The sequence below is a fragment of the Hibiscus syriacus genome, unplaced genomic scaffold (genome assembly GCF_006381635.1).
Source record: "Hibiscus syriacus cultivar Baekdansim isolate YM2019G1 unplaced genomic scaffold, ASM638163v2 tig00110678_pilon, whole genome shotgun sequence".
Lineage (NCBI taxonomy): Eukaryota > Viridiplantae > Streptophyta > Magnoliopsida > Malvales > Malvaceae > Hibiscus > Hibiscus syriacus.
The window spans coordinates 2,527,473-2,599,561 of NW_024062822.1; the positions used below are offsets into that span (position 1 = coordinate 2,527,473).

The 72,089-nt window shown below is 35.6% G+C and overlaps 3 protein-coding genes, 1 non-coding gene and 3 pseudogenes across 4 annotated transcripts; 3 read left to right on the plus strand and 4 right to left on the minus strand.

Annotated features, from left to right (window-relative positions):
* Positions 1-1,245: 1,245 nt before the first annotated feature.
* Positions 1,246-2,907, plus strand: LOC120138220 (annotated as a pseudogene).
* A 23,085-nt stretch (positions 2,908-25,992) lies between these two features.
* Positions 25,993-26,481, minus strand: LOC120138221 (ethylene-responsive transcription factor RAP2-4-like). Its single transcript, XM_039153769.1, has one exon. The coding sequence runs from the start codon at positions 26,479-26,481 to the stop codon at positions 25,993-25,995; it is 489 nt and encodes a 162-aa protein (XP_039009700.1).
* Positions 26,482-28,370: 1,889 nt separating this feature from the next.
* On the minus strand, positions 28,371-31,802 carry LOC120138100 (protein NETWORKED 2D-like). The gene is made up of 2 exons (XM_039153693.1): positions 31,580-31,802; positions 28,371-31,352 (listed from the first exon to the last, which is right to left on the minus strand). Exons 1-2 carry the CDS (start codon positions 31,671-31,673, stop codon positions 28,402-28,404), a joined length of 3,045 nt encoding a protein of 1,014 aa, XP_039009624.1. The 5' UTR covers positions 31,674-31,802; the 3' UTR covers positions 28,371-28,401.
* Positions 31,803-32,849: 1,047 nt separating this feature from the next.
* Positions 32,850-32,966, plus strand: LOC120138251. Its single transcript, XR_005517505.1, has one exon. It is a non-coding gene; the product is annotated as a U5 spliceosomal RNA (small nuclear RNA).
* Positions 32,967-49,215: 16,249 nt separating this feature from the next.
* On the plus strand, positions 49,216-54,902 carry LOC120138222 (annotated as a pseudogene).
* An 861-nt stretch (positions 54,903-55,763) lies between these two features.
* Positions 55,764-58,469, minus strand: LOC120138223 (annotated as a pseudogene).
* Positions 58,470-68,058: 9,589 nt separating this feature from the next.
* On the minus strand, positions 68,059-70,111 carry LOC120138092 (MADS-box protein SVP-like). Its single transcript, XM_039153687.1, has 9 exons — positions 69,969-70,111; positions 69,467-69,754; positions 69,162-69,240; positions 68,954-69,018; positions 68,767-68,866; positions 68,645-68,686; positions 68,506-68,547; positions 68,265-68,407; positions 68,059-68,176 (listed from the first exon to the last, which is right to left on the minus strand). Exons 2-9 carry the CDS (start codon positions 69,646-69,648, stop codon positions 68,158-68,160), a joined length of 672 nt encoding a protein of 223 aa, XP_039009618.1. The 5' UTR covers positions 69,649-69,754; positions 69,969-70,111; the 3' UTR covers positions 68,059-68,157.
* Positions 70,112-72,089: the final 1,978 nt, after the last annotated feature.

The window sequence follows — 72,089 nt, forward strand, 5'->3', positions numbered from 1 at the left end:
TAAATATTAAAAAATATTAATGTTGATAAAGACACTGCCCATTCAATTAAAGACACCTTCTCTTCCTTTATTTTTTTTTATTTCTTTTCAATAATATATATGTTTATATTTAATTTATTTATATGATAAGATTCATTGCTTTGGCTAGGAGCTTTCAAAGGGCAAAAACATCCTTCCTCAGCTCCGTCCATACCTTTTCTTTTTCGGTGCAGTTCCTCCTTATCTACCATTACGGTGGTTATTTAGTTGTGTTTTTATTGTATCTTTGTATTATGTCTTCACTTAATCTTTGCGCTCAAAATTGTCTAATTGAGTAATACTTAACAGTTGATAACATTTTTGTATATATTTTAGGTAAATTCTAATTTCTACAACTCAACTTTTATTAATTTTGATTTTGATTATTAAAGTTTAAGTTATCAATGGATTTTAAAATTATTTATATTTTAATCATTTTATCTCTAATTATGTGTTGATTTACTTTTTAATCACGTAAGCATCAACTCAATTTCTGATATCATTCATCTTGATATGTCGTCACACCAATTGTTAGACCTAAAATTTTCATATCACGCTATTCTAATCTCTAAGTTAGAATTTAACCTTTATTTTATTTAATATTTTCAAATCACCCACGACACACTCAGTGCCATAATCATGGTGTACTTGGGGCGGGTATACATTCATCCTAAAATTTGAATTTTTTTCGATTAGCTATTGGTTTTACTGATAATGTTTACCTTAAAATTTTATTTGTATTCATCTTATATAATTTTTTTTATTATTAATATATATGTATTCTCTTTAAAAAAATATTTTTGAATTCGAGGTTAAAATCATTTGATCACCATCTTCCTATTTTCATCTGTACCAGTTGAAGGTCGTTGAAAAATATTCCAAAACCCTTAAATCTCAAAATGACGACTATCAACCGTCGAAAGCATTTTGATACCGGAATTATAGACCATTTCAAAACCTCGTATTCAAAAATATTTTTTGAGAAAGCATTGCCAACTTGACCATTTCAAAGCATTTCTGAGAAAGAATAGCTCAAGTTGGCAATGCAAAACTTCCCAAAAGAGAATGTGCAGGAAATGAACACAAAACCCAGAAATTCAGGAGCTCCAATATGTTAACAAATTTCAGAAGTTGTCCCCAGCAAATAGCAATGCGGAAGAAGTAAAAATCCTAGAGAAAGGATATCAATATAATAAGTACAGTAGAATGAAAAATGGATAACAAATTTTAGAATTGCTAATGGACATGAATAAGGATAACGAGCTTAATTCCAGATTTAAGCTTTCAGTTAGATGCTACAATTTTTTTATGATGTTATTATCAAAATTCTTGATGATTGATGAAATGAAATCTGTTTATAGTGAGATGTTGAACGACCAGGTTTGGCCTAATGTTTTTACTTGGAATACTATGGTTAATGGTTATTGTAAGATTGGGAATGCGATTGAGGCTCAATGCTATGTTAGTAAGATTGTGCAGGCTGGATTGAGTCCAGGTACATTTACTTACACTTCTTTGATATTGGGGCATTGTAGGAATAAGGATGTAGATAGCGCATTTAGGATTTTCAGAATGATGCCAACTAAGGGTTGTCAACGAAATGAGGTTTTGTATACAAATTTTATTCATGAACTATGTGAGGCTAGACGGGTTGACGAGGCTATTAAGTTGTTTGAGGCGATGGGGGAGACTTCTGTTATCCAACAGTTCGTACATATACAGTGATTATTTGTGGATTGTGTGAGGCTGGGAGGAAGTTGGAAGGAATCAAATTATTCCAGGAAATGTCTGACAAAGGGTGTGAGCCGAACGTTCATACTTATACGGGAATCATTGATAGCTTATGTAAAGAAAATAAGGTTAATGAGGCAAGGAAAATGTTAGGTAGGATGTTAGAGAAAGGGCTGGTTCCAAGTGTGGTCACCTACGATGCTTTAATTGATGGATATTGCAAAAATGGATTGATGGAAGCTGCATTGGAAGTTTTGGGTATGATGGAATCTAATAATTGTTGTCCGAATGATCGAACATATAATAAATTGATAGCTGGGTTTTGTAAGAAGATTGTTCACGAGGCAATGGTATTTCTTGATTAGATGCTTGAACTTAAGCTAGTACCAAGTGAGGTCACTTATAATTCATTAATTCATGGGCAGTGTAAAATGGGGCAGTTAAGTGATGCCTTTAGGCTGCTTGAGATGATGATGAAGAATGGCTTGATTCCTGACCAATGGACTTACTGTGTTCTTATTGATCCCCTTTGTAAAGTTGATAGGGTAGAAGAAGCATATATTCTTCTCTACTCTCTCAAGGAGAAAAGCTTGAAAGCAAATGTTGTATAGACTAAAAGAAGCAGAGGATATGATAATTAGGATGAACAAAGAAGAGATTCTTTTTTATTCTGTTACATACACGTTACTTTTAGATGGATATGGATGCTTGAGATTAATGCATTCTGCATTTGATGTTCTCAAACGAATGTTTGATGCTGGCTGTGAGCCTTCTCATCACACATACTTTTTCTTAATAAAGTACCTGTTGAAGGAACAAAAGAAAAGTGATGGCAGTCCTGCATTGAATATGCCTCCAAATGTCATGTTGGTTAATCACGCTGATGTCTGGAAGTCAATGGAATTTGACACTGCTCTAGATTCATTTGAGAAAATGCGTCAACATGGTTCTGTACCCAATGCTAACACTTACAACAAGCTTATTATAGGGCATTGTAGAGTTGGCCGATTTGTAGTAGAACAAAAGCCAATTGAACATATGAGAGATCAAGGAATATCTCCTGATGTAGACGCCTACAATTCTGTTCTTAGTTGTTCCTGTGAGTTGGGAATGTATGATGATGCTGTGATGGTTGTGGATCTAATTATCAATAGCTGAAAATCTTGAGGCAAGTACACATTTTCTTTTGTTATATTTGTTCAAATACTAGCGTTTTTTGACCCCCCCCCCATTAATCATGTTCTTTACCTATCCTTATTCGTACAACTTTCACTGTTTTTGACTTTATGCTCACTTTACCTATCTTACAGAACTTGAACGGAATGCGTTTACAGTTTCTTGACTTGATTAACAAAGTTTGGGAAGAAATTACCTATATTTTACAATTCAACTTCTATTTTTTTTTTTTTTGTTTTGGTTCCACAATGCTCAATTGTTTAATTTGTTTGCCCTTTTGTTAGAATAGGATAACATATTTATGTCCTAATTGAGTGGAGAGACATTCGCTTTTTCCTCTTTTTTTTTTAAATGAAGAAAGGAGCTTTGATAACCTTTTTCTTCTTCGTTCACAGAGTAATCCATATATGAAAGAAGCAAGCATTTACTCAGAACAGCAGTAAAGCAATGGTTTTGGTACCATACACGAGAGGGATGACTAAATGGATATTGTGCTCCACAGGTAACTAAATAAATTTTCAACTATGTTTGTTTATATCGATCATGGAAGATAATCGTTTGCTTTAATTTCCTTGCTGCAGAAATCCATGCCTGCCCACAAGAGTCTACCGTAATCAAACCAGTTCGAAAGCACCATATTGAACCTAGCTGGCACCGTTGGTACTCACTGATAAAACCTTGATTTCAATTATCCAAAAACTCCCTTGATTTTGGCATATAGATTAGAGGATTTTAACTGGCTAACCCCATCTCATATGAAAAGAAAAAAAGACTCTACAGTGATAATGTCATTGAGCTTGGCGTACATAATGAAAATATGTGTAAAGTGTTTAAGGTTTTAATCATACCAATTTTGTTATTGAAAGTTTTTTAGAGGTGGCTCTAAGATTCAATCTGAAATATTTCTCAAACACTCCAAGGAAAACTCATCTTTGGTCTAAATTGAAAAGAAGAAGAAGAAGAAGAAATTGATTGCCACCACAGGATTTAATCGGCAATATGATGATGAAGATTATAGAAATTGTAATACAAGAGGATAAAATTATTTATAATTACGAACAAATTGATAGAATAGATAAATATTATAGGTTAAAATAAAAACACGTCAATAATTCCATTAATCATTTAACAATGGATGACAAAATTTATAAGGTTTTATAACATTAGTGACTAAATCAGAAAAAAAATTAGTTTGATGACTAAATTAAAAACATGATAATAATTGGTTGATCGACAGAGTAGTTTACCCATACTTTTATTTTGAAGCGTATATGAATCGTAAAGCAATTAACAAGATTCGAGTTCAAAAATAATAAAAAGAAGCAGATATTCGATCTGTGAACTGCTGCCTTAGTGAAAATTGATTTCAACTGGTTTTAATTTAATAATAGTTTATCATCACAATTCACAGTTAAGAAGAAAAAAATCAAATTGAAATGCATTTTTCATGGCATTAATGAATTCAAACTTTCTAAGATCATCAATGGTTCGAACTGTACACATTGTAGACATAGAAACATAGCATCTTATCTTTCTAACAAAAAAATTATACAAAACGTCGAAGCCAGCTGCTCCGTACTTCGAAAAGTACTTACGTGATGGTGGTCGGCAAGGTCAGCTTATTTACCTCGGATTTGTGCTTCAAGGTGGTATCCCCACCCATCAATTCTGACAAACCTTCGACCTTCACCGGAGGAGCTCTAACAATACTCATGTTCCTGAATGCATAAATGAAAGATGTTAAAATTCAGCATATTATCTAGTTAGAATATTTTTAAATTCTCCAACCAAGCTTTTCTTACAGGGAGTTGCTGCTGACAGAATAGCATTTGCTGATGTCGGGCATTGATAGGATTGAACACATTGTTATCCGTGGGCAGCTCCGACGGGTTTTCAAGCTTGACTTGCATAAAAAGTCTGTCTTTATCTGCCATATCCATACCAGGACGGGCGGTGGATGGGTGGTGCCTGAGGATTCTTTCCAACTGCTGCTGCTGAAATGATTAGTTTTGAGAATGAACCATTTGCTGCAACTGCGGATGCATTTGTCTTGTCATTTGAAGCTACACCATCAAATTAGCGAACAATTGTTGTTAAGTAGAGCATAACATGCAAAAGACTTCTTTAAAAAGGTAAAGAACGCAACACAGGAGATAAGTTAAATCAAGGAGCATCTCTTCTACGTTTTCATCCATAACTCCACAAACCAATTGCTGCACACTCAAAGAATCCAATGTAATCTCCCCAAAGACAATGACAACAGTAAAATCAGAAAAAGTCCATAAAGATCTCAGAGAAACTTGTAACCATAAAAATCCAGCTTGCTAATGATAAATCCAAGTCTAGTGACAGAAACTATACATACATGCTGGGCCATTCGAAGAGCATTTTGGTGCTGTGGCTGCAACTGTTACTGGATTGCACGCATTTTTTGTTGCTATGTTTGCTGCACTAAGTTCCTGGTACTATATTTGACAAGTTCAGCTAGAACCTCAAAGTTACTGCGATTAAAAATCATGTTAGATAATGCATCAAAGAGAGAAACCTTTATATAAAGGGGATAAAATTAAGTGTGCAGAAAGGAGACGGATGTATGAAACATCAAAAAGTTGAGAATATGAAAAGTCATACAAAAAGACATAAATACATACGTACATACATTATATATATAACAACCTAATTCAAAGGGAAAGGCGAGTTTTAGACCAGCGGTTTAGCTCTTATCCAAGATGAACGGGCTTTTTGTCAGAAACTGTCTAAATAAGGCATTAATATAATAGTGTCGTAATACTGAAATTATGATTCTCAGGTCATCATGGAAGATGTAAATGTACTGTATGTACATTCACTTCAAACCATAAATTTATGCATAGGCTATTCTAAAAATTTGTTCGAATTTAAAATTAAAGGGAAATCAAAATCAAAAGTTCTTCCTCCACCCATATGTGCCAGAAAGGTTACATGACAATGACTCCACGCAACATACATTCTCTTCTATAATATTCTAGACCAATTAACTAGAGAACCAAAATGACGGTTTTGGGAAGTTCAAAGCAGTACAGTGAACTAGAACCAATGCCATAAAGTAAAGCGAATTTAATTTCAAATTTACCTATATCCTGATGTTCGAAGGAACATCCTGATTAGTTCAATGGCTGAACATTGTTTTCTGTAATTATCAGTCAGAGCTTTTAGATTACGACCAAGTTTAGAAATATGACAGCTGAAAAAAAGGAGAGAAGACTTCCACTGGAGCTTCTGTGGCACCTTCAAACCCAACACCAGTCAGTAACCATGCTATGACCTTTCGAGAAATCTGTGATGCTTGCTCCTGACTAAGATGCTTCTTGGGAGTCTTCCTGCTATTTATGTTTGCACCCTGTTCCATATTAAGGTACTGAGTCCTTATACCAAGCCTCTCGATTATAACGGGACTTCAGTTTGAAACCTGTGGTAGAGTATCGAGAACTCCGTAGGACTCTATTGCCTTTTTATCCCGCACTCTGCTTGTTGGAGGGAGGGGACTATCAGGCACACAGTTCATTGTAAAAATTGTTTCAAGGAAGAAAGGGGTGTCATCATCGGCTGAGTTATTGCCATCTAGACCAGTATTTCCATATCCCGTATACTGATCATCCTGAAATGCCACTCGTCTTCTCTTTTGCTTCTCGAGCGTTCTAAGATACATAGTCATTTGACATTTTCTCTAGCATACGTTTTTCAGACTCTCGATCCCCAAAAGACATAGAGCCTTGTAAGTTTATAATTCATAATAAATTGATTATACCAAATCTCTGGCAACTCTTCGTTCCTATGTCTCTGGGATAAGCTATCAATTCCGATTCACCATACCTCGATACAGCACTAAAAGACAATTTTGACTGATTTCCAGAAAACAGGAAATAGTTAGAAACTTTCAGTTAGACATGCAGTAGGATTTAAGAAAGGGAAACATCAGTTGGATGTAAGAATCAAATGAAGTTTCTGAAAAACATGGAATAATTAAAAACTTACGATTAAACATAAGGGGAAATACATTTGGTTGTAAAAATCAAATACAACTTCTCAAAAATGAAAAGTAAAAAAAAAATTAACTCTTCTTTAATTTTCTAAAAGCAAGTGCATGATTTTAGTTATACACAAAATTACTATAACCGAAGTGATAATTAGTTTTCACCATTCACTCAGTTGTTTGAAATACAAAATAAGTTTGTTTCCATTAATCACTGATAGAAACACTTGAGCAATAAACTGTAAAGCTGAACATTGAAGTAAAGAGAAAAATCAGATCTTGGAGGGTGCCGTATTAGATGCAGCACCACCATCATGTGACGACCCCTCCAAAGTAAAGTACACGTCATCACCGTGCAATTGTAAATCTAGCCGAAGCAAAAAATAATAATTTCTTTTTCCAAATAACTAAATACTTTCAGTTAGTTCGTTATTGTGAAAAAGCATCTTACAATTTGGATTAAGCATTGAAACAGCAACTGAAGAAGAAGAAGAATTAGCGGCGTTGGCAGGATGAGATCTGAGGAAGAGAGCGATGGTGGCTTTATCAAACAAGAGGGCTCCACCTGAGCTGGAGATGGATTTGAGCCCTAGACACTGAATCGTCAACGCACATGAACGATTCCCACGCCGAAGGGGAGGAGAGAAAACGAACGAAAGAGGCGTACGTTGAGTCTCCCGGCCATTCTCTCCAAATGCCGCACGACTCCAGCAGTCGAACTAGGTCGTAGCCGCGTCCGTCGTTGCCGAGAAGTGCCATTGTTTTGGTTGGCGGGAGGGAAAAAGACTTGGGAGTTTTCAGATTTTGGATACCGTTATGGGTCTAAAAGTCGGGAGACTGGGTTGACAATTTTTTTCTCCCTAGTGTTGGGCCAAATTTATGCTTATTGGTCTGATTCAGAAATTAATTTAGGATAAATTATGCCATTAGTCACATTTCTTTTCGATCTGACCTAATTTTGATCATTAATTTTTTAATTAAGTACGTTCAGTTCCTTATGTTATCAGTCCATCCAATTTAAGTTTCTCAACCATTAATATCCATTCACTCATTAACTAAAGTCTGAGTTGACAATTAAAAATTAAAAAAAATCAAAAATACCCATGTGTTTCTTCTTCTTCTTTGTGAAGATGTCCAAAAACACCCACATGTTTCTTCTTCTTCTTCTTTGTGGAGATGTCCAAAAACACCCACGTGTTTCTTCTTCCTCTTCTTCTTTTTCTTCTTCTTTCTTTGTGGAGGTGCTTAACGGAAGGGCGTCAAATGCATGGTCTTTTGTGTAGGGCCTTTCAACACCGATAGTGCGAAGAAATGTTTCATAGAGACTCATCCAAAACTTCTAGGTCATCCCTATGAGTATAGAAGAGAACGGTAAGTATATATAATATAAGCCAAAGCGAGAGGTAAACTGAGAAATTGTAAAATGAATTTTGGTTTTATCTGCCATTAGTGTTTCATGAACTTTACCCAATTTTGAACTTCAGATTAATATTGGGTAAACTATGCCAATAGTCTCTTTTATTTTTAGTCTGACCAACTTTGGTCACCGATTTTTTAATTAAGTACGCTTAGTCCCTTACGTTATCAATATGTTCGGTTTAAGTCCCTTCTGTTAGTTACTGTTAACCTTTAACGGAATTGTCATGTGTAACCTAATTTTTTTAAAAAAATTGGGCAACTCTTCTTACGTCAACTCTTCTTTTTAAGTCAACTCCTCCTCCTACTCTTCTTCTTCTTCTTCTTCTTCTTCTTCTTCTTCTTCTTCTTCTTCTTCTTCTTCTTCTTCTTCTTCTTCTTCTTCTTCTTCTTCTTCTTGTTGCACATTTAAAACAACTTGATTTGAAACTAACCAGAAGGCTTCATATCAGATGTTTCAGTAACTTCAACCTTAGCATGAGTAATATCTAGGTTGCTTCTCATCAACAACAAACAAGATTTTTAGGTATATATGAACAATAATGTTGAATGGAAAAAAGAGCGATAATAACAATATCAACTTGTTGTCGTAACCGGTTTTCGTCCGGGCACGAATTTTTACTTGGCGGGAAAAATAATGTCGATACAAAATAATTAAAAAAATGGTTTGGGAGTCGCCATCGGCCTTTTGGGTTAGGTATGTCGAATACCTAAAAATTACCTTTTAAAAGAGTTTTTTAAGAAAACATCAGTTAAAAGATAAACTGATATGCGTTTAACCAAAAATTCGTTCTTTTTAGAAATAAAAAGGGATTCGTGGTCGGTTACGTTTAGGGAAGGATTAGCACCCCTACAACGCTCAAAATTTGTACTTTTTAATTATAAATTGTCTCTAATAATAGAATTTTAAAAATTCAAATATATTTAATTTATAATTATGTTATTTCAAATTTCATTACTATAATTTTTAAGAAAATATATTAATTTAAATATATTTATAAAAATATTTATTTATTTAGAAATATCAGAAAAGTACTTCTAGGTGCCTTAAGACAGCTCTTTTCTCTGATAAAAATAAATATTAAAATTTAAATAATTTAAATAAAACTAAATTATAATTTTTATAATGTTTAATTATTTAAAATACCAGAATAGGACATTCAGTTGTTTTAAAACTGCCATTTTCTTTGATATTGAAAATAAATATACATTATTATTTAATATATATATATATATATATATATATATTATTATTATTTATTTATTTATGTGACTAATATGAAAATAATAATAATATAAAAGTAATAACAAATTAATATTATAAATAAATAATATTTAAAATAAATTTAAAAGTAATAATATTAAATTGCAAAATATATAAAAACAATCAGGATCAAAATGAAAAGAAACAAAATCTTGGTGACTAAAAAAGTAAAATATCAAAATTAAAGGGCATAATTCGAATTAACAAAAAACTTAATGCTAATAATGTAATTTAACCCTATTTAATTAATTCGGGTTAAAAAATAAATTAAAAAAATTATGAAGGACTAAATAAGGCATTTAACCTAAATATATGCATAATACAGGTAAGGACTAAATTAAAATAAAATAAAATTATAAGACTAAACTAAAATAATCAAAAATCAATTTCAGTGACTAAATTGTAATGATTACAAACTTGGAGCATTGCGAACAGGGTTTACCCTCTTCTTAAAACGCACCGTTTCATTATAAAACGACGTCGTTTTGTATCGGGTATAAAATATCCCAAACGGCTGGCCCTTCGGGCCAGCTCTCATTTCTTCTCATTTCTCTTCTCTCTCTAGCTGAGAGAGAAGAGAATTCTCTCCATTCTCTCTATTATTTCCCTCACCGGAGAGAACACGGTCTCCGACCGGCAGTCGCACTCCGGCGCCGGCCACCGTCAACGGTGGCTGGAAATTTTTTTAAAATACCCTAGGATATAAATCTCACCGTTCTAAGGCCAAATCCGGCATCTATTTTCCCTAAAAGTCCCTGGAATTTCCTAGATCTAAGAAAATACCTTCGGTATTTTCGGTACTTCGGCGATGTTTGGTGTTCTCCGGTGGTTCTGCTTCCTCCGTAAGGGTTTCTCCTCTCTTTTCTCTCGATTTTTTTCTGGTTGCTTCGTTGTTGTTGATTGGGATGTTTGGTATATTTTTTTGCTCTTGTTTCTGTTTTTCTCCGGTTCTTCCTCCTTTTTCGTTTTGCAGGATCCGGTGGCTTTTATAGCCACCACGGAGCCATGCTCGGATCGGTCCAGAGGGGGAAGTTCGGTGAGTCACCGAGCTATGTGGTGACTCACCCCATTGCCGCGACGTGTGGGGGGGCAGCTGGCTTCTGGAGGCTTCTGGCGAGGCGGCGGCTTCGTGGCTGTAGCGGGTTCGAGCATCTGGCATCTGACCGTCGGTAATGGTCTCTGGCAGCTGGAGAGGCGGCTGTGGCGCTAGGGTTAGAAACCCTAGCTAAAACCCTAAATGTTTAGGGTTTTATTTTGGTCTGGGTCGATTGATTGGGCCTTCAATTTGGTCTTGTAATTAATAATAAATAATAAATAATAATAATAATAATAATAATAATAATAATAATAATAAATAATATTAATAATAATAATAATAATAAATAATAATAATTTTAATTTTAATAATAATTTTGACTTCTTTTGAGTAAAACTGAAATGTTGAAAACATCATTCCAGAGGTCTTAAAAACATCATGCACTGCAGGACTTACAGATGACCCTAAGGCTTTGAAAACATCAAAAAGCTCCCGAAGGCTTTTTGGAAACATCATGCACTGCAGGACTTACAGATGACCCTAAGGCTTTGAAAACATCAAAAAGCTCCCGAAGGCTTTTTGGAAACATTATGCACTGCAGGACTTACAGATGTAGGAAATAGTTTAATAAGTAAAAAAACTAAGGAAATCGTTTTCTTACTTTTCAACAATTTCATTTTTAGAAAAGATAAAATGAGAAACTATGGAAATCGTTTTCTCATTATTTTTTCAAAATAACAATATCAAAAAGCTCCCGAAGGCGTTTTATAAACATCATGCACTGCAGGACTTACAGATGACCCTAAGGTTTTGAAAACATCAAAAAGCTCCCGAAGGCTTTTTGGAAACATCATGCACTGCAGGACTTACAGATGACCCTAAGTCTTTGAAAACATCAAAAAGCTCCCGAAGGCTTTTTAGAAACATTATGCACTGCAGGACTTACAGATGTAGGAAATAGTTTAATAAGTAAAAAAAACTAAGGAAATCGTTTTCTTACTTTTCAACAATTTCATTTTAGAAAAGATAAAAATGAGAAACTATGGAAATCGTTTTCTCATTATTTTTTCAAAATAACAATATCAAAAAGCTCCCGAAGGCTTTTCAGAAACATCATGCACTGCAAGACTTACAAATGACCCTAAGGTTTTGAAAACATCAAAAAGCTCCCGAAGGCTTTTTGGAAACATCATGCACTGCAGGACTTACAGATGACCCTAAGGCTTTGAAAACATCAAAAAGCTCCCGAAGGCTTTTTGGAAACATCATGCACTGCAGGACTTACAGATGACCCTAAGGTTTTGAAAATATCAAAAAGCTCCCGAAGGCTTTTTGGAAACATCATGCACTGCAGGACTTACAGATGACCCTAAGGCTTTGAAAACATCAAAAATCTCCCAAAGGCTTTTTGAAAACATCATGCACTACAGGACTTACAGATGACCCTAAGGCTTTGAAAACATCAAAAAGCTCCCGAAGGCTTTTTGGAAACATCATGCACTGTAGGACTTACAGATGTAGGAAATAGTTTAATAAGTAAAAAAAACTAAGGAAATCGTTTTCTTACTTTTCAACAATTTCATTTTAGAAAAGATAAAATGAGAAACTATGGAAATCATTTTCTCATTATTTTTTCAAAATAACAAGTCAATTAGGTAACATACCCCAATCTCAAGATAATATTCATTTTTGTGGATTGCATCCATCTCTTCTTCAGATGTTTGCATGATTCCTGTATTTATGGTTTTGAATACCTTCTTCGTGTAAGGTATTTTTTCCATGAATCTTCTTGTTCTTCTGAAGATCTGTAAAACTTTATGTTTAAATGCACTCAGATGTATCAATGTAATGCATTGTATATTGTGTAAATGATATTCTTATGAATGCATGAATGTTGATGCAATCTTTATTTGACTTCAAAGTGGTGAACTTGGTCTTCCTTCACTTCATCATTTATTGCCATGGTTACCTCTGGATATCAGTGTAGAAACTTATGCTGTCAAGCTTGCATTTTTACATAATCATCTGATCAACTTGTATCTTTGCATTTTCTTTGCTTCATTTAAGTCTCAGAAGAAATGTTTCACTTGTGGAACTCTTGTCGTAGTCAAAATTATGACCCTGATGCTCCATTTTGTCTTGGATAAAACCAACTTTATTTGCTTGGAGTTTGTGTAGAAATCCCATAAAGCTTTCATTTTTGAAAAGAGAATCTATCATCTTTGAAGAGTGTAGATGTAGATATGTGACTCAGCGGGGATTAATTAGGGGAGTAGAGTCTGTTCTGATTTGACTCTTGAAACACATCATAAGGAGAATTTATCTCAATTCCTTTCATGTCCCCATATTTAAATCAGATCTTGAATAAGGCAACTTGGACCATATCATGTCGAGATGCTTAACAACAACCTGTAGTTCAACCTTAATTGGTACCACTAGTTTCTTGTTGTTAAAATTTCAGCTCTCTTTCTGTGGAAAGAAATTTTCATCATATCTCACTTCTAATCTTGGGGTTGAAGAAGACAAACTTCATCTTGGATCAATAACTAGAAACCATATGATCGCAACATTGGTTCAGTATCAGAATAGCAGGTTCGTAAAACATTTGATAGTGCATTCATCTTTTCCTGTGGTTTCTGTCGAGATGTAAAACACTTGACAACACATTCATCCTTTTCTGTGGGATGTAAAACACTTGACAACACATTTATCCTTTTCTGTGGCTTCTACTCAGATGTTCGTAAAGCATTTGACAAATACATTTATCCTTTTCTGTGGCTTCTGCTCAAATTTCTCAATTATTGAAGCTTTTTACCTATTGTTCAAAGTTTTTGAATGACGTCACAATACCACTTGAGAACAAAACTTAATAGGAATTCAAGTATAATGTTGGTATGACCAAAACGTTGGTCAAATTCACGATATATGCTAGTGTCGAGTTGAATAAAAGATACCAACTGATCTTGATATCATCTCGGGCAAGGGCAAGTGTGATATTGATCATGTTTTCTTCTGTAATGAGCGTTGTAGGAATTAGAAACACATCAGCTATAGGGGCCATGTACAGAAAGAGGTTCATGGAATTCTTGCCGCTGGGGATGAAACACTCATGATAAAACCAAAATAGATGAAAACTCAGTTCACCCTGGCTAGCAATGATGATCCCAATAACAACGGGAATGGGTAATATATGTAAGCTGAGCCTCTTTCTTCAATGTCGTAAAGTAAGCAAAACTGATGTGAAAAACAGATTTATAATCTCAACATTATGGTTGAAACTAACTGCCAGGAATCAAAAAAAATATTTCCAATCATCATCGATACACAGAATGCAAAATTCAAAGCCGAGATTTTGAGGAACTGAACTCTGGATCGAGTAGTCTGTCTGGGGACCATCTTTATCCATGCAATCATGATGTAGCTTAATAAAGAACACACTGTTATGTGACACATGGTTAAAAAGATTAGGTATTTGAAACCATACTTGCTGAGTAGATATTTGTTCAACAACAGGACCCTAATGCAACTGCCTGATGAACGAAGCAATTATGTATGGTTAGCTCGACTGTTACTGTTTCGTCATTTTCATTCTTCATATCTTTATGTCTCATTGGAAATATTTGTTCAAGTCAATGATCTTGACACATGATGATGTGGGCCTTCAGCATGCCCCAACAATTACTGATACGAATGTTCAGAATACATCAACATTCCTCATTCTGATTGAAAAAGGCTTTCAGCATGCCCCAGCATTTTGCTGATATAAACATTCAAGATACATCAACATTCCTGATTCTGATTGAAAAAAAAGGTTTTCAGCATGCCCCAATATTTGCTTCTTGTTAATTTGAGCCTTCAAAATACCCCACATGGATATGTCTGTAGAAACCTTTAAAATGCCCCAATATTTGCTGATGCAGATGCTAAAAGTATGCTCAATATTACTTCTTGTTGAGATGAGCCTTCAAAATGCTCAAATATTCATATTGCTGTGAACCTTCAAAATGCCCCAATATTCTATTTCTGGTTGAAATGGGACCTCAAGATGTCCATATAGATCTGTCTGATTCACTCTCAATGTCTGTTTAACTGAAATGTCATGATCCCCACGAGGTCCAATTTTGACAATGAACTGTTGTAGGTACTTATAGCTTTATTCGTGCCCTAAATCTGTTTATCTTGAATACTCTCATTCTGGTGTTACTAAACAGTAGTATTGTCAAGTAAGTGGAGAAATTCTCTTCATGTTGTCACAAACTTAAGAAGTACTCAATCATTCTGACAAAAACGTCTAAGATTTGTGACTTTTGAATGAGGTGACTATTTTCTGTATCTGGAGGGATTTAGTCAGACAGAGCAGTATAAATAGCTTGGTAATCCATTCCAGGCTGACACAGTGGCTTATCATCTTTCAGTGAAGGCCATCTCTAAAATATACTTTTCTGTGGGAGAGAAACCAATTTATGCGAACAGTAATCTGATGCAATGGCAAGACTACATATACAGTGGTACAGGCTTTTGAAAAATCTGCACCCATGCAATATGTTGATTCTGATAACAACTCATCTGATTATGAAGCGATATTTCAGGATGATTTCACAAATATTGATAGTTCTTCTGATATTGAGGAAATCTTGAATTCTGATTCTAATGAGGAGAGTAAACTGTTATACTTGACAAAAATGGGATTCTCAGAGGCTGAGGCTTCAATAGCCATGGAGAGATGTGGTCCAGATTCATCAATTGCAGAGTTGACAGATTTTATATGTGCTGATCAAATGGCTAAGGCTGCTGACGTACTTCTTCCAGTAGAAGGTAGGAATTCATTATACAATGACCCCAATTACAAGCAAAGGCGAAACTTGGGCTATGATTTTTGAAAAGGAAGAAGCATAGGAAGCTTGAAAAGAAGCTTCTTAATGAAGACGATCATGCAGTTCATCTTTCAATTCTAATGATTGGTTCTGAGGTTCCTACCGAACCAGATCAGATAACTCAAAGAACACTTCCAGAAGATGCTATTGGGTCTTCTTATTTCTACTATGAGAACGTGGCACTTGTTCCAGTTAATGTTTGGACTGAAATGTCAAAGTACTGATGTTGTAAAACCAAAACTTGTAGATTCAAAGTATTTTCATACTGCTACACTGAAAATGGGCTATGTTCATAATCTGCCAATTGAGAACAGATTTCCTCTTATTCTACTTCCTTCATGTGCCATACATGATGCTTTTCCATTGACAAAGAAATGATGGCCTTCCTGGGATCCAAGAACAAAGTTGAACTGTTTATAAACATGTACATGAAGTGCCAAATTGACAGTAAGGATCTGTAAGGCTCTTAAAGCTTATGACAATGAGCCACCTTCAAGTGTCCAAAAGTATGTTCTTGATGAGTGCTGAAAATGGAATCTGGTATGGGTTGGAATGAATAAAGCTACTCCACTTGAACCTGATGAGGTGGAAATACTTCTAGGTTTCCCTAAAAACCATACATGAGGATCTGTATAGAGACATGTTCCATGGTGGTATCAATGTCCTGTCTCTTTTCTGGGATCAGTGATGCAAAGGTCGCCTTCTACTGTCTTAGCATACTTTTAAAAACAGATGTGCAAGAACTAAATGATGATCGGTTGGAGCAATTGATGAGTAGATTTGTCGAATTCGACCTTGCTGTCGGTGGTATCCAGCGTAACAACCTTACTGGAAGAAATAAACATCATCAGGATAAACTAGAATATTTTTGTTGGTGCATTTTCTTGCAATGACTGCTACGACGGCTGTCTCTTCTGTTGCTCCAAAATACACACTGCCATATCCCACTCTTCCCTAACCATGGAAAGGTTTAGTTGATGGTAAAACTTGTTATCTTCAACTTTTGGAATCCGGAGTGCAGGTAGTGACTTATTCATGGTTTTATGATGTAATCTTCTAGAGAACATGAATTGATGGTTGGGGAAAATAATCTGTCTGGTGATGCTTATCGCCCTCAGCATGAGATAAACGATAATCTTTCTTAATGAGCTGCTAATAATGTTATAGGGGAGTGTCACAAGTTCAATTCTCCAGACTTTCTGGCTTCTTGGACCACTTGCCTTCAAAAATGTGAAGTGCTTCATTCTTCTGGCCTCGTTCATTCTTTTTCTACAACAGAGGTAGAATAAGCAACAATTGCTTTAAAGACCTTCCTCATTTGAGACTGTCCTGTTTGAAAATGTTTTTTCTCCTTTCTTTATTGAAGAATGAAAGAATTTTGCAAAGTATTACCCCTTTCAGGTTCATAATATAATCGAATCATAAACAATGAGTTTAATGAATATCAAATAAATCAACTACACTTTCAAAAATCATAGTCCTATGGCAAGTGTCAAAATTATTGACTGATTTGAGGTGTAGGTTGATTTTGGTAAAGTAGGTTCTTTCAAGTTGGTTCAGTATGTCACTTCGGGCTTCCACTAACTTGAAGAAATAGTTGTTATGCTCATCTTGTAGAGATACTTCTCGTTTCTAGAATCTCAGGAATGTTTTTGAGATGTGTGGTGCTTCATTAAGAGCTTAAGATCATCTCTTATGTCGTTGTTGCACCATTCAATATTCAAGCCGCCTTTTCAGGTTTTCAACTCGAATCTTCCTTTGCTTTCAAGATGTTATTTACATCTTGAACCCCCCTTTTATCATTTTTTATATCATGCATTAAAGATTTTAAAAACCAATTTTTGCAAATAAAAATCAATCTTGAGAGGCGGAATGAATTCTAAAGATATTCTCTCTTAATTGGATGCCTTCAATCTTGCTTTGCTTGACTTGGATTTGCCTTGCTGGGGATTTTTCCATCATCCGGATCCCTCTAGACTGCCAAATTTTGGATTCATTTCCATTTTTTTTATATTTTCATCATTTCTTGATCTTCTTGTTGAATATGAATATCTGAATTAATTGTACTTGATCCATCTTGTAACATGAGGCTCTCTGGAGTCACCCATCTTGATTCAATTTCTCCTTTTTTTTCCTTTTTTTTTTCTTTCTTTGCTGGATTTTTCTTTTTTCTTTCTTTGTTGGATGAGTATAAGACTTCAACTGTTTTGAATACCTCTTTTTCCTTTTTGTCCTTTTTCCTTCTTCAAGTATAATATTTCTTGACAGAATCTAAGTTTATTTGGTTTCTCAGAACTTTCCCATCTATTTCTGCCAAGATCAACGCTTCTCCGGAAAAGGTTTTTTTTTACAACGTATGGCCCTTCCCCATTAGGCATCCATTTTCCCCGAAAATCTTTATGTATAGGCAAAATCTTTTTCAGCACTAGATCATCCTCTTGGAATTCTCTTGGATGTATTTCCTTTGTCCGTTTATAATGTATTTGCTCATGGTAAATAGCTTTCAATTGATTCTCATCAATAAGGTTTAATTGATTAAATCGAGCTTAGATACATTCAGTCTTCTCCAATTTGTCCTCCTTTAGGATACAAAATGATGGGATCTTAACTTCAATAATGCTTCCATCCCATGGACTAAACAATAAGGTGTTGCCCCAATAAATGTTCACACAGTAATTCAATATGCATATAAGGCAAAAGGTAGATTCTCGTGCCAATCCTTGTAAGCTTCAGTGGTCTTTGTAATGATCCTCTTAAGGTTCTTATTTGCTCCTGCAAATGCCCCATTCTGCTTTGGGCGATATGACACTGAGTTGGCGTGCTTGATCTGTGCGCGAAGTTTAGTCATCTCATACATAGAAGTCCTTGTAAAAAGATGTATATCCAGGGGGATGAATATTCAAGATTAACTTTACTTACATGAAAAATGTAATCAATGCATGATATATTTATTTCAATCAATCACTTTCCCCTTCTTCTTTGACTATGCCCCAATCACTCGAAATTATGTTCAATGAGTTGGTTCATGATGCCTCATCTCGTCTCTTCTTGTAGTAAGATTCACGGATAATTGATAGTTTGGTTCTTTTGAGGTTATTTGGTTTATGGTGGTTTTGTGTTTGGAAGGACAAATAGGTGACTTTTGAAATCGTATATATGGTGGAAGGTAGTATAATGAATCGATCAACTCTACTCGAAAAAGTAAACATTTAGAGTTTGTGTCTCAAAAACAGGTGGAGACATTACTTCAGAGTCTCAGATAAATGTAGTGTCAGGATTTGGTTTTGGTAAGGGTCGAGTAATTGGCATTGGATATGGAAGATATAATTTTACCACTTGCCAAAGATCTATAACTTTTGAAAAATTAAAAGAATATTTAATCTACTTGATACTCAATAATCTCAAGGTTAAAACCTGATTCCTTGCTCATAACCATAAAAGCAATACACATTTATTTATTGCACAAAAGGTGGGGAAAGGAACAAAAAAAAAGAAGTTCAAACAAAATGCTGAAAATAGAAAGTACTACAGTGGTAGATAACAGTTCCACTTGTTTATGCATCATGCCTCATTACTCCTATAATGTTAGGTATGTAATAGGATCAGGGTTCTTTTCTTCATTTGCCCTCTATTTCTTGATCATTTCTTGTGTCAAAGCCCCTTTGTCAACAAGCATCTCAATTTCTTTTAACAGTGGCCTACAATTGCATGTAGAATGCCCCTTTACCCCCAAGTGGAAATTACAAACATTATGTTGATCATAACTATGAGCAGAAGGGTTTGATGTCACTTTAGTTGGTCTTGGTGTGATGTATTGACCTTTAACCAAATGAGGATACAAGTCTGAAATGGAAGTTTGGAACACTTCTAAAGTTTTTCTTGATCGCATGATTTTCTTTGGTCGATTCGAACAGTTACTTGCTCTTTTTCTTTTGTAATTGCGAGGACTCTGGATGCAACATTCATTCACATGATCAGCTTTTGCTTTTTGATCCATCAGGCTCTTGGATGTGACTTTTGAATTTTCTTCACTGATTACATTCTCAATTAAATCTCCACTTGTCATAAGATTCTTGAATTCCTTCGTCGGATTTGCCTGCATTAACTCGCAGAAAGGAGCGGGAATAGAATCCCGAAACATATGTGATATCTCTTCTTCTAACATGGGAGGTTGAACTTGTGCTGCCACTCCTCTCCATCTTAAGGTATATTCTTGAAATCTTTCATTGGTTTTCTTCTTTATTCTTCGAAGATCCATACGTGTTGGAGCTAAGCCTTTAACATACCGATATTGTCCCAAAAATGCATCAGCTAGATTAACCCATCTCTTGATCTGTTCTTGGGTCAACTGATTATACCAGACTACTGCTGGGCTAATAAGGCTATCATGGAAATAGTGAATTAACAGATCATCAGAACTTAAATATCCTTCCATTTTTCTGTAAAACATTCTTAAATGGATTAAGGGACAACTGGTGCCATCATATTTCTCAAAATCAGGCATTTTGAAATCGTGGGGAATAACCAAGTGTGGCACCAAACTGAGTTCTCTTTCTTCTAGTTCTTTGTGGGAATTATCAACACATTTCATATTTTTGATTGCTTCATCCATCCTCTTAAATCTTTCCTCATATTGTGAATAATGAACAAGGCTATTCTTTAAGTTCAAGTGGGATGCCCCAGAGTATATCCTTCTTGACTCTTCATTCTGATAGCATGGTTGCTCTTTAGCAATTATCTTTTCTTTATCAGATGCCACACACTGAATAATTTGATTTGATCCATCTGGTACTGAATCTGATGTTTCTTTCCTTATATCATGAGGTAACCCTGTCAATTGTTCTAGCCACTGATCTTGTAGTCCCTCATAAGATTGCTCCATTGTTTTCATGATGATGGTAAAGTAAAATGAATGAATGACCTTAGTTTTACTGTTACAAAACCTTTCATTAATTATTAACATGTTTTTATAATTAATGTATATAACAATACTAAAAAAATGTAATGTAAATGCAAAAATGCATAAATGCAAAAATAAGAATGCAAACTGTGTAATGCAAAGATGTAAAAAGTAAGAATACAAAATGAAAATGCACAGATACAAAATGTAAATGCATGTATGAAAAAGTGTTACTCAAGAGTGATCATCTTAGAACAGATTTCATTGAACACAAAAGTTTCGGTACATCAAACAAAACTTTTACATGTAGGGAATAGCTTTCACTCCTAATTTCTCTATTTCACTTAAAAGCCAAACTAACTTCCACTTATACTCAGGTGTGGAGTTATCCATCTGCTTTAACTCTTTCGTGAAGCCAGCTAAGTCCACCAGCTTATGAGCCACATTGTTTGCTTGAGCAGCAGCTTCATTCATGACATTGTCTTTTTCCTTCATCCTTTGTGTCAATTCTCGAAGTTGTAAACAATGTTGTTCATTTTTTCTTGTGAGAGAATCTTTATGTTCAAAAAGTTCTCGTACAAGATCTCCATAATCATCTACACATTTCTTCAATGTTTTGCTCTTGGCCATAGTGGCTTTTAATTCAGTATCGATTTCAAGCTGATGAATCTGATATGATGCTTCCATGTTGGTCATAGCACTATTTAACCTTTGATTTTTGACTTGACATCTTTTCAATTCACTAACAGACATATTGCATCTTTCTTCTGTAACTCGTGAATTATGATAAAACTTCTTGGCTCGTCTTTCATGTATGTTACAGTTCTTCTTCAGTTTGGTGACCCCTGTTATCCACTCTTCTGGGGTGTTCCCTATATCAGCATTTTGAAAGGCTTGACTGACCTTCTGGAAATCTTCCTGTATGTTTTCCATTTCGGTGCTCAATTTATCGTTTTGATCATTCAAATGACATATTTGGGCTTCGAATCTCAACAAATCTTCTTCCTTCTGGACGTCCCTACTGATGCTATTACCTTTGAATACATTTAGTGTTGATCTGGTAGGATTTTCAATTACCAAACTAGGTTGATCATTTATTATAAACTGCAAGATTCCCTGATCCAAAAGACTTTGGACTCGACGTTTGAAGGCAAGACAATTCTCAATGGTATGTCCTTGAACTCCAGCATGATATTTACAATAAACGTTGATGTTATACCAATTCGGATACGGAGGTTGGAACGGTTTTATATAATATGGATCCACTTCTCGTGCTTCAAGTAGCTTCTCATACAACTCTTTATATAATATGGGGATAGTATCAAGATGAGAACCACCTTTTGTCTTGGATTGAACCTGAGTTTTAGACATCGGGAGCAGACCAAACTTTGATGATTTCTGATTACATGATTTCTTCTCATCTCTGAGAGCTTTTACAGTGGTCACCATTTCTTTGGTATCTCCAGACGATTTGTGAATACGAATGATGACTGTCTGTAATTTCTCAAGTTGATTAGGATCAGAAGTCCCTTGCATATCTGAAATTGCAGGATTATCTTCATTAAGCTTTCTCTCTTTCTGTGCAGGAACCTCTTCTCTTTTGGCCAAAACAGATATTATATCCATCATCTTGGACATCTGCTCTCTTATTTCTCGTATCTCCTTCGGCTCTTCAATGGATATATGATCTTTGGGTGCATAGCTCTCTTCTATCCTCGAAATTCCCTCGGGATGCGGTTCCTTGGCCGTGTCATATTTTGTTTGATCATAAAACTTTTTGTCCATTTACGATTTCTTTCCAATTTGATGAACAGTCTTTCAAGTCAACACCTTTTGATTATGCCGTGATCATGTAATGCAAACGAAAGAAATCAATATGAACATATTAGAGCAATATAACATGCATGAAAAAAAAATAGAATAGTTAGTACCGACTAATGGAAAAAATCTATCTATCAAGGTATAAATCTTAACCTCATGCTTTCTAATTCCATGCTTTGTTTGGAAAAATTAACCTAACCACATGATTTCTAGTTCACCTGCATTTTTTCAGAGAGGAAAATAATAAAAGCTAAAGCTTATTTCCCCTTTGTGTACACTTACAGACAGAGGTTCAGTACTGTCTTAGATCAGAAGAATTTCTAGGGTTTATTATATGCAGGTTTTTTAGTTCTAGGAGTAAAGGTACTCAAATTGTCCTTGTTGATGCTCCCTTGGGCTGTCAAACCCTCAATCCTAGTCCATTACAGACTTAAGCGGATCGAGTTCAATTCGAGGGGACACATTTCTCTATGCCCGACACGGAGAATAAATTCTCACGAAGACATAGAGCATATGAACCCCGAAATTTACTTGCTAGGTCTGACACGGAGAATAAATTCTCACGAAGACGTCGCTTTCACTCCCACTTAAAAGGGACAAGCTTGATTAGAAAGCTTATGTTATGCAATGCAAGTGTTGTGTGTGAGGAGAAATGTTCAAACCTCTAATAGAAAAATAAAATAATTAATAAAAAAAATATTAATAATAAGTAATAAAAAATTTGAAAGAAAAGAATTAAAAATTAAATATATGAATTTTTAATTTCCAACTTATAGAGACAATTTACAATTTATTTTAAAGTTTGACATGTCCCCAGCGGAGTCGCCAAGCTGTCGTAACCGTTTTTCGTCCGGGCACGAATTTTTACTTGGCGGGAAAAATAATGTGGATACAAAATAATTAAAAAATGGTTTGGGAGTCGCCATCGGCCTTTTGGGTTAGGTAGGTCGAATACCTAAAAATTACCTTTTAAAAGAGTTTTTTAAGAAAACATCAGTTAAAAGATAAACTGATATGCGTTTAACCAAAAATTCGTTCTTTTTAGAAATAAAAAGGGATTCGTGGTCGGTTACGTTTAGGGAAGGATTAACACCCCTATAACGCCCAAAATTGGTACTTTTTAATTATAAATTGTCTCTAATAATAGAATTTTAAAAATTCAAATATATTTAATTTATAATTATGTTATTTCAAATTTTATTACTATAATTTTTAAGAAAATATATTAATTTAAATATATTTATAAAAATATTTAGTTATTTAGAAATATCAGAAAAGTACTTCTAGGTGCCTTAAGACAGCTCTTTTCTTTGATAAAAATAAATATTAAAATTTTAATAATTTAAATAAAACTAAATTATAATTTTTATAATGTTTAATTATTTAAAATATCAGAATAGGACATTCAGTTGTTTTAAAACTGCCCTTTTCTTTGATATTGAAAATAAATATACATTATTATTTAAAATATATATATATAAATATATATATTTATATATTTATTTATTTATGTGACTAATATGAAAATAATAATAATATAAAATTAATAACAAATTAATATTATAAATAAATAATATTTAAAATAAATTTAAAAGTAATAATATTAAATTGCAAAATATATAAAAACAATCAGGATCAAAATGAAAAGAAACAAAATATTGGTGACTAAAAAAGTAAAATATCAAAATTAAAGGGCATAATTCAAATTAACAAAAAACTTAATGCTAATAATGTAATTTAACCCTATTTAATTAATTCGGGTTAAAAAATAAATTAAAAAAATTATGAAAGACTAAATAAGGCATTTAACCTAAATATATGTATAATACAGGTAAGGACTAAATTAAAATAAAATGAAATTATAATATTAAACTGAAATAATCAAAAATCAATTTCAGTGACTAAATTATAATGATTACAAACTTAGAGAACTGCGGACAGGGTTTACCCTCTTCTTAAAACGCACCGTTTCATTATGAAACGACACCGTTTTGTATCGGGTATAAAATACCCCAAACGGCTGGCCCTTCGGGCCAGCTCTCATTTCTTCTCATTTCTGTTCTCTCTCTAGTTGAGAGAGAAGAGAATTCTCTCCCTTCTCTCTATTATTTCCCTCACCGGAGGGAACACGGTCTCCGACCGGCAGTCGCACTCCGGCATTGAACACCGCCGCCGGCCACCGTTAACGGTGGCCAGAAAATTTTTTAAAATACCCTAGGATATAAATCTCACCGTTCTAAGGCCGAATCCGGCATCTATTTTCCCCAAAAGTCCTTGGAATTTCCTAGATCTAAGAAAATACCTTCGGTATTTTCGGTACTTCGGCGATGTTTGGTGTTCTCCGGTGGTTCTGCTTCCTCGGTAAGGGTTTCTCCTCTCTTTTCTCTCGATTTTTTTCCTGGTTGCTTCGTTGTTGTTGACTGGGATGTTTGGTATATTTTTTTGCTCTTGTTTCTGTTTTTCTCCGGTTCTTCCTCCTTTTTCGTTTTGCAGGATCCGGTGGCTTTTATAGCCACCACGGAGCCATGCTCGGACCGGTCCAGAGGGGGAAGTTCGGTGAGTCACCGAGCTATGTGGTGACTCACCCCATAGCCGCGACGTGTGGGGGGGGGGGCAACTGGCTTCTGGAGGCTTCTGGCGAGGCGGCGGCTTCGTGGCTGTAGCGGGTTCGAGCATCTGGCAGCTGACCGTCGGCATTGGTCTCTGGCAGCTGGAGAGGCGGCTGCGGCGCTAGAGTTAGAAACCCTAGCTGAAACCCTAAATGTTTAAGGTTTCATTTTGGTCTGGGCCGGTTGATTGGGCCTTCGATTTGGGCTTGTAATTAATAATAAATAATAATATTAATAATAATAATAATAATTTTAATAATAATTTAAGAAAAATGAAAAATTGATGTTTACACTTGTGATAATGGTTAACCTGTAATAAGTTATGACCTCAAAATGAGTTATGAGCAGAATATAAGAACGATGAAACATGGGAAAGTAATGATCAAATTACCTGATTATGTGAAGCAAACTTCTCGACATCAACCACCAGTATATTTAAATTGCATTATGAAAAAAAATATATAAGAACAATAAGGTGAATGCAAAAAGAAGTGATGATAACAATATTATCGACTTTGTGAATATTTCATTATGATGCTGCTGTACATGCAAGAAAAAGATGTGGTTCAGCACTTACATTTAGGAAAAAATCCACCTTTGCCCACGGAGATGAGAGTTCTTCGCGAATGCTTCGATGATGATCACTTGGTATACATCTTCTCCTAACTCTTCCCCAACCTATAATCAGAGTGGTAATTATTTCTCATTTCGATTTTGGAGATAATAGTAGTTTCATTTTCTCATTACAAGTACTGGAGCTGGGAATAAATTTTCTCACAGCTGATGACATGAGTGCAATTCTTGCTATGAAACTAAGGAAAAGTTTGGGAGGGATGTGGGCAAGGGTGCATGTCAGACGCATGCATGTTGAAGGAAAGGTACCGACAAAGAACTAAATGGTTGCTTTTACTATAATATTAGCCATGTTGTACATGAAAAGAATTTATTCTCTCTCCTAGATTGTAGTGATGTAGTACTGCCGAAGAATTTGCATCATGTCCGATTGCATAGTTACGAAATGGTTGCTTTTACTATAATATTAGCCATGTTGTACATGAAAAGAATTTATTCCCTCTCCTAGATAGTAGTACTGCCGAAGAATTTGCATCATGTCCGATTGCATACTTTTTGTGCCCTATCCAGATTCCAAACCATGGTGGCGAAGGTTGGGGAAGCTGAGTCTCGCTAAGTCACCCCTAAGTTTATAGGCTGCTTCCTCTGCTGTATTGAAAGTGCCTAACCAAAGACGGGTCCGGTTCTTAGGTAGCCGGATCTCAGCGACCCATTTTCCCCAGTGACGTTGCCTAACTCCTCCGTAAAGCTTGGTGGGTTTTGGTGGTGAACCCATGTGTTTCATTGGGACTGGTTGGGGGCTAAGAAAGCTCACCATGTGGTTGTTGATGGGTTGAGGATTTTGATAAAGGTAGCTTGGTTGGTTGAATTGGTTCATCTGAGCTTGGGTTAAATTGTTTAGCTCAATTGTAGAACCAAACTGAGACTGTTGAACACCTAAAAATTGATCAACTGTTGAGAAATAACAAGTGTTTCCATCAAGTTCTTGGGAAGAAGAGAATGAGAGGTAAGAAGGGGAAAGGGAAGAAGAAGAGGAAGAAGCACTTTTCATAAAAGGCTCAAGGAGCCTTCATCAACTCTACACGTTTTTTGTGATTTGAGAGACAACGTGGGTTTTTGAATATTCAAAGTGGGTTTTTTTAATTTTTTAATTGTCAACTTAGACTTTTGTTAGTGGATTAACGGATGTTAATGTTGAGGGATATAAATCAGACGGACCGATAACGTTAAGGATCAATGCATTTAATTAATAAACCGGTGACTAAAATCGATCAGACCAAAAACAAATGAGACTATTAACATAGTTTACCCATTAATATTTTATAGTTACTTAAAAAGATAAAACCCTTTCAATGCTCAAGTAGTTTCTAAAAATTAAAGCCCAGACCATAAGATAAGACACCATCCAATTAAAATAAATTCAAGTTTTAAGGCTAATATTTCAGCAAATCCGATTATAGAGCGTTGAAAACAGAAGAAAGCAAATCAAGAAGCAATAGGACCATGAGTCAGTTGAACACTTACTAAAACCATCAACCACGAGTCTTCATTTGTTTCTTCTTCAATTTTCTCAGCAACCAATCAAATAGTCAGGAATCATAACACAACAAAACTAATGGGTTAATTACAATGTAGTCAGCAATTCTATTTTATCAAAACAAGTAATATTGTTCTTTATTCTTCCTCAACTTGAACAGCCATCAAAATTCTTAAAAAAACCATACGTTGAGAAGAATCAAAATTTACTTTCGATTCCTTCATTCTTCCCAACAGGTACTTAAAATTCAATGAAAAGTTCAATTTTCAAGCCAATCCATAGATTATATAACAAACAAGAGTGATAATATACTTTCATATCCTTCGATTTTTTTTTATCTCAAACTTTCCCAGTCACCAAAAAACGAACCCAAAAAAAAGAAGCTGATATTACCTGAGAAAACGAATACATGAGACTGGTACTGAGTGATCTTGGAGCAGACTATGAATGGATGAGTTCTATCTCTTCCTGCTTCAAGTCTCCCATGGATGGTTCTTGGATATGATTTAAGATGGTGATCAACTGCGCAAAGGAACATCTTTGTAACAGACCACTAGGTTTGTGTTCTTTGTAATTTGAAGCCGGCAACCATGCATGGTATAAAGTCACGTGCAAGGGTTCTTGCTGCTTCGAAGAACGACCACACCAAGATGTGCAATGAACATAGATCTTAGGTTAACTTCCAGTGAGTAGTGCAAGGAAGATGAAGATGCAAATGGAATTGATAATATGTTAGACGGTGATGAAACACTGCATAATGGAATGGTTCAGGTTGTAGGAGAGGATATACGTGTTGATGGTGGTGGTGGGGAGATATATTCTTCTGCTGTCGATATGGTGACCTTCAAGGAGGATATATGACATAGTTTACCCGTTAATTTTAAAAAATATTTAATTCTAATTTAAATTAATCTTAATTTAAAGTTAATTAATGAAATTAACCTTAATTTCTTAATTAGTTTTAAGTTGGTCCCTAATATGAATCTTTCCTAATAAATTTAATCTTAGTTATTAATTAATTTTAATTTAAAATTAGTTAATATTTTTTTAAAATTTTCTTAATCAATTAACAACATACGCATATTATTATAGAGGTAACCGCTCAAACTCATTATCTCTAAGAAAAACAATATTATCTTTTATCACTAAAACCATTAAAAAAAATTGCGTTAATTTCTTTCAAAATTGTGACGCATCAACGTTCTTAACATTCTTTTAAGAGGTAGGATCCAATATAATATAAAATTAATAAAAATTACAAGATCAACGTAGAAGTGAAAACAAATAATAAATATAAAACTTGTTTGAATTTTTTAAAAGCTAGTTGAAGGAAAGAAATAAACTTTGAGAATTAATAAAATAGATAATGAAGTTATAAAGTATAAAACCAATGCAAGCATGAATGAAACAACCAAGTGATGAGATTACTTAATGCTAGAATTTGCTACTATGCACCGATCTTAGTAAAACAGTGGTCATCCGAGTATTCATCCGACGCAAAATCGAGGACTTTTGCTTCTTGGATTTGCCGCCGAAGATGAATGCGCTAAGAGGAACCTTTCCGGAATCACTGTCGGAGCGTCGCACTCGGCCGCCACTTCGACACTTGTAAGAGCCGGAAAGTCCCCCGTCTCCACTCAACTTTGCCAGGTTCCTCCTAATTTCAAGCTGCAGTCTTGCTACATTGTCCAAACCAGCTTCCAGTTCATTTGCAACTCTGATGTTCTCTTGTTTCATGTTCTGGATCTCGCCCTGGAATCTTGCTGCTTGGTCACTTGTGAACGTGAATTCATCATCTTCGGCACTTGCTTTCAAGGCCATTGTTATTTCTTCTTGAAGCTCGCACAAAGACGAGAAGCGCTGCTTCAGTTCTTCTCTTAGCGATTCGCCTTTCTCCGTCCAGACAGTCAGTTCATCGTGCACTTGTCTCAGATGTTCGGACAATAGTTTCACTTCGGATTGCACTGAATCTTCCGAACTGATACTTCGGTCTTGCTTTCGTTTTGCCTCGATCTTCGAAACCTCCTCCGATAAATCTTTCACTCGAGTTCTAAACATGTTTACCTCTTGGAATGTAGAGCTGAATCTGCACCAGAAATCCAAGTTCTCTTCCAGCAGTTCATCGATGTCGGCCCGGAACTTGTTTTCGATTTCTGAGGTAGTTCCGAACTTTTCGATGTCTATCATCGAATCAAAATCTTCTTTTACTTGTTTCTCTGGATCCTGAGTTTCAATAATTACTATTTTCTCAGAAATCATTGTTTTTGGTTCAACATTTTGATCTGCATTGTTGTTTTCTCCAAGGCCTGTTTGGAGAAGGCTTAGTTTCTCTTGTAAGGATCGAATCAATTCATCTTTAATGGCATTACTCTTATTAAGTTCTTTCAACTGCACCATTATCTCAGGCTTCCCATCCTGGTTATTTGCTTTGGCTTCCTTGAGCTTCTTCTCCGTATCCTTATTCCGAAGCATTATACTGTATTCCATCAACAAATCCTTCTCTTTGTCTTTCGTTTCAAGTTCTGTCAATCCGAGTTTGTCGATGTTGTTCGCTCCCCGCAAGAAAGCTCCTGCCTCAACGTTACTCGCTGCTTTGAGGTCTTCACGTTTTTTGGAAGGCTTCGAATTTTCATGGCTAATATCCCCTCCATTTGTAGAAGTAGCAATAGATTCATGCTCTATCATGTCGAGGCTGTCGTTGTCATTCCCTTCTAATTTAGCATCGCTGCAGTTCGTAACGCTGACATTGTGATCGAGTTTTTCTCCCGTCTCTTGTGACTCTTTTGGTAATGAAGTTGACTCCATGACAATCCCTGGTTTTGCAGCCTGCAGATCTTTGCTTCCATTACTGTTTTCTTCTTCTGCATACACTTTTTTGGATTCAACGTTTGCTGGAGAATTGTCTTTAAGCTCCATGCTTGTTTTTACCATCTTCAACTTCTTTTCACCACCTTTGATCGCCTTCTCAGTTGATGATTCGACTGCCATGGATGAGCTGTGCTCTTTTTCGAACTTCTCTTTGATACTAAGAACTTTTTCGGAAAGGTGATCTAGGCTACAATGTGCTTCGGTGAAATGTGTTTGGAGACTCTTGTTTTGAACTTCAAAACTATGGCTCAATTCCTGAATCTCATTCAACTTCTCCTCCATTTCCCTTATCTTCTTCTTCACATCAATTTTCCCATCAATCAATGTGTCCTTAACATCTTCCAACACCTCGATCTGAGATAGAAGCATATCGATCTCGGTTCGTAGTCTCACGACAAGAAGCGACTGAGATGCGACCGCACTTTTTAAGTTGATCACATTGTTCACAAGTTCATCGATCTTCTCTGCCATCTCTGTCACACTCAAAGATCCACTGAAGAAAAGCTCAAACTGTTGCTTGATCTTTTCCCTCAGAGATTCTATTTCCTTCCTCTTTTGGACATCATCATTGTCACCCGTTTCTTGTTCTGATCTTTTGAACTCTTCTTGATTGAGCTGTAACTTCTTCTTCAAGGCATCCAATTTTTTCCTCGAAACAACAATCCTTTTCTTCTCAACTTGAGCTTCCTTGAAGTATCTCACCTGTTTGTCCTCCAGTTGAGCCAATGTATCTCTGCAAGATTTCAAAGCAGTCACTTCCATCACGATTCGAGCCTCATCATCTGCGATCGCCTGACCTTCACCAAACTCGTCTTCCAAACTACAAAGTTGATCATGAATCTCTTGAATCTCATTATCTAATTCCCAGTACTTCACCATCGCACACTCATGCGTGCTTCGAGCGAACTCTTTCTCGGTCTGCAACTTGAGGATCCATTTCTGAAGCCTATGAATCTCATCAAGTCCTTCAGGTATACTCAAACCAGATTTCGGAATCCAACGAATACTCCCATTTGGTGATATTATCTTTTGTTGCTTTCTCTTGACGCCTGATGCTGCCAAGCCCTTCACATCTCCAACACTAGGCTTTGGACCCTTGTGAACGGTGGGGACATCGCCTTTTGGGTTCTCCACGACATGCGAAACAAAGGCTTTCGAGTTCTCGATGACATAAGGCATATGGCTGCCTTTCGAGTTCTCGAGGAGGCAAGGCATATAGCCGCCTTTCGATATCTCCCACGACTTCTTTGTGGACTTCGGTGATCCAGAATCGTCTTCATTCTCCATGGCAAACTGGAACTGCTCTGGGAAAATGGAAGCGATGGTGTTGTTTGCATTTTGGAGCTCCGTCGACAAGTGATTATATCTTTCGGCTAAGGCTCGATAAGCCCTATAAGATTCTTCGACAAAATTGATCAACTCGGGCCTCTTTTTGTAGTACATTTCGGCTCTCCTCGCAAACGAGTCCCCATCTTCTTCGATCAGCTTAAGAATAATCTTCACCCTTTCCTCCATATCTACATTAATTTCCCCATAATTTTCCAATCATAAAGATAAAGATTTGAGTGTCTCAAAGCTATGTCATAATAATAATAATAATAATAATCGTAATAACCTTAGGTTTGTATTTACAATGAAAGAAAATTCCATCAACATTATAAGAAAAGACTGGAAAGTCGTACTCATAAATTAAAAATCCCAGAAAAGCAACAAAAACAAACATGGAGGAAAAAACATAAAGTACCTTGAAGGCTTTGCTCCATCCATTTGGACTGCTTTGTTCTGATGTGACTAGCCCACCACCATGAATATGAATTATTAGCTGCTCTCTGCAACATCTTCACAATCCCTTAATATTTTTCTCTGTATTTGGTTATAGGAATGTGATCATGGAGGGGGGCTTAGTTTTTTCTTTCTTTTTCTCTCTTTGTATTTGGCGATGGGAATGTGATCATGGAGGGGAACATGCTAAATAACCCATGAAAGTGGCAATGTACGTTCAAAAAAAGAAAAACAGATTTGAAGTTCCAGCCAGTAGTATATCTCCACGTGGCATATTGTCTTTTTTAAAACATTTAACAGGGTGTTCGGGGCACCCTACTTTTTTACCCTAACAGACTTTTGTCTATTTTAATTCAGATGATTATCATAACAACAGTAATAATAAAGGTGTCAAAAAAAGAAATCAAAGGTGTTCAATCTAAAGTATATGATCTGTCATCCTGTTGAAGACTAAACAGCTTTTTTACCAAAAAAAAAAAAAGTTTCAAATAACTGGAGAATGTTTTTTACAGCAAACTATTTTTCTATTGAGGCCGCTCAATGGATTAAAAGAAGCAAAATCTTAAATATCACAGGTTTCATTACTCGGATACTCAAAACGATAAGGTGGAATATTAAAAAGATAGCGTCATAGGAAATCTGTAGATATCAACACCATGCATGTATAATCTCAGACTCTCCTGTTCACTCAGCCATCACTAAAGTCGAGCACTGGTCTGGCCCTCTTGCATCGACCAGGTCGCAAACCCCGGTACAAGCAGCAAAAACTGGCAAATGAATGCACATGAGCGAAAAAGCTGCAGCAATTAATTTCATGAAGCCTAGATTAAGGACATAAGCAGCAAAGAAAAAGCTGATAGAGATTTGCAAAGCTAAGAACGTGTAATCAATATGTTCGATGAGATGATCACATCATAAACGAGAGGGTCGCTGGCGTCGAACACAATATGAGCAGCAAAGCATGTTTCAGAGTTGCAAAATCTCCTGCTAGTTCAACTGTTCATCACACAGAGGGAAGACCCCTTTTTTTTCTTCATTGTTTTGAAAATGATGGTATTCATTCAAGCAGCCACAATTTGATTAGATTTCATCAACCCCGATTCATCTTTAAAGGATAAGTTAGGAAGATATGAAAACTTGGTACCTGCTCTATCCCACATTGGTAAAAAATAAAGGCTGACGCGCCAACTACAGCCATATAAACCAACGCAAGCCAGCGTTGTTTCTTACGGAGCCGTGTGATGAGCTCAAAGCGAATTATTCTTTCGCCTTTTACTAAAGAATACCGTGTGCTCGTCATTATTAATGGCATACGCTAATTTTTGGAGTGCTTGCCTTTTTGGGCAAGCGCCAACAATTCAAGTTCAAAATATTTTTATTCGATTTTGACTAGTTGTCATTTTCGAATCAAATAAAATTCAGTTATATAAGATTAAAGATTATGAGAAATTATGATATTAAGAAGATATTATTATCATTGAACATGCAAAAATATTATTTATAAATTCGAGATAAGTTCAAGAAGCAATCAAATAATTTAATATTAACAATGTAGTTATTTTTCATTTTTATATTGTTATTCAATTTGTAGACATTAATTTTTTCATCATATTTATTATCATTATTATTATATAATATTATTATTAAATGAAAAATATAAGCCCAAACTTGAGGTATGTTTTACAATAAACCCTAAACCCGTTTACATGCCTAGGCTCAACTCTGGCCCAATAATCCGGATGCAGAGGAAACCCTAGGGTTTCACATTTCTCAGCCGTCGCTTGTTTCTCTACCGTTGGATATGGTAAGATCCAACGGCCCAGATGGTTCTGGCTTGAAACCCTAGGGTATCATAACCCTAGAGCCACGTCACAGCTGCCGCCGTTGATTCCAGAAGGCCACACGTCCGTTGCCGACGCTTCAGTACTGCCACCACGCCTCTAACGAACACTCCAGAAACCTTGCTGCCATGACACAGACCGTCCACGTCGCCTCTATGGTGAGTCACCAATATAGCTTTGGTGACTCACCGAGCCTTTCATCCTTTGGATCGGTCCGACGAGAGCCACACCGAGGCTATAAGCCTCAGTTCCCCTGCAAAAAAAAGGGGGGAGGAGACACCACGAAGCACAATCAACAACCAACTGAGAAAAGAGAAGAAAACTTACCCTGCTCGTCAGTTTCACCGTGAAAACCGAAGGTAATACCTACGGTTTTGTTTAGATTTAGGGAAATTTAGAGGATTTTTAGCAAAACTCACTTTAGATCTAGATAAAAGAAAATATAAGCTGTAATTTGGGGGTGTTTCTGTAAAATCCGACCACCGGAGACGGTGGCCGGCGGCGGAGATAACGGCGGCGTGTGGCTGCCGACTGGCGACCAGATTCCCTCCAGTGAGGGAACCTAGAGAGAAGCCAGAGAAAAATGCTTCTCTTTGTTTTAGAGAGAAACTGAGAAAGAGAGAAATGAGGATTTGGCCCGAAGGGCCGGTTATAATAGGGTATTTATACCCTCACCAAAACGACGCCATTTTGATGAGGGTGTTTCTGTAATTTCTCATATGGAATAACCATACCCGCAACCATCCGAGTTTTGTAACATTCCATTTTGGTCATTGAAATCAACTTCTATTTTTTTTAATTCGGTCTATGAATTTTATTTAATTTATGATTTAATCCTTAGTATAAATTTTAGGTAAAATAGCCGATTTAGCCACTGTAATTTTAATAGCTAATATTTTAATCCCAAATAATTAATTAGGATAAATTACACTATTAACTATTATTTCTCATAACATTTCGAATTAATATCTTTAATTTCCATATCTTATATTTCAATTATTTGATTTTAATTTTACTGTTTCTAATTTAATTTCGTTTTTATTAATTTTAATATATATTTAATTTAATATTTTAGTTTTATTCATATATCAAATAAAAATCCTATTTATGAACTATATATGTTTAATTTAATTTTATTATTATTTTAAGAAAATGTTTTAGTTATTTATTTATTTTTTAATATCGAAGAAAAGAGCTGTCTTAAGGCACCTAGAAGTCATTTTCTGATATTTCTAAATAAATAAATATCTTATTTATATATATATATATAAATTAATAGATTTTATTACAATTATATTAATAAATTTGAAATAACATGATTATGAATTAAATATATTTTTGATTTTTTTTAAATTTTCAATAAATAGAGACAATTTATAATTAAAAAAGTACCAATTTTGGGCGTTGTAGGGGTGCTAATCCTTCCCTAAACGTAACCGATCACGAATCCCTTTTTATTATTAAAAAGAACGAATTTTTGGTTAAAACGCAGACCAGTTTATCTTTTAACTGATGTTTTTCTTAAAAACTCTTTTAAAAGATAATTTTTAGGTATTCAACCTACCTGACCCAAAGGCCGATGGCGACTCCCAAAATATTTTTAAATCAAAAATCATTTTTTATCTACATTATTTTTCCCGCCAAGTAAAAAATTCGTGCCCGGACGAAAACCGGTTACGACAGCTTGGCGACTCCGCTGGGACCAGTCAAACTTTAAAACCAATTATTAATTGTCTCTATCAATTAGAAAATTAAAAATTTATATATTTAATTTTTAATTCTTTCTTTTCAAAATTTTTATATATACTTATTATTTTCATAATATATATATATTATTTTAATTAATGCTTTATTTTCAAGTATTAAATTTTATTATTTATTTGTTTGTCATAGGTTTGAATATTTCTCCTCACACACAATACTTGCATTGCATAACACAAGCTCTATAATCAAGCTTGTCCCTTTTAAGTGGGAGTGAAAGCGACGTCTTCGTGAGAATTTATTCTCCGTGTCAGACCTAGCAAGTAGCTTTCGAGGTTCATATGCTCTATATCTTCGTGAGAATTTATTCTCCGTGTCAGGCATAGAGAAATGTGTCCCCCTCGAATTAAACTCAATCCGCTTAAGTCTATAGGGGGCACCAACAAGGACAGTTCGAGTACCTTTACTCCTAGAACTGAAACCCTGCATATAAAAAAAACCCTAGAAATTCTCCTGATCTAAGACTATACTGAACCTCTGTCCGTAGGTTTACACAAAAGAGAAATAAGCTATAACTTTTATTTTATTTTCTTTTCTTTTCTTTTTCCTGAACAAATGCATGCGAACTAGAAATCATGCAGTTAGGTTAATTTTTCCAAACAAAGCATGGAACTAGAAAGCATGAGGTTAGGATACATTATATACCTTGATAGATAGAATCTTTCTTGGTATTAACCAATTTATATTTTCCCTTTCCATTTTTATACATTTTGTTTTGCTCTAACATTTTTATATTGATTTCTTTCGTTTGCATTGCATGATCATAGCATAACCAAAAGGTGTTGACTTGAAAGACTGTTCATCAAATTGGAAAGAAATCATAAATGGACAAAAAGTTTTATGATCGAACAAAATATGACGCAACCATGGAATGGCATCCTGAGGGAACTCCGAAGATAGAGGAGAGCTATGCACATAAAGATCATGTGTCCATTAAGGAGCAAAAGGAGATACGAAAAATAAGAGAGCAGATGATGGATAGAATATCTGTTTTGGCCAAAGGAGAAGAGATTCCTGCACAGAAAGAGAGAAAGCTTAATGAAGATAATCCTACAATTTCAGATATGCAAGGGACTTCTTATCCTAACCAATTTAAGAAGTTGCAGACAATCATTATTTGTATTCACAAGTTGTCTGGAGATATTCAGGAAATGGTGACAACTATAAAAGCTCCCGGAGATGAGAAGAAATCATATAATCTGAAATCGACGAAGTTTAGTCTGATCCCTACTTCTAAAACTCAGGTTCAATCCAAGAGAAAAGGTGATTCTCATTTTGATGCTATCCCTATATCATATAAAGAGTTATATAAAAAACTACTTGAAGCATGACATCAACGTTTATTGTGAATATCATGCAGGAGCTCAAGGACATACTATTGAGAATTGCCTTGCCTTCAAACGTCGAGTCCAAAGTCTTTTGAATCATGGAACCTTACAATTTATGGTAAATGATCGACCTAGTTTGGTAACCGAATGTCCTGCTAGATTAATACCAAAAGTCTTCAAAGGTAAGAGTATCAGTAGGGGCGCCCAGAGAGAAGAAGATTTGCTAAGGTTTGAAGCTCAAATACGTCATTTAAAGATTGAAAACGATAAATTGAGCACCAAAATGGAAACCATACATGAAGATTTCCAGAAGGTCAGTCAAGCCTTTCAAAATACTGGCATAGGAAATACCCCAGAAGAGTGGATAACAGGGGTCACCAAACTGAAAAAGAATTGCAATATAAATGAAGGACGAGCCAAGAAGTTTTCTCATGATTTACGAGTTGCAGAAGAAAGACTCAATACAACTGTCATGGAATCGAGAAAATATCAAGTCGACAATCAAAGGTTGAATAGTGCTATGACCAACATGGAAGCATCATATCAGATTCATCAGCTTGAGATCGATACTGAATTAAAAGCCACTATGGCCAAGAACAAAACATTGAAGAAATGTTTAGATGATTATGGAGATCTTGTACGAGAACTTCTTGAACATAAAGAATCTCTCACAAAAAAAATGAACAACATTGTTTACAAACCCGAGAGTTGACACAGAAGATAAAGGAAAAAGACAATGTCACGAAGGAAATTACTGCTCAAGCAAACAATGTAGCTCATAAGCTGGTGGACATAGCTGGCTTTGCGAGAGAATTAAAACAGATGGATAACTCCACACCTGAGTATGAGTGGAAGTTAGTTTGGCTTTTAAGGGAAATAGAGAAGTTAGGAGTGAAAGCTGTCCCTTACATGTAAAAGTTTTGTTTGATGTACCGAAACTTTTGTGTTCAATGAAATCTGTTCTAAGATGATCACTCTTAAGTAACACCTTTTCATACATGCATTTATATTTTGTATGTGCATTTCCATTTTGTATTCTTAATTTTTACATCTTTGCATTACACAGTTTGCATTCTTATTTTTGCATTTATGCATTTTCACATTTACATTACATTTTTTTTAGTATTGTTATATACATTAATTATAAAAACATGTTAATAATCTATGAAAGGTTTTGTAGCAGTAAAACCAAGATCATTCATTCATATTACTTTACCATCATCATGAAAACAATGAAGCAATCTTATGAGGGACTACAAGATCAATGGCCAGAACAATTGACAGGGTTACCTCAGGATATAAGGAAAGAAACATCAGATTTAGTACCAGATGGATCAAATCAAATTATTCAGTGTGTGGCATCTAATAAAGAAGAGATAATTGATAAAGAGAAACCATGCTGTCAGATTGAAGAGTCAAAAATGGTAAAACCCTCTGGGGCATCCCAATTGAACCCAAAGAATAGCCTTGTTCATTATTCACAATATGAGGAAAGATTCAAGAGGATGGATGAAGCAATCATAAATATAAAATGTGTTGATACTTCCCACAAAGAACTAGAAGCAAGAGAACTCAGCTTGGTTCCACACTTGGTTATTCCCCATGATTTCAAAATGCCAAATTTTGAAAAATATGATGGCACCAATTGTCCCTTAATCCATTTGAGAATGTTTTGCAGAGAAATGGAAGGATATTTAAGTTCTGATGATTTGTTAATTCACTCTTTCCATGATAGCCTTGTTGGCCCAGCAGTAGTCTGGTATAATCAGTTGACACAAGAACAGATCAAGAGATGGGTTGATTTAGCTGATGCATTTTTGGAACAACATCGGTATGTTAAAGGCTTAACTCTAACACGTATGGATCTTCGAAGAGTAAAGAAGAAAACCAATGAAAGATTTCAAGAATATGCCTTAAGATGGAGAGGAGTGGCAGCACAAGTTCAACCTCCCATGTTAGAAGAAGAGATATCACGTATGTTTCGTGATTCCCTTCCAGCGCCTTTCTTCGAGTTAATGCAGGCAAACCCGACGAAGGAATTTGAGAATCTTGTGACAAGTGGAAAATTAATTGAGAATGTAATCAATGAAGAAAACTCAAACGTCACATCCAGGAGCCCGACGGATCAAAAAGCAAAAGCTGATCATATGAATGAGTTTCGCATCCAGAGTCCTCGCAATTGCAAAAGAAAAAGAGCGAGTAACTGTTCGGATCGACCAAAGAAAGTCATGCGATCAAGAAAAACTTTGGAAGTGTTCCAAACTTCCATTTCAGATTTGTATCCTCATTTGGTTAAAGGTCAAAACATCACACCAAGACCAACTAAAGTGACATCAAACCCTTCTGCTCATAGCTATGATCAAGATAGTGTTTGTAATTTCCACTTGGGGGTAAAGGGGCATTCTATAGGCAATTGTAGGCCACTGTTAAAAGAAATTGAGATGCTTGTTGACAAAGGGGTTTTGACACAAGAAATGATCAAGAAATGGGAGGCAAATGAGGAAAAGAACCCTTATCCTATTACATACCCATCATTATAGGAATAATGAGGCATGATGCATAAACAAGTGAAAGTGTTATCTACCACTGTAGTACTTTCTATTTTCAGCATCTTGTTTGAACTTGTTTTTTTGTTCCTTTCTCCACCTTTTGTGCAATAAATAAATGTGTATTGCTTTTATGGTTATGAGCAAGGAATCAAGTTTTAACCTTGAGATTATTGAGTATCAAGTAGATTAAATATTGTTTTAATTTTTCAAGAGTTATAGATCTTTGGCAAGTGGTAAAATTATATCTTCCATATCCCATCCAACGACAATTACTCGACCCGTACCAAAACCAAATTCTGACACTACAATTATCTGAGACTCTCAAGAAATGTCTCTACCTGTTTTTGAGACACTCACTCTAGATGTTTATCTTCTCGGGTAGAATTGATTGATGACACTACATTCCACCATATACATGATTTCATAAGTCACACATTTGTCCTTCCAAATACAAAACCATCATAAACCAAAAAAACCTCAAAAGAACCAAATTTTCAATTATCCGGGAATCTTCCTGCAAGAAGAGACGAGATGAGGCATCATGGACCAACTTATCGAAGATAATTTCGAGTGATTGGGACATACTCAAAGAAGAAGGAAAAAGTGATTGATTGAAATAAATATATCATGCATTAATTACATTTTTTCATGTAAATAAAGTTAATCTTGAATATTCATCCCCCTGTGAATACCTCTTTTTACAAAGGTTTCTGTGTATGAGATGATGAACGGCATTGTTTCATTTATCCTTTAATATATATATATATATATATATATATATATATATATATATATATCCTTTCCCCATTTGAGTCTGAATGATTTTTCTTCTAATTCAACCCTAATCAAGGATCACCCTCCACATTGGGGGGTAAAGTGAAGGATATTTGCTCACAAGAATAAAGATTGACAATACAGTTTTATTACGAGGACAAGTTTCCATGAAGTCAAGAAAGTTTTGAACTACAAGGTATGTCAAATACAGAGTACTTGAAGATCAATCCAATCAAGAATAATGGAAAATCTCCAAAATGCAAAAAGAAAAGGAGGTGCTCAAAGCAATTGAAGTATTATACTCATCCAGCAAAGAAAGAAGAAGGAAAAAAGAAAGAAAAAAAAAGAAGAAAAAAAAACAAAAGCAAAAAGAAAAGCAAAAAGGGAAAATTGAATCAAGATGGGTGACTTATTGAGCCTCAAGTTACAAGGTTGATCAAGTACAAACAATAAGAGCAAGAAATGCTGGAGATAAGAGAAAATGGAAATGAATCTAAAATTTGGCAGTCTAGAGGGATCCAGATGATGGAAAAATCCTCAACAAAGCAGATCCAAGTTAAGCAAGGCAAGGTGAAGGCATCAGAATAAATTGATCATTGGTTTGATTACCTTTAAACACTTATTTGGATCTTTTTATCCTTTTCTTTCGTAACCATAAGCCATGGCCTACGTTACGTACCTGAAAAGTCCATTCTAATCATACATGGATTTCTAAGTGAAAGAGAATATCTTCAGATTTCATTCCGCCTCTCAAGATTGATTTTTATTTGCAAAAATTGGTTTTTAAAATCTTTAATGCATGATACGAAAAATGATAAAGGGGGGTTCAAGATGTAAATTTTTAAATAACATCTTGAAACCAAAGGAGGATTCGAGTTGAAAACCTAAAAAGGCGGCTCGAACATTGAATTGTGCAATAAATGACATAAGAGATGATTTTAAGCTCTTAAATGAAGCACCGCACATCCCAAAAGACGTTCCTGAGATTCTGGAATCAAGAAGTATCTCTACAAGATGAGCATAACAACCATTTCTTCAAGTTAGTGAAAGCCCGAAGCGACATACTGAACCAACTTGAAAGAACCTACTTTACCAAAATCAACTTACACCTCAAATCAGTCAATAATTTTGACACTTGCTATAGGACTATGATTTTTGAATGATTTAAAAGTGTAGTTGATTTATTTGATATTCATTAAATTCATTGTTTATGATTTGATTATATTGTGAACCTGAGAAGGGCATTACTTTGCAAAATTCTTTCATTCTTCAATAAAAAAAGGAGAAAAAACATTTTCAAACAGGACAGTCTCAAATGAGGAAGGTCCTTGAAGCAATCGTTGCTTATTCTACCTCTGTTGTAAAAAAAGAATGAACGAGACCAGAATAATGAAGCACTTCACATTTTTGAAGGCAAGTGGTCTGAGAGTCCAGAAAGTTTGGAGAATTGAACTTGTGACACTCTCATATGATATCATTAGCAATCCATCAGGAAAAATTATCATTTATTTCATGCTGAGGGCGATAAGCATCACCAGACAGATTATTTCCCCAACCATCAATTCATGTTCTCTAGAAGATTACATCATAGAGCCATGAACAAGTCACTACCTGCACTCTGGTTATACCGTGATGCTGGCTCAAGTCTTGATACATCATTGCTACTTCTTCTATGCCGATCATTTTATTTTTCAAGATTATATCCATTATGTCTTTCAGAAGATTGCTGAACTTGAAATTGAGAACATATGGCACAGAATAGGACATTGAAACATATTCTACACTTATAAGCCTTTCATATGGGTGAACATTGGTTACAGGATTCCAAAAATTGAGATAACCAGTCTTACCGTCTACTAAACCTTTCCATGATTTGGGAAAAGTAGAATATGGCAATGGTATCTTGAAGTAACAGAAGATGCAATCACTATAATAGTCATTGCAAGAAAAGGCACCAACAAAAGTCTTCTAGTCATCCCTATGATATTTATTTGTCCCAGTAAGGTTGTTACATTGGATGTCACTGACAACAAGGTCGAATTCGTGAAATCTACTCATCAATTGCTCCAACTGATCAATATTCATTTCCTGCGCATCTGTTTTCAAAGGTATGCCAAGCCAGTAGAAGGCAACCTCTGTATCACTGATCCCAGAGAAAAGAGACAGGAAATTGAAACTTAGAAGCATTTCCACTTCATCAGGTTTAAGTAGAACAACTTTATTCCTTCCAACCCATACCAGATTCCATTTTTGACACTCATCAAGAACATACTTTTGGACACTTGAAGGTGACTCATCGTCATAAGCTTCAAGAGCCTTACAGATCTTTCTGTCAATTTGGCACTTCCTGTATATGTTTGTAAACAGTTCAACTTTGTTCTTGAAGCCCAGAAAGGCCACCATGTTTAGTCAATGGAAAAACATCATCTATGGCACATGGAGGAAGCAGAATAAGAGGAAATCTGTTCTCAATTGGTAGATTATGAACATAGCCCCTTTTCAGTGTAGCAGCATGAAAATACTTCGAATCTACAAATTCTGGCTCTACATCGTATAAGTACCGTGACATTTCAGTCCAAACACCAATTGGAGCAAGTTCCATATTCTCGTAGTAGAAATAAGGAGGCTCAATAGAATCTTCTGAAAGTGTTCTTTGAGTTATCTGATCTGGTTCGGTAGAAACCCTAAAATAAATCATTAGATTTAAAAGATGAAATGCATAATCGTCTTCATTAATAAGCTTTTTTTTCAAGTTTCCTCTACTTCTTCCTTTTTCAAAAATCATAGCCCGGGTTTTGTCTTTTCTTGTAATTGGGGTCATTGCATAATGGCTTCCTATCTTCTCCTGAAAGAAGTGCATCAGCAGCCTTAGCCATTTGAGCTGCATATATAAAATCTGTCAATTCTATAATTGATAAATCCGGACCACATCTCTCCATGATTATTGAAGCCTCAGCCTCTGAGAATCCCATTTTCGTCAAGTATAACAGTTTATTCTCCTTATCAGAATCAGAATTCAGGATTTCCTCGGTATCAGAAGAACTATCAATATCTTTGAAATCATCCTGAAAGATCGCTTCATAATCAGATGAGTTGTTATCAGAATCAACGTGTTGCATGGGTGTGGATTTTTTATGAGCCTGTACCACTGTATATATAGTCTTGCTATTGCATCAGATTACTGTTCGCATAAATTGGTTTCTCTCCCACAAAAAATATATTTCAGAGATGGCCTTCACTGAAAGATGATAAGCCACTGTGTCAGTCTGGAACGGATTACTAAGCTATTTATACTGCTCTGTCTGACTAAATCCCTCCAGATACAGAAAATGGTCACCTCATTCAGAAGACACATATCTCAGACGTTTCTGTTAGAATGATTGAGTACTTCTTAAGTTTGTGACAACATGAAGAGAATTTCTCCAGTTACTTGACAATACTACTGTTTAGTGACACCAGAATGAGAGTATTCAAGATAAACAGATTTGGGGCACGAATAAAGCTACAAGTACCTACAACAGTTCATTGTCAAAAATGGACCTCGTGGGGATCATGACATTTCAGTCAAACATACATTGAGAGTGAATCAGACAGATCTAAAGGGATATCTTGAGGGCCCATTTCAACCAGAAATAGAATATTGGGACATTTTGAAGGCTCACAACAATATAAATATTTGGGCATTCTTGGAGGCTCATCTCAACAAGAAATAATGTGAACACACTTTTAACATCTGTATCAACAAATGGTGGGGCATTTTGAAGGCTCAAATTAACAAGAAGAAAATGTTGTGGCATGCTGAAAACCCTTTTCAATCAGAATCAGGAATATTGAAGTATTCTGAATATTTATATCAGCAAAATGCTGGGGCATGCTGAAAGCCCCTTTCAATCAGAATCAAGACTGTTGATGCATTTTGAACACTTGTATTAACCAATGTTGGGTCATGCTGAAGGCCCATATCATCCTGTGTCAAGATCATTGACTTGAGCAAATATTTCTAATGAGACAGAAATATATGAAGAATGAAAATGGTGAAACAATAACAGTCAATCTGACTGCACATAATTGCTTCGTTCATCAGGTAGTTGTATTAGGGTCCTGTTGTTGAATAAATATTTATTCATCAAGTATGGTTTCAAATACCCAATCTTCTTAAACCATGTGTCACATGACAGTATGTTCTTTGTTAAGCTACATCACGGTTGCATGAATAAATATGGTCCCCTTGTAGACCACTCGATCCAGGGTTCAGTTCCTCAAGATCTCAGCTTTGAATTTTGTATTCTGTGTGTCGGTGATGATTGGAAATATTTATTTGAGATTCCTGGCAGTTAGTTACAACCATACTGTTGGGATTACGAAGCTGTTTTTCACAATAGTTTTCGCTTAATCGATGACATTGGAAAGGGAGACTCGACTTACTTACATTACTGTTATTCTCGTTGTTACTGGGGTTATCATTGCCCACCAGGATGAACTGAATTTTTATCTATTTTGGGTTTATCATGTACGTTTCATCCCCAGCAGCAAGAATTCCACGTATATTTTTCTATACATGGATCCTATAGTTCAAGTGTTTATACTTTCTACAATGCTCATTACAGAAGAAAACGTGATCAGTATCACACTTGCCCTTGCCCGAGATAATATCAAGAGCAATTAGTGTCTCCTATTCAATTCGACACCAGCACATTTTGTGAATTTGACCAACTGTTTTGGTCATACCAGTATTTCACTTGTATTCCCATTGAGTTTTGTTCTCAAGTGATCTTGTGACATCATACAAAAACTTTGAACACTAGACAAAGAGCTTCAATGATTGAGAAATCTGAGCAGAAGCCACAGAAAAGGATGAATGTGTTGTCAAATGCTTTACGAATATCTGAGCAGAAGCCACAGAAAAGGATGAATGTGTTGTCAAGTGTTTTACATCTGAGCAGAAACCACATGAGATGATGCATGTGTTGTCAAATGTTTTACGAATCAGTTATTCTGATGCTGAACCAATGTTGTGATCATATGGTTTCCATTTTTGATCCAAGATGAAGTTTGTCTTCTTCAACTTCAAGATTATAAGTTGAGATATGATGAAGATTTCTTTCCGCAGAAGGAGAGCTGGAATTTTAACAACAAGAAACTAGTGGAGCCAACTAAGGTTGAACGACAGGTTGTTGTTAAGCATCTCGACATGATATGGTCCAAGTTGCCTTGTTCGAGAACCATTTAAATGTGGGGACATGAAAGGAATTGAGATAAATTCTCCTTATGATGTGTTTCAAGAGTCAAATCAGAACCGACTCTACTCCCCTAATTAATCCCCGCTAAGTCAGACATATCTACATCTACACTCTTCAAAGATGATATATTCTCTTTTTAAAGATGATAGATTCTCTTTTCAAAGATGAAAGCTTTATGGGATTTATATACAAGTCCAAGCAAATAAAGTTGGTTTTATCCAAGATAAAATGGGGTATCAGGGTCATAATTTTGACTACGACAAGAGTTCCATAAATGAAACATTTCTTCTAAGACTTAAATGAACCAAAGAAGGCACCAAGATACAAGTTGATCAGATGATTCTGCATAAATGCAAGCTTGATAGCATAAGTTTCTACACTGATATCCAGAGGTAACCCTGGCAATAAATGATGAAGTGAAGGAAGACCAAGTTCACCACTTTGAAGTCAAATGAAGATTGCATCAACATTCATGCATTCATAAGAATATCATTTACACAATAGATAATGCATTACATTGATACATCTGAGTGCATTCAAACATGAAGTTTTACAGATCTTCAGAAGAACAAGAAGATTCATGGAAAAAACACCTTACAAGAAGAAGGTATTCAAAACCGCAAATGCAAGAATCACGCAAACATCTGAAGAATAGATGGACATAATCCACAAAAATGAGCATTATCTTGAGATTGGGGCATGTTACCCAATCAACATGTTATTTCGAAAAATAATGAGAAAACGATTTCCATAGTTTCTCATTCAATTTTTCTAAAATTGAAATTGTTGAAAAGTAAGAAAACGATTTCCTTAGTTTCTTACTTAGTAAACTATTTCCCACATCTGTAAGTCCTACAGTGCATGATGTTTCCAAAAAGCCTTCGGGAGCTTTTTGATGTTTTCAAAGCCTTAGGGTCATCTGTAAGTCCTACAGTGCATGATGTTTCCAAAAAGCCTTCGGGAGCTTTTTGATGTTTTCAAAGCCTTAGGGTCATCTGTAAGTCCTACAGTGCATGATGTTTCCAAAAAGCCTTCGGGAGCTTTTTGATGTTTTCAAAGCCTTAGGGTCATTTGTAAGTCCTACAGTGCATGATGTTTCCAAAAAGCCTTCGGGAGCTTTTTGATGTTTTCAAAGCCTTAGGGTCATCTGTAAGTCCTACAGTGCATGATGTTTCCAAAAAGCCTTCGGGAGCTTTTGGATGTTTTCAAAGCCTTAGGGTCATCTGTAAGTCCTGCAGTGCATGATGTTTCCAAAAAGCCTTCGGGAGCTTTTTGATGTTTTCAAACCTTCGGGTCATCTGTAAGTCCTACAGTGTATGATGTTTCCAAAAAACCTTCGGGAGCTTTTTGATGTTTTCAAAGCCTTAGGGTCATTTGTAAGTCCTACAGTGCATGATGTTTCCAAAAAGCCTTCGGGAGCTTTTTGATGTTTTCAAACTTTCGGGTCATCTGTAAGTCCTGTAGTGCATGATGTTTCTAAAAAGCCTTCGGGAGATTTTTGATGTTTTCAAAGCCTTAGGGTCATCTGTAAGTCCTGCAGTGCATGATGTTTCCAAAAATCCTTCGAGAGCTTTTTGATATTTTCAAAGCCTTAGGGTCATCTGTAAGTCCTACAGTGCATGATGTTTCCAAAAAGCCTTCGGGAGCTTTTTGATATTTTCAAAACCTTAGGGTCATCTGTAAGCCCTTCAGTGCATGATGTTTACAACATTTCCATCATATTCAAAAGAAGCTAAATGAAAAAATTATTGTCTTTTTCATCTTTGCTTTATTCTTGTTAACACAAGAATGAGCAAAGAGGGGCAGCTGTAGACATTAATTTTTTCATCATATTTATTATTATTATTATTAATATTAATATTATTATATAATATTATTATTAAATAAAAAATATAGGCCCAAACCTGAGACCTGTTTTATAATAAACCCTAAACCCGTTTACATGCCCAGACCCAACTCTGGCCCAACAACCCGGATGCAGAGGAAACCCTAGGGTTTCACATTTCTCAGCCACCGCCTTGTTTCTCTACCGTTGGATCTGGCAAGATCCAACTGCCCAGATGGTTCTGGCTTGAAACCCTAGGGTATCATAACCCTAGAGTCACGTCACAACCGCCGCCGATGATTCCAGAAGGCCACACGTCCGTTGCCGACGCTTCAGTACTGCCACGACGCCTCTGACGAACACTCCATAAGCCTTGCTGCCATGACATCGACCATCCACGTCGCCTCTATGGTGAGTCACCAGCATAGCTTTGGTGACTCACTGAGCCTTTCATCCTTTGGACCGGTCCGATGAGAGCCACACCGAGGCTATAAAGCCTCAGTTCCCCTACAAAAAAAAGGGGGGGAGGAGACACCACGAAGCACAATCAATAACCAACTAAGAAAATAGAAGAAAACTTACCCTGCTCGTCAGTTTCACCGTGAAAATCGAAGGTAATACCTATGGTTTTGTTTAGATTTAGGGAAATCTATAGGATTTTTAGCAAAACTCACTTTAGATCTAGATAAAGGAAAATATAAGCTGTAATTTGGGGGTGTTTCTGTAAAATCCGGCCATCGGAGACGGTGGCCGGCGGCGGAGATAACGACGGCGTGTGGCTGCCGGCTGGTGACCAGATTCCCTCCCGTGAGGGAACCTAGAGAGAAGCCAGAGAAAAATACTTCTCTCTGTTTTAGAGAGAAACTGATAAAGAGAGAAATGAGGATTTGGCCCGAAGGGCCGGTTATAATAGGATATTTATACCCTCACCAAAACGACGTCGTTTTGATGAGGGTGTTTCTGTAATTTCTCATATGGAATAACCATACCCGAAGCCATCCGAGTTTTGTAATATTCCATTTTGGTCATTGAAATCAACTTCTGTTTTTTTTAATTCGGTCTATGAATTTTATTTAATTTATGATTTAATCCTTAGTATAAATTTTAGGTAAAATAGCCGATTTAGCCACTGTAATTTTAATAGCTAATATTTTAATCCCAAATAATTAATTAGGATAAATTACACTATTAACTATTATTTCTCATAACATTTCGAATTAATATCTTTAATTTCCATATCTTATATTTCAGTTATTTGATTTTAATTTTACTGTTTCTAATTTAATTTCGTTTTTATTAATTTTAATATATATTTAATTTAATATTTTAGTTTTATTCATATATCAAATAAAAATCCTATTTATGAACTATATATGTTTAATTTAATTTTATTATTATTTTAAGAAAATGTTTTAGTTATTTATTTATTTTTTAATATCGAAGAAAAGAGTTGTCTTAAGGCACCTAGAAGTCCTTTTCTGATATTTCTAAATAAATAAATATCTTATTTATATATATATATAAATTAATAGATTTTATTACAATTATATTAATAAATTTGAAATAACATGATTATGAATTAAATATATTTTTGAATTTTTTTAAATTTCCAATAAATATAGACAATTTATAATAAAAAAATACCAATTTTGGGCGTTGTAGGGGTGTTAATCCTTCCCTAAACGTAACCGATCACGAATCCTTTTTTATTATTAAAAAGAACGAATTTTTGGTTAAAACGCAGACCAATTTATCTTTTAACTGATGTTTTTCTTAAAAACTCTTTTAAAAGATAATATTTAGGTATTCGACCTACCTGACCCAAAAGGCCGATGTCGACTCCCAAAATATTTTTAAATCAAAAATCATATTTTATCTACATTATTTTTCCCACCAAGTAAAAAATTCGTGCCCGGACGAAAACCGGTTAAGACACAATTTATTATATTATGTAATATTTTTTTGATAAAAATCATCTAATTTGTGTATTAGAAGTATAATTTTATTAAAATGTTTTTGAAAATATGTACTTATAGTTTTATTCATAATTTTAATAAACTATTTATATCATTTTAAAAAAATAATTTTATGAAAATTATCATCCATTTGATGGCATAAAAAATATAAATTATTTTTACTAATTGAGATCATAATTTAATTAATGAGAAAGGTTCGTAATACAATTTATGTTTTTAATTAAAAATAAAATAAAATACGAAATTTAATATTATTTGAGAATAAAATGAATTCCATGTTCGCTCCTTCTCTTTCTACGAGTCTCCCTCAGGGGAAAAAAATATTAAGAAAGATCCAATACAATACAGGAATCTTTGCAAAAATATTGTCGAAGCCTGAAACTCTCCGCTTCAGGGTAAACTATCATTCCGCGCCCTTTCAAATTTTCTATTTATGTTTACTTATTCTCTAAGTGAATTCTTCATTTTCTGTTATGGAGTTTTTTATTTGTTTCTGATTGTTATGTGTAAAATCATGCTATACCTCCACCCACGCACAAAATATTGCTCGATGGAATTCTGAAATTGTTTATATAAAATTATCGATTCTAGGTGTCAGGAAACTTTTATCGTTCTTATAAATCATATTTTAATCTTCTGTTGGCGCATCAAAGTTTTAATTTTCTTTGTCAGGATCGAGGCTTGCGAATGTTGACATTTTGGGCAAGGGTTTCACTTTAATAATACCCATTCTGAGTTTTAAGCTTAGCTTTCATTGGAATATACTATGATCTTATGCTACTAGTGACGACCTGAAAACGACTGTTTCCGCTTCAACAATGTCTCTTTCTGGTTCTTTGCAGTTGTCCTATGATTTGGGACTTTGCAGGAACCAGGCATACAAGAAAAAGTTTAAGGTACAGGTTCCTCATCCCCCATCTAATAAAGCATTTTGCATTCTGTTTTGAATTTTTTGTTTGTATATTGTAAATTTTCTTCCCTCTTTTATGTTTTCAGGTTCCATTAGGAAGGGGGAAGTTGGATTTATTGAGCTCCCATCTCTCTTCCTGTGCTTTGGTATGATTTAAGTGCTTCTTGTTTAGGATACTATTTTCTGCTATTCGTTAACTGTGATAACGGAATTTGAATTGTCTAAAACAAGTTGTGTCTCCTTAGTTAATGCATGCATATATGCAGTATAAGTTGTTGGATTTTTTTGTTGAAGTATTCTTAGGACTCTTGTTTTGCTATTTGTGGTTCGTCTAGGATTTGGTTAGGCCAAATTTAAAATGGATGATTTTTCTTCACATGTGACAGAAATAGGATAGCTTTTGCCACTTGATATTCCCCATTTTAAAGTGCAGAGTAACTGTCTCATGAAGTTGTAGTTTGCATGCCTGTTTTCATGTCTACTAGCAAGTTGTAATTAATGTGTCTATTTCAATCTCTTAACCACTCAATATTTATCGCTATGATTGTACCATGTTGTCTTGAGTACGCTGGATCTAAATGCTAGATTTATGTTATATTTTTAAATTTCATGTAAATATTGCATTCATATAAGCTGGATTTTTCATTCTTTTGTCTATTTTAGTGATTATCCAATTGCAATTGTACTTTGAACTATAAACTATCAAGAGATTCTTTCATTTATGAGCATTAGGTGAATTTGTATTCTTTAAGTGATGTTGGGGATATCTTTTCTTCTTCTCTTCTTGCCACAGTTTGTGCAACAGGATTCCTGGAGAAGTAGCCTCTCCAATAATTTGTACAGGCCAATGCATTCTCTTCCATACAGAGACAATGCCTTTAGGTGTCATGCTTTTGGAGTACCTCCCCAAATACTTGAACTACCTAGTGGAAAAGCTGCATCTATTGCATTGATGAGGTTCTATTTCTCCCCTGCTTGGTCATCAGCTTAAGTGTGCAGGCATATCTGAACCTCCAGATTGTTGTGTGGTCATTTTCATACTGAAATATGTTCTCTAATTAGTTCAGCATTTCTAGTATTAGATTTTCATTTACGTTCAAGTTCTAACACTTATCTGTAACTGTTATTTAAGAGAAAATGGATTTTTCTGCTTTAGATGATTTTCATGTTTCTTATAGGATCATATTTCCTTAAAACAGTACTTCGGCTTTGGTTATTGTCTTTATGTTTAGTGACTGCAAGGTTATTCATTTAAGATTTATCCCTTTGTATTGCAGGTCATACAATAACTTACAAGCTAGCCCTATTGTACATAAGTTGATTCCAGCAATTACTATTATAATTTTTTCTCTATGTGGTGTTGATCCACTTATTCGACGGGGCAGAAGCCTACTTCTCCATGTAAGCTTGCTCCTGTGGGCTCTGCTCTTTCTGTTATTGGTTATTACCATAGATCAATAAACATTTGACCAGACTGGGTCAATGCATTATCTAATATTCTATGATTACCTGCAGAAAAATGATAACAGTTGGAAGAAGAGTAGAACACATTGTGTTACAACTTCTTATGTGAAACCTTTGCTGTTGTGGACCGGAGCAATACTCATGTGCAGGTTCCAAAATGTTTTTTATATATATATTGAATGCAAAACATGTTCTATATATTGCTGTTATAAAATGCAAAATCTGGTTTCCAGTTCTTTAACTCACGTGCATTTTATTGGTGCACTTCTTGCAGAATACTGGATCCATTTGTTCTCGCTACAGAAGCTAGCCAAGTTGTTAAGCAAAGGCTTTTACATTTTGTAAGATCATTGTCAACTGTGTTGGCCTTCGCGTTTTGCTTATCGAGGTGAGCTCTCATTCTCCTTTTCTTTTTGGTTCTTGATGAGGATGGTAACTGACTTTAAAATGATGTAATATGAAGTACAGTTTGATTTGTTATGTTTATAGTGTTTCAGAAGCTTGTTCAACTGAAATTGACTTTCAATTGTTGATAATGCTTTCCTAGTTGTAATTGTCCGTGATATTTGTTCTGTTGATCACTAAACATGGGTAAAATTCTTTTATGCAGCACGGTTCAGCAAATGCAAAAATTCTTCTGGGAGATGAGCGAGTCCAGTGATACAAGAAATGTCGGTGACATTGCTTTAACATTAACCAATTAATATTAATTGCTGATATTCACTTAATTGCTATTGTTTATTGCTAAAAATAGAAGTGTGTGTAAAGTGCAACTCTGATTCCTCACAGTAGAGAGATACCAATAAACACATTAGTTTTCTTTCATTAATTTTATTTATTTACATAATTTTATGGTTGTTCCTAAGACACCCTTAACTAAAGTGTTGCCCTTCTAACTAATTCATGATCTCTTTCTTTTTTGGCAGATGGGTTTCCAGTTTGCTGGGAAAGCTATATACTCTGCAGTTTGGGTCGCTGCTGTTTCATTGTTCATGGAGTTGCTGGGTTTCTCTACACAGAAGTTGCTAACTGCTGGAGGTCTAGGGACAGTTCTGCTGACTCTTGCTGGTCGTGAGGTACACCTAAATAACATTTTCATGTTATTGCATATCGGTGTATATATATTTTTTCGTATATGCAATTTCTCAATGCTTGATATTCTGTTGTTTGTTGCTGTAGGTATTCACAAATTTTCTTTCAAGTGCAATTATTCATGCGACTCGACCTTTTGTTGTGAATGAATGGATTCAAACAAAGATAGAAGGATATGAAGTTTCTGGTACTGTTGAGGTTTGTATCTGAGCCTTGTCTCTGAATAAGTTGTTTAGAGAAAAAGGTGGAGCTCTTACTTAAATACATACTTTATGGTTATAATGCTGGTATTAGATATCAAAACTATGATTGGGTTTTCATGTATTAATTCCCTTAGTCGCTTAAAAAAATGTTCCGAGTATTTTCTTACGTCTTATCTTTATTCATATTTAGCATATTGGTTGGTGGTCACCAACAATAATAAGAGGGGAAGATCGTGAAGCAGTTCACATTCCAAATCACAAATTTACCGTAAATGTTGTGAGAAATCTCACTCAAAAAACTCATTGGCGCATTAAAACTCACCTGGCCATCAGTCACATGGATGTCCATAAGATTAATGTAAGTTATCTTAGCATGTCAAAGCTTCTATTGCACCTATGGAAGACATTCAATTGCCATTTCCATTTTTATAGTTCTTTTGGGATTGCTTTTGTCTGTGCAGAATATAGTTGCTGACATGCGCAAGGTCTTGGCTAAGAATCCTCAGGTTGAGCAGCAGAGACTGCACAGAAGAGTATTTCTGGAAAATATCAATCCCGATAATCAGGCTCTTTTGGTTGGTATCTTTAGAAAACCATTCTTTTTTCCATCACTTGATAGAAAATATTATAAGCTCTATCAAGTGACGCTAATAAAATTTGCCTCATCCGATGTCTTTTTATATGTTAGTAATAAAAGTGTGTGATTTGGTATCATGCCTATTCTACTCAAATCTAACCAGCCAAAAGACATCTTTCAATTTGACACTAGTAGGTACTTAATTTTGAGTGTTTGTTTATGATTGATAAATTCGACATGTTTTCCTTTAGGCATTTCAGAGCACCTTATAATCCAAGAACTTCCAATTTTTAATTTGTTTTCTCTTTAAGTTTTTGGACTAGAGATGCAGTAAACATGTTTACGGAATGTCCTTTTCTGGTAAATGATAATGAGGAACAAATCTGTAAGATTTTGCTAAGCGTGAAAAGAAGAAACATGACCCTTATTACTGGCTCTGATACCTAACATATACAATGCATTAGTTGTTGTACGAGTTTTGTCTCTATAAGCTGTCTTTCTTCCCTCCTTTCTTTATTATTTGACAGATACTGGTTTCATGTTTTGTGAAAACTCCCCATCATGAAGAGTACCTATGTGTCAAGGTAAGAATCCTCTACTATAGTTTATACTTTTCAATCTGTAGCCATTATCTTCTTTTTTACAAGCCCTAGTTTAATCCTTCGGTTTCTTTTATTTTGCTGGTATATGCCTGCATTAGGGTGCTGATTGTGAGCGTTCGTATCTTCTCTTGATTTCTGATTGAAATAAATCTGTTTGATTATGCTGATTATATTTCCTGTCTTGGACGATATCTTCTGTTAAGTTTGATGTTTTAGAATGGATCCATTATAAGTCTCTTTGGTTGATGATGCAGGAAGCTATACTTTTGGATCTTCTAAGAGTCATCAGCCATCACCGTGCACGGCTTGCCACACCAATTCGCTCTGTGCAGAAACTACATGGTGATTCCGACTTGGAAAATATACCATTTGCAGACTCAATGTATAACAGTGGAGGGACATTTAACAAGGCTTTGTTACTGATTGAACCCTCTTACAAGACCAATGGTGAAGATAGAACAAAAGGTCGTTCCTCGTGTCCTGCTGGAGAACAAAAAAGTAAAACCAGACAACAAACCAGGAACGACACCAAAGCCTGATTCCAAGCCCAAAGTAACACTGCCAGTTGAACCCAAAGCAGATGCCGATATTGGAGAAGTTCCAAATTCCGACATAAAGGAGGAATTTAAGGCATCATCTGATCCCAGGACAGAAGATAAAGCGCCCTTGAAATCACCCTCAAAATCTGACCCCAAAACAAGTTCTAAAGCTGCAGAAACATCTAGTTCCAACCAAAAAGTTCTAGATACAATCTCCGATAATCTGCTCAAAAAGATCACTGACAAGCAACAGAAAATTGCTAGGCCGAGCAGCAAGCTGGATAATCCTTCAGTATCCTCACCAGAAAGTGGAATTGACAAAGAAGGTGGATTACGAGAACAGTTCCAATCAAAACAGGAACGTGAGAAGTTGCCAGTCTCTCAGCCACCAAAAGCAAGACCTGACTCGGAGAACATAGTTCTCGGCGTAGCATTAGATGGATCGAAGAGAATACTACCTATTGAGGAAGGGTTGACCCCACCCGCAGCAGATGCAAAAGAACCCGCTTGTGCAAGCAGGAAGGGAAATGGTTTCACTGCAGAGGACAAGAAAGATGGTCAGATATGATCCACTCCAAAGACCTCTGATGTATACGGAAGGTAACAACCGATCCCCTTAGCATCCGTTTAAAGTATAGCATGTTTTTTCTTCTGGTCATTCATTCTTTATCATGTTTAAAGTATAGCATCCGTTCATTTTGAAACAAATGGTAATAGACCATTTTCCCAGTTTTTTAAATTACTTTTGCGATGAGCATAGAATCAATCAGCTTGGAAGGCAATTTGAGGTAAATATTGCATGGTTCACAAGACTGATGTTACCAAACAATCTATATTTGTCAATTCCCTTGTTCTAAATTTGCTTTTTGCACGATTGTTATTATGGACTTGGGCAGTCGTATTGAGTGTTGGCAGAACTTCCATGGCTGCAATAGCTCAGATGAATAGCTTGCTTTATGAAGATAAAAAAATTAAATCGATTTAACTTTCGGCGGTGTCCATGAGCATGTTGCCTACAAAAGTTACTTCCTCTTGGATTCTCATCAAGCTGTTGTATAAACATAGACGTTTGTTGTAATTTCGGTATAAAAAAAAAGGTTGTACAGACAGCTTCACCGGCAGAGATATGCAACAAAGAAGGCCAGATCTGCCAACGATCTATGTTACATACTTCTCTCCACGGTCCATACTCGATAGGATCCGCAATAAGTTTGATATCTACAACCCCATTCTCACTAGAAATACAACCATCAATACGCTACGACCATCAATACGCTACAACAATACCTACTAAGGACATTAAATGCAATGCATGTATCTAAGGGGAAGAAATCGGTCGACGACTTATTCATGATATCAATGGCAAAAGCAGAAAATATAAGATGCAGTAAGATATTAAAAGTAGTCCCACTTCTTTTAGCATGTCGATAGCTGGCCTTTAGGGACTTAAGCTTGGCACATGCAATCAGGCGCTGGATATAGATAGGGGCTGCTTTGGTTTCCTTAACCTGAGTTGCCCTAGTCTGGTTTGGTGCCCTTCCGCCACTGCCTGACGGAATTCTGACAACGTAATGTTTTTGTTAAGGAAGAGTTGGCCCAACAAAGACATATTTGGCCTTATGGTCTTCCTGTTCTCAAAAGTTCGATGCCCTACCTGTTTGCATCATTGCAACCGTCATCTATTAGCGATGTGAATTGCAGCAAAAAGAATGCACCATTGTACATTCATTAGACGGAAACACTCACCAATGCATTGTGCATGTTCCCAGGAGACGCAGAGACGAAGATGTCACTATGCATAGCAACATAGTAATCGACCGCAGCTAACAAAGAAGCCCTTCCTTTATACGAACCCTTTCCTCAGAAGAGGCATGCCTCTCTTTTTTTCCATCAGCGGAAACAGCTCACGTAGGGTGCAAATCCTAGCTTCTCCACCATATACCTGAAACTTACGGTCATTCGGTGAATAGATTGTAGGAAAACTGAAAATTATATTTGAAGAAGCCGGGATGGAAAATGAAAATTACTACGAAAAAGGACCTTGTGCGAAGCAAGATAAAGTAGGGTACTATTGTCAAAACCCAAAGCTGCTAGCAGTAGTCCGATTTCTTCGGGAGTCAATGGACAACGCCCCTGGCTTCTCAACTCTTCATCAGTAAACTGAGAATTGAGAACCCTCCTTCCCCACATTGTTTGTTGATACTTGGTCAGAGCCAATTTTTCAGCTTTACCCCCACCAAAATCACAGGTCGAATGGGCCGCCATATCCTGTACATATAAAAAAAAGCTTGTGAGTAAGCTGGTGGAGTAAAAGTTGGCGATCGTGTATATAACCTATAAAAACAAAAGGGATCGATCACATGTTGACTAGTACTCCAATATTAAAACTTGTCAAAATGACTAAAGGGTGACCAAATCACTTCTCCCATGGAAGTTGCATGCATAAGTAATTCAGGCAGATCGCGTACGAGGTCTAAAAAATGAAAAACATATCTTAATCAATAGAGCTAGAGATTAATATAAACAGAGCTTAAACATATAGAAAAGTGCAAAATTTATGCTTCCGAATTTTTAATATACTGAACCGCATTATGCCGCTTGGTTTAAAAACAGGTATATTATACATTTGAGCAGGATATACCTTATTGAACCGAAGATGCAACACAACAAATTTCTGTGGCTTTTTTTTGCCATATTGATGAGCAGGATATACCTTATCGAACCAAAGATTCAACACAACAAATTTCTGTGGCTCTTTTTTGCCATATTGATCAGTGGTCTCCTCGAGATAGTTAATGCTAACTGCTTCACTTTCACCAGGAGGATATCTGAGGCGATGGACAATGGCATCTCCAAGTGCTCTGATGCGTGGAACGAACATGAGAGCTTTAAAGTTGACTTTACAACGTAGTTTCTGGATCTCACTCGGCAAGTTGTCAAAAGATAACCGGTGAGAGAACGGAGAAATTGCAGCAATCTCCTAACTACAAAAAAAATAAGACAAGTTCATTCGATTACACAGATTGGCAAGTAAAAAGGAACTGAGCTAAAATCGTTGAACACTAGCAAAACAGGTCAGGGCACAGAACTTGGAACCCTTATAACGAAAGCAATATCATACTTTTAGGCCCGAAACTTATAAAAGAAACAAGCATTCAGCTTGAAATCGAAAGCTTCGAGATGCTACCAACCTCTGTAATACAGGCAAGACATGCTCGAGATAAAAGTTTACAGATGCATGAACAGGTGCTCTTTTAATTCTGGTGGCCCGAACAGCAGTGGCATAATACTCCCTTGTGTTCCAAATTATTTCGTCCGGCAACTCTTTGACGATTGAAATATCATCCTTCAATACATTAATAAAGTGATCCACATCAAATATATCCATGAATGAGCTGCAGGGGGAAATAATTACTTCAGAAAAAAATGACTCCTTAAAAACGAGGCAAAAGCTTCACATTCCGCTCGGAATAAGAAACCTAAAAGGCAAATGCCTTCGACAAAAAGATACCTTGAATCTTGCCAAACGGGATTTACTTCAAGATGTGGGATCACAAGTGTTGCATTCAGTATTTTAGCAACAGCATCGTATATCTAAAACAACAGATTTTAATATTTGATTATCAGATTGGTGTTTCGGAACAAATAAGTGACTAAAATATTTGAACAGTAAACTAGAATTACTGAATGTTTCTCAACTTCTCAACTATTCTGAAGTATTTAAACTACAAATGAGTACCTACCCCCATTCTTTGCTGGTTGAGTCCACCATCAAGAAACACCTGAAGATATCCTTTAGATTTCTGTGGTAATGATGCTTAAAGCAATCAAAGAGAGAAATCGAAGAAAAATCAAATACCGTGGTCACAAATAGTAATAGTTTAGAATGATTAATACCAAACTTGAGTCTCAATGTCTCATAGCTCGAAACACCAACAACAAAGAGAAACTGAAACTAGAAATCTCATTACAGATCACTTACAGGTGGCATTTATGGATTCAAGAAACGGTTTCCACCCTTGGTCGGCCAAAGGAGCCCAGAGATCAGACTGCTGTCCGTTGGTCTGAAGTAAATCAAACGGAAAAATTACAAATCCGAATACACTGAAAAAAAATCACAACATATGCATGCAGGCACACGCACGGTCACAGATGCCGGCTTAACAAACATCAACTCACACTCACGTTCTAAGGCACTCCTGAGTAAAGATAAATGTCGAGGTTTAGGAGCATTCCATTCCTGCAACACGCACCGAAGGGCACAATTAATCGATTTCTTTCCTGAAAAGCAAATTATGAGCATTTATCATGCTAACACTAAACAGTTAGCAGCAATCACTACAGTGATGACTTTACCTTATTTCCTGGTTTATTGTAAAAGGTTCCAATCTCAGTTCTATGAACCAAAACTCATTACCAATTGGATAACAGAGAATCAGTCTAACTGTTAACACTAACATTGCTATTTTTTTAACTTTTGGGGGAAAAGATGTTTAATTAACCGAAAAGTATCCAAAAACTACTAGCGAAGGCCAAAGTTTACAAGAATGGAAGAACAGATGAATTATGGGGCAGCACTTTCATTTTCCAATTAAAGCAATTAACTATATCTTATTAAGACAGAAGTCCCAGATTGACATGATTTTCAGTAAAGCAATCTGATTGTTAGACAATTTAGCTATATAATATTGCCTCTTTTGCAAAATAAACTCAGAACTGATCCTTCCTATTTTAAGTAACTGCAACCTTTTCATTGAACAAACCACGAAGTTCCCATTTTCTCATTTCCATGAGTATTTCTCAATCGAACAAAGAGAATTCAGTAAAGGAGAGGGAAACATGCACGAACATACTGAGAATGTAGAAGGGGAAGCATGGGCGAATGGGGTAAACAAACAAGGAAAAAGTAACAGAAATAACCCAGCAATTGTTTCTCTTGTAAAAGGCCGGTAGCAATCAAAATCCATCATTTTTTTCTCCTTAAAGCTGAAAAAACACAGATCTCCAAAATGGCCACTTTCTTCAATTTGTTTTCTTCTTTGTTGCCTTTGATTGGCATTGATGGTGAGCACCAATAAAATAAGCAAACGCCAAAACAAAATTTAACCGACAGTCAAAAAGTGAAGCAGGGGAACTCAAGCACCCAACATCACATGAATCGCTATCCCTTTCTCTTGCTGTCTTTCTTTCTCTCACTTACAGGCCTTATTAATGGCGTCTCACATGGAGGCGATTTTCACGAAATATTACCGGTGATCAGTAATATTATTGATCTAACATCGGTCAAATTATATTTTTTGATTTAACACCCTTAGTAGTAAAGCGCGCTTCATGCACCGCGTTATACGATGATTTGACGCCACGTGGGGTATAGCGCGCCTCCTGCGCCGCGCTATACGGTGAACTGGCGCCACGTGGGTATAGCGCGGCCCCTGCAGCGCGCTATACCTGTAATATCTGACACGTGGGGTATAGCGCGGTGCAGAGGCACGCTATACCCCTAATTACCGACCCTCCCGTCCCCATCCTCCCTATAAATACCCCATCCTCAATCACTTTTATCACACCAAATTCTCTCAAATTCTCTAAATTTCTCTCAAATACTCTATTTTTAAGGTATATTTTATAATATTTTTACTATTATGTTTTTACTTTATTTAATATTTTACTAATATAATTCTTTTGTAGATATATAATGGAAGACAATCTACTTCGCTCGGATGGAAATCATATATCTCTACACTTTACTGATACTGTAACATTTTAACGTTTTAATTTAATTTAAATTATTAGTAATATTTAGTTATTTATTTAATGCATGATTATTATATTAATAATTAAATATCTCAACACTTTGCTGATACGGTAACATTTTAACGTTTTAATTTAATTTAAATTATTATTAATAATTAGTTGATTCATTTAATGCATGATTATTAAATTAAGAATTAATTTTTATAATTATTTATTTTTAGGAAAAGGACCGTATATTAGATCCTTTTATTAGGAATCTTAAGTTAGTGATACTCAGTCGTGTCTTACCGTATTTAGTAGAGGCTGGATTCGGTTACATAGGTAGATATCAGGGTCACTGTAAGATAGATCCATACCTGATTTCTGCCTTAGTAGAGCGGTGAAGGCCGGAGACCCACACATTCCATCTTCCGTGCGGAGAGTGCATGATCACGCTTGAGGATGTTTCTATGCACCTGGGGCTTCCGGTGGATGGAGATGTGATATCGGGGATAGCTTCCGGTTCTTGGACTGCTTTGTGTCGGGATAGTCTAGTACGTGTCCCGAAAAATTTTATCGGAGGTAGGATACCGTTAAATTGGTTAGATGCCAATTTTCGGGAGTTGAGCGCAGACGCCTCTGAGGATGAGGTTAAGATGTATGCACGGGCATGCATACTGCAGCTGATAGGAGGATTGCTGATGCCGGACAAATCGCGCAACCTAGTTCACTGCATGTGGTTGCGACATCTTAGTGACTTTCGTCTCGCCGGATCATTCAGTTGGGGCTTGGCAGTTTTGGCTTTGCTGTACAGGGAGATGTGTGGAGCCACTGACTACAGGCGTAATACTATCGGCGGATGTCTCCTGCTGCTGCAGTCTTGGGCATGGTATTGATTGCCCTTTTTATGTCCCGTTGTGAAGAACCCATTCGTATTTCCACTACTTCTGAGGTAATTATAAAACTGATTTTGTATATTAATAATTTTATACAGCGTATAACAAATTTTTTTTCCTTGAATAGGTGGTCTACTGATAGGAAAAATCATCAGGAGCTACCTGATGATTTAGAAAAGATTAGGGTGTTAATCGATCAGAAGGATGGCACACATGTATGAATTTTAATGTTTAAAAATTGATTTTAGATTATAATTATATAATTAGATTATTAATTTAATAAAAATTATATATTATTTATTTTAGTTTGAATGGGTGCCATATTCTATTGATGATGTGAGGGAGATGATTATACCTGAGTTGAGGGGTCCATTAGATGTTTGGATGGCGATGGTCCCTCTGATCTGTTATGCGACCGTCGAGTGGCACTCTACTGATCGCGTGCTCCGGCAGTTTGGTTGTTTTCAACCAATTCCGGAAGTACCTCGCAATATGGACGAGTTGCATAGCTTAGATAGATGCGGCAAGACAGATACAAATTGGCTGGTGAGGCATCATGGGTGGGTCGTATTGTGTGAGGATCGACATCGGCCCCTTCCACGTAGAGAGCCCATTTTTACTGACTTCTTGATGTATGCTGAGGATTATTATGAGTGGTTTAACAGTAATGGGAAACCGTTTCTACTTCCCGATGATGCACGAGGGCAGACATTTTCACGACGTCGATAGAGACGTTCACCGACACAGCACCATCGTCCCCCGACTCGTGGACGGAGAGCATGTGCTTCCAGTTCATCCTCAGCTGCACAAGCAGGACCTTCCCAGCAGCCATCGCAGCCATATATGATGTCGTCATCGCCTTTCCATTACCAGATGTCGTCGCCGCCGCCTTCACCTGGTTTTATGACCCCGCCACCGTCACAGATGACCCCTCCTGGAGGCTATTATGGGTCTATGTTTGCATATCTGACATGGGGTTCATATGCTGGATATTTGGCGGGTGCAGCCTCATCACCCATGGCTGCAGCACAGACACCGCCTCCTGTACAGTTTTCACACTCAGCGATGTCTGGGTTTTATGAGTTTTCCCAGTTTTCGTAGGCCGGTGGGATAGTCAGTCATACACCTCCAGGATCCTTATTCTACGGAGGTGCTTCATCGTCATCAGCTCCTCATGTACCTGCGCAATATGACGACGACGACGACGACGACGATGGTGATGATGATGACAGCGAGGAGTCAAAACCAGTGATACGAAGAAATCCTCCTCGAGACCGACAGCCACCGCCCTGCGGAACACATTCGCGTCGCAGGCATCGATAGATTTTGTTTTTTATTATATTTGTTTTTACTTTATTTTGTTAAATTGTAATTTTTTTTATTATTTCTCATTTAATACTTACTTTATTTTGTTAAATTTGTTGAACTTTTTTAATGTATTTTAGTTCATTTTTTTATTACCATTTAATATCAGTTATTGTAATTTGGTTATCATTTACCATTTAATACTTATTGTTATTAGTTTGTTAAAATTTAATGATTGTGTTTGTTTTTTTAATCTTCATCAGTGATTATCAAATGACATTAACTTGAAGTAAATGCAAATTAAAGTAGAAGAATTATTATTTGATAATAAAATACATCATTTCCTCATCAATTGTTACTTGATGACAACAGAAGTGGACATGTTTTTCTAGTGTGTCCTGGGTTTCTACAATGCACACATCTTCTGTCTTGTCTAGATCTTTCTCTAATATCCATATCGCAATGAATTCGATTGGATTTTGGACGACCACGCTCCCTCAATAAACTCGGATTTGGTATAATCGGAAGCCAATCTTGAACCTCATCAGGGTCTTCTTCATTACCTATGGGGGAAACTCAAATTCGTATACCTTAAAAACTTCAGATAGTAGGTATACGAGATCCACAAAATGGTTATAGTCTTGACGTGTATGCGAGCAAGCTGCTATCACATGAGAGCATGGATACTTCAGAGCTTGAAAAAACCCGTAGTCGCACGTTCTGTCCCTTAGATTTACTCTTAACGACACAGCTTCAATCCCTTGAAGAGGTCGCGGCAACTCTGTGACACGAAACATTTCATGCCTTCTAGAGAAGCTTGTTACAGACATTCCATTTGATGCAACAATTTTTTTCCTGTAGATCTACAACTAATTTAGGGTGATAGACATGACCGTCTTGCATCCAGGTTTGAGCTTGTCTCCTGAGCTTCGCAAAAAGCGCCCCCAAACGAAAATATGTAGTCTTTACCAAAGCCGCTATTGGTAAGTGACATGCACCCTTTAAGGTTGAATTGATTGCCTCTGCCAAGTTGGTCGTCATGTGTCCATATCGATATCCACCATCATATACGTTCGTCCACATTTCTTTATCGATGAGGCTGATGTAATCATATCCTTCCTCGTTCTTCGCCCGTAACTCTTGAAACATTGATTCAAACGTTCGAGGAAGTAGTTCGTAACCTGATCAAAAAATATATAACTTACTAACTTGTTGTCTTTGCAAAATTAAAACGATCGAAAGAAAATAAACTTGCTAAGTTTCACTTACCCATGCGCACAATTAATTGACGCTCATTATTCTTCTTGTACCTTCCATGGTAGTTCGCAGTAATGTGTCGAAGACAATACCTATGTTGGACAAAGGGTGGTTACCACATTGGACCCAAAGACTCCATTGCTGCTTTGATCCCAGCTCCGCGATCTGAAATGACACAGATGTTTTCCCTCGTGATAACATGTGCCTGTAAATTTCGGAAGAAAAAAGCCCAAGAAGCTGTATCTTCTCCTTCGACAAGAGCAAAAGCAACTAGAAGAATGTTGCGATTGCCATCTTGGACAACTGTTAAAAATAAAACTTGCTTGTATTTTTCATACAAGAAAGTCCCGTCGATCTGGACCACAGGCTTGCAGTATTTGACAGTATTAACGCACTGTGGGTAACTCCAAAAAACCCGGTAGAATTGGCATCGATCGCGAAGAACTCGATCATTATAGTATGCATAGGAGGTTTCGAAGTCCACAATTGTCCCAGGATTCAACGTTCGCACCAGCCTAAACCTACCTGGAAGTTCATTGTAAGATGCATCTCATTCGCCATAAAGTTTGACAATGGCATTTTATTTTGCCAACCAAGCTTTTTTATAGGAGGCAGTGTACCCATACTGCGATTGTATAGCTGAAATCAACACTGCAACATCTATATGAGAGCTTGCTTTGACCATGGGCATGATGACTTGGCATATCACTTCAGAGTCCAAGTTGGGATGATCTTGGTTGACCCCTCCAGCACAACATGTGTGAGGACCGTTGTATACTGTTAGTTCCCATCTGTTGTTTTTCCTCTTCCTCTTCGATACGCGAATCATCCAATTGCATCCGTTTTCGCGCTGGGCACAGTAGCATATTTTTCGGTCGTGGAGCGATCTACTCTGGACTGAACAGAATTACGTATATTGTAATTTTTGATAGCCATCATCGCTTTTTCTTTGCTTAAAAACTCCATGCCTAAAGATAACTCACCATTATTTATTGATGAGTAATACCCATAGTCACCGAGATGAGGCATATCCGCAAATTCTGGCTCGTACATTGCACCATAATCAGCTTCATACATGTGTGCATGAGGGTCAGTTTGTGCCATATTTCCTGGAACTTCATCATCATCGGAGTTGAATTGCAGTGATTATGGGTCAATGAATAGTCCAGTCTCAGCACCATCCGCACCAGGCTCACGAAGCGGTTCTTCTGGTAGAGATGATGGTTCCTCCATGCTCTCCACATTTAGGTCGAAGAACCTACTACTTGCACGTCTTCCCCTTGAACTGGAAGGCATATCGACATTGAGATCGAAAAAGCTCGCAGTCGAATGCCTCCCCCTAGAGCTTGAAGCCATCGCGTCAAATGGAAACTACACAAATGGTTGCGTCGATGGCATCTCCATATTAAGGTCGAAGGGATTTGCAGATGAATGCCTTCCCCTTGAACTGGACACGATGTTGCCATACAGATTGTTCGTCGACCTACCTCGGTACATATTGTAAGGAGTTGCGGATGAATGTCTCCCCATTATGGCATTAAAATCATTACACATTACTGTCGTCGGGCTGTCAACTTGATCAACTTGTTCAGTCAGCCCATAGTGGGAGCTTAATGATTGACCCCGAACAGCACGCACTTGAACAAAATATGCATACATCTCAATAGCGGCGTCTGAATAATTACTTTGAGCTTCAACCATCATTTCAACATCATCATTGTTCGAAAGTTCGAATGCTGTATAAGTTAATGACAACAATGATGTTGGAAATCTATACTGCAACGACGACACTCTTCTACTACTTCCAACATGAATCTTCCTCGAAATCTTCGTTATCAGCTCCTCAAGAGTTATGTTTCTCTTGAATGATATTTTAACACGCTCATTTGATACGAAAACAACGCCGGTTTCATCTTCTCGAATTTCACCATCATAATAAGCAATAGCTGAAAGTCGTGCCATTATTTGAGTTTAAAAGTGCGGCACTATTATATCTGCAAAAAAAAAATAAATGAAACAAACCTGATTTAATAAATTATATATGAACGAACATATAACACAATAAAATTTTTACACATCAATGTAAATAAATTAAATAATATAATTTAATATTATTACATGCACCGCAAAACTATTTCGACGTATGCTTCCGCTTTCCAATTTTACAAACACAAAATTTAATTAAAAATAATTAGTATAATATTTTTTTTCAAATAATCATAATAAACAATAAATATAATAAAAATTATAATAAAATTACCTTATAACGAAAAATCGCACGAACTTCTAAATAAAATATGAGAAGATTGCCATAATTATTGACTCGTTGACGGAATTGTTGTATTAATTTATAAGTTGAGAGGAGAGATGTGAGAAATTAGCCGGCGGAGAATGGTATTTATAGCGAGGAAAATTATACAAAACGCGGTACCTGCCCCGCGCTATATAAAATTATGCAGTAAATGTATAGCGCGGTACCTGATCTGCGCTATACCCCTACGTGGCGTATAGCGCGCTGCAGGGGCCGTGCTATACCCACGTGGCACCAGCTCACCGTATAGCGCGGTGCAGGAGGCGCGCTATACCCCACGTGGCACCAAATCATCGTATAGCACGTGCAGGGGTGCGCTTTACTGCTAAAGGTGTTAAATCAAAAAATATAGTCTGACCGGTGTTAGATCGATAATATTATCGATCACCGGTGATATATCGAGAAAATCACCTCACATGGACACCTAGCTTTGATTATGGAAAACTATGTCCTTTTTCTCTAATGAGACCCCTTCCAATAAAATAAATAAACCCATAGTTAAAGTTCAAATATTTATTCTCAACTCAAAAGAAATCTTTTGTGATTTAATGCGTAATACAATCTGTTATTGATGATTTCGATCATTGCATTATCTACTATTCTAATTATTGATGATCATTAAGTACGAAATAAGTTAAGAAAAACAATGTTATTTTAATGCGTAATACAATCTGTTATATCACCGTATTGTTTGTGATTTAACAGTCAAAAATTAAAAATATAATATTAAAATTGAATGAGTAAATTAATTTTTAAAAAGAATGAATAATCTAAAGAAGAATAAGACAAAAAATTAAATGGTAGATTTATAGTTTAACCTATCATATTAATCGGATAAGAGGGAGAAAAAGCAATACACAAAAGCAGTAAAATACATATAAGAAACAAGTTTGAATTCAGTATGCAAAAAAAGATTTTATTTATTTAAGATCTTAAGGGTGCGTTTGGTTCACGGAATATAAGATTATCTGTGGGAATAAAATATTATCAGGGAATAGGATTACTGGGAATGTTGTATTTTGTGTTTGGTTGGTTTAGCAGGAATGTAAGATTACCGTGTTTGGTTAAAGGAATAAAAGATTATTAGAATATATATTTAACCAAATTGTCCTTATTATATATTTGTATAATATTACAAATTGTAAAATATTTTTATATTTTCTTTAAAAAAATAAATTCATAATATTTATATAATTTTTTTTTACAAAATTAAAAATATAAAAAAAGGTTTAATGAAAGAGTATAATATTTTTAACCCCTGAACTTCATATAAAATTTTAATTATAGATTTTTTTTTGTAAATTTAAAATAATTTAAGGATAAATTTATAATTTAACCTTCGTAGAATTTTTATTATTCAATGACAGAAGAATGATATTTTTGAAAAAAAAAATAAAAATTTAAAGGTATTTTAGTCTAAAACGTCGGTAATGTTACAATACCTAAGGGAAGGGAGGTAATGACATTCCCAGTAATATACCCTAAAAAATCTACTATTGGTAATAAAACATTACCGAAAATGAGATTCCCGACCAACTAAACATGAGAATGTGAGATTCTCATCCCATGAGAATCTCATCATCCTTAAACCAAACACCCCTAAAAAGCTTTCTTGTCATTGGCTTTGTCATAAATGTCCTAAAATTGAAGTACCGGTGTCCCAATAAATACACATTATATGATCTGATTTTGTCCCTGATGAGCATTCAATGCAAGCAGGAACGGGTAGTCTAAAACACAGAATTTAACCTATCTTACAGCTGGAACGATCCACAGGCAAAATTCCTTGACTATTGCGATGAAAAAAAACTATTCTAGTAAGATGTATTAACAATTACTTTATGTAAGATAATTGTTACAGTAATCTAAAAATCATATTGATTGTACTGCATTTCTCCAATTCTCACAAGAAATCTTGAAATCAACATGTAGTCATGACGTGATTTTAAAATCGTTATGTAATCTCAATAAGATCCTCGAATTATTATAATAATCACCTTAGATCGATAAATGTGATACACTTTATTCAAATAATTTTTTCACCGTAATATTCAAACAATTTTATCCAATAGCAATGTTTTATAATTCAACTTTTCATGCAAAAACAACAGGGGTTGTGTTTTTTCAGGAATCAAATAAGCTTTAAGCATGAACCAGGCCCAATTTATGATCGGATTGAAGCTCAAACACATAAACTAGCTTCGACTAAATTCAAAGTTAAAGGGATGCATCGGTCATGCAATGTATATCCGCTTGAGGTAATTAAATCCGTAATTACGTCAAGGATTAGGACATGTATTTAATGTATCAACTACTCTTAGTTTCCTACAATGTTGATCTCCACCAACCCTCCTCAGTTAACCACAATACGGTAACCTGCAAAACATCCGAGGAAGAATAAAATGGGAGTCGGCCGATGCTTTTTAACTGTAAATTTGGTATTTGTTTGTGCAATTGAATTTACCCTAGTTTCAAAGATGTATTGGAGCTTTCGTAGTCGTGCCGATTACCGTTGGAAGTACAAACGTTGGTCACCGACTCCGACGACTCACCTTCCTCAAAGATGTTCTCCGAGTCACCGGCAACTTGTCTTCGGCCCTCAGATATCTGCAATACCCGCAGTGATGAAAGCTTGTGGCCTATTACCTATACTTATAAATATACTAGCAAGGAATAGTATTATGTACGAGAAGGAGAAGTCATACTTGTTGCTTCAATCGTTCATTTTCTTCCATCAATTCAATTTCCTGCAATGCATGCATCAAAACACAGTCTTATGTCTGTTCTTTAGTATCTTTTTAATTCCTCCTTTTTGACTGCTATTTTGTATGTTTATATACTGACCTTTCTTTGAAGGTCACTGATTTCTCTCATAATCCTTTGACCCTGAAATACATTAATAATTAGAGCTAATTAAGTTCATATGTTTAATCATCGCCTAAAACTTGTACAGAAAAAGCAAGAACCTTTTTCTCCATCACACGGCTCAACCCAACTTCCAAAGATTTCTCTAGCTGCTGTAGTTCTTCAACATTTAATCCTTGGAGATCCTCGCCCCTCATTTGCCTGTTTTAATGTAGAATCCACTTTATATATGCATATATCCTCATGAATAATATGAATAAAATTGATAAGAAAAAAAAAAGATCATACCTCAGTTGATGACTTCTCTCTGCTATTTCCATTGTCAGCATGGACTGGTTGCTGTCTTCTACGAGCTACAGACAAGAAAACGTAGTGTGAAACAAGGGGATACACGGTGAGATTTTCACAACTATCAAGCCAACTGATTAAATATCGGCATGAAAAAATACGAAAAAGTGCAGAAGGATAAGAGGAAATATTTAAAAAAACAACTAACCAGCAACTCAAGACATGGCTGTTCCAGCTTCTCCAGGTTCTTTGAGCGCAAATGGTGCCTTTCTAATATCTCCTTCATGCTGAAATTAGAACATAAAAACCATCAGTTTGTTGTTTTTCTTTTCCTCTTTAATGTTAAACTATAGTACGCTCTCAGTATCAGGTTTGTGCCCTAGAAGCTACATCTAGTATACCCAAAGTTGAAAATTTATACTCTCCTACTGAGAAAGTGTAAAGTGTTACAACTATTCATGAAAATGAAAAGTAATTCAAAGTGTCTGGAAAGAGAGAATATGACAAGTATACCTTGAGCTGGCGTACTCAAAGAGCTTCCCAGTAGAAGAGAAAATAATAAGAGCAACATCTGCATCACAAAGAATGGCCAACTCCTCAGCTTTCTTAAACAACCCTCTTCTCCTTTTGGCAAAAGTCACCTGCCTGGCTTTGCTGTTATCAATTTTCCTAATCTGAATCTTTTCTCTTGCCATTTTCCCTCCTTTTTTTTAAAAAAAAACTTATAGATCTTGCTTTTTAGAGCACTTGAGCAATCGAACTTCTAATTGGGGAATAACTTAAACATGGAATCAAGTAAATCTGGAAACCCAAAAAAAAACAAAGGGAAGTTTCTATAAATAGAGTTAGTTAAAACAAAAAAGGAGAAAAAGCAAAGTTAAAGAAGGCAAGGGGACCCGGCATATTGCCAAATTTAGTGATGAAGAGACAAAACCCTGCAATATATTGCAGAAACGAGACTTGAAAACAAAACAAAAAAACATATTAGCGGGATATTTATTTCACAGTTACTTACCAGTTTTGGTGGGATATTGAGAAGAGAGAGCCTGTGAAAGAAAGCCAACAATGAAGGGTTTTGAGAAATGGGAGAAAAATAGAGAGAGGGGAGAGTTTGGGATTGTGATAAAGACAGGATATTTGCTTTGATCGATGAGAAGAAGAAAGTCCAACAATGAAGCTTTTATTTAATTTGTAATTGCTGTAAATAGAAGTAGAAAGGACGGGGAAGGAATTGAAATGGATACTTTGAAAAGAAATGGGGCACAACTCGTATGTCACTAAATTGCAGGGGTTTAATTCTAAAATTTTAAAAATAGTAGAATTCCTTTTTTTTAGGGTAAACTTTGTATTTAATACCTAAACCATCAATTTTTATTCATTTCAGTACCTAAACTTTTTAAAAATTTTCAATTGTTATCTTTTATTATTATCTTTTATGTTCAATTTTTCTCCGATCATATTCATAACATCTTATTTTGACGTTTTAGTTAATTGGTTGCTTGAAGCTAGCATTCCTAAACACTCCCTCATTGCCTGGATGGCTATTCTTGACAGATTGCCTACTGTCGATAGACTTGCTCGAATGGGAATTGAGGTGGAAGATAAATGCATGTTGTGTGGAACTGAAGATGAGACCCACAACCACATCTTTTTTGGATGCTCCTTCTCAAAGGCTGTTTGGGAGGTGATTACCCGATTATGTAATGTTGACAGAATAGTGGGGTGCTGGGACAAGGAACTGAATTGGGTCATCTCTCGGTTTAAAGGCAAAACCCTCTTTGTATCTATATTTAGAATAACTTGGTGTGCATATGTATACTGTATATGTGAGGAAAGAAATCATAGGCAGTTTAGGGGCATTAGTAGAGATGTTGATAGTGTAGTTAGCGGTATTAAAGAAATTGTTAGGCTGAAGTCAACTCGTTTTGTCATAAAAAATAGTGTTAACAATAGAAATATTTGTTTAGCTTGGGGAATTAGCAACTCCTAGGAGGTGTTGCTTGTTTTGTGATTTGTATTGATTGTAGCAGTGAGTTTCTACTGCTTCTTGGATAATAATATAAAATTTATCAAAAAAAACTAAATAATTTGATAGTATTACTAGATCTGTCTCAAAAGATGTATAAGTCTTGTGTTATTTTTTTTAAATGAGACCTTAAAATATTTTATAGTATGACGAAATTATAAAATGTCAAAATTTATCATGTTATGAATGTTTCTTACAAAATAAAAATTCCAAACGTATGAAACTAAGACAATATCATAAAATAACTTTATAATCGTAACATTTTATTTAGAAGAAATACTATCTTATGAACGCTCTTAAAAACAAACTCGTAACATTTTTCTCAAAATATAAAACCTCTAAATTTTGAGAGTAGTAACGTATCACGTATGGTAGTTAAAAATAGACGATGTATTAAACATAATAAAAGACTCCAATGTGCCGTAACAATAATATTGATATGAAACGAATGCTTTCAAAATTTTACTAATATAAATTATTTATATATATATATATATATATATATATATATATATATACACACACAAAATATTTAACTATACATAATATAAATACATAATTTATTTTTTGATAAAATAAGTACATAAGTTATTATCGAGTAACAGTATAGAATAAAGGGTAAATTACTCGAATGATCATTTAACTGTGGAATTGGTGTTAAATTATTATTATCGATACGATCACATAACTATTTAAAATAATGGGTAAACTACGAATTTAATACATAAATTATCAGTTTTGATCTATTTTAGTATTTATAATTTCAATTTTTTTAAATCATACCTAAAATTTAGTTTTATTTTATTTTAATACCTTGCCGTTAAAAACTTAATGTGTTTAGTACCTAAACTATCAATTTTATCCCGTTTTAGTACATAAACCTTCAAAAAAAATCAAAAATTAACGTTAAATTTTGAACAGTTGTACTAAAATGAAACAAAAACTAAACTTTAGGTATAATTTTAAAAGAATTAAAAATTTAAGTACTAAAACAAACTAAAATTAATAATTTACGCTAAACAAAAAGTCCAAACCACTAGATCAAGTACTTCAATTGATTCAAAATTACAACAAACTTTATTTGTATTACAATATTGTTTATGATAGAAA

Bases quoted from the DNA above. Each gene is read 5' to 3' on its own strand.
- LOC120138092 (XM_039153687.1), bottom strand. From the start codon at position 69,648: ATGGCAAGAGAAAAGATTCAGATTAGGAAAATTGATAACAGCAAAGCC. The intron at 69,019-69,161 runs GTTAGTTGTTTT...TCTTGTCTGTAG, and splicing joins AGCCATGTCTTGAGTTGCTG to CTCGTAGAAGACAGCAACCA. The intron at 68,867-68,953 runs GTATGATCTTTT...ACATTAAAACAG, and splicing joins GAGAGAAGTCATCAACTGAG to GCAAATGAGGGGCGAGGATC.
- LOC120138221 (XM_039153769.1), bottom strand. From the start codon at position 26,481: ATGAAAAGTGCTTCTTCCTCTTCTTCTTCCCTTTCCCCTTCTTACCTC.
- LOC120138100 (XM_039153693.1), bottom strand. From the start codon at position 31,673: ATGTTGCAGAGAGCAGCTAATAATTCATATTCATGGTGGTGGGCTAGT. The intron at 31,353-31,579 runs GTACTTTATGTT...AAATTAATGTAG, and splicing joins GATGGAGCAAAGCCTTCAAG to ATATGGAGGAAAGGGTGAAG.